The sequence below is a fragment of the Malania oleifera genome, chromosome 12 (genome assembly GCF_029873635.1).
Source record: "Malania oleifera isolate guangnan ecotype guangnan chromosome 12, ASM2987363v1, whole genome shotgun sequence".
Lineage (NCBI taxonomy): Eukaryota > Viridiplantae > Streptophyta > Magnoliopsida > Santalales > Ximeniaceae > Malania > Malania oleifera.
Window position 1 is genome coordinate 58107990 of NC_080428.1, and position 72089 is coordinate 58180078.

The 72089-nt window shown below is 35.2% G+C and overlaps 2 protein-coding genes across 3 annotated transcripts; both read right to left on the reverse strand.

Moving 5' to 3' along the window:
* Nucleotides 1–25123: 25123 nt before the first annotated feature.
* On the reverse strand, nt 25124–25507 carry LOC131143945 (uncharacterized). Its single transcript, XM_058092300.1, has one exon. It carries the CDS (start codon nt 25505–25507, stop codon nt 25124–25126), a length of 384 nt encoding a protein of 127 aa, XP_057948283.1.
* A 2234-nt stretch (nt 25508–27741) lies between these two features.
* Nucleotides 27742–53573, reverse strand: LOC131144169 (receptor-like protein 4). 2 transcript variants are annotated; one of them, XM_058092617.1, is made up of 9 exons: nt 53272–53573; nt 37654–38712; nt 33270–33417; nt 32657–32728; nt 31678–31749; nt 29424–29495; nt 29260–29337; nt 28968–29146; nt 27742–28510 (listed from the first exon to the last, which is right to left on the reverse strand). In XM_058092617.1, the coding sequence occupies exons 1-9, from the start codon at nt 53339–53341 to the stop codon at nt 28389–28391; spliced, it is 1872 nt and encodes a 623-aa protein (XP_057948600.1). In that variant the 5' UTR covers nt 53342–53573; the 3' UTR covers nt 27742–28388. The 2 variants fall into 2 exon arrangements, with proteins under 2 accessions (XP_057948600.1, XP_057948599.1); XM_058092616.1 differs by lacking the exon at nt 53272–53573 and adding an exon at nt 45305–45625.
* Nucleotides 53574–72089: the final 18516 nt, after the last annotated feature.

Below are 72089 nucleotides of genomic sequence, written 5' to 3' on the forward strand. Positions count from 1 at the left end.
ATGCATGCACAAAATAAACCTACAAACACTACAACTAAAAAATGAATAAAGTCTTCACGCTTTGCTCATCTTAGTTCCCATGGAATACGCCAACATATGTTTGTTTAAGTACGTTCACGGGTTCCATTAGGCATCTATCATTTGTGCTTAAATTTGTTCAAACACTCAATGCATAAATGAGATGTAGTGATTTGTCATAATCAAAATAGGGATCAAACTCAAAAAGTCAACAATCTCTCCCTTTTTGATGATGACAAACACATGAGCAAAATTTGAGTTAACCTAAAAAGGTTCCCCCTAACATTATGCATAAATTCAAAAGAATATTCAACACAGTTCAAACATATATAAAATGAAGACTTCAGAATTTTTCAAGTTTAGCATTTAAGTGCAGTTTGGTTCAATGCGCGTTTAGTATTGAAGCTATCTTTAAAAATATTCAGTTTAAGCACAAAATTACATGATACAAAAATGATTTCAATTTTGACAATGAGTATCATGTTTATCATTTTCCATTTTGTAAATAACAAAAGAGGGGGGAGATAGGTAATGTGAAGGAAGAAAATTTAGAATTTTGCTTATAAACCTTCTCCCCCAAATAAGAGATTTGCTCATAAATCTTATCCCCCTTTTGCCATCATCAAAAGGGAAAAAAAAAAATATCTCCCCTTTGTTAAGAGGATTATTTAAACAATCAAAGCCCTTAAATATTTAATGAATTTCATGACAAAAATGAATTTTGAGCACATGACATGAATGTCATTAAGCCAACAAGCAAGATATAAGAGTTATCTTTTATAAGTTAATTTTTTGCCATAAAAAGTTTCATTTTGAAAAAAAAATCCCATTATGATATCATTAATAAGTGCTAAGGACTGTGCTTGCTATATAATAATTTTAACACTGAAGTAAAGTAAGATTAAATTTTTCTATTAAACATTTAAGAACAAAACATCTCATATTTTAACCAAAAAAAGCAACCATATGGATCCTAAATATTAAACAATTTAATGCAAGATCATATGGCAACAAGAGAGGATTGTGGCAAGGCAATACATTTCAATTCAAGATTTTCAAGAAAATCATCAAGCTTAAATATGCATGCCACAGTAAAATTTCTAATCTAAGCTTAAATTTGGGTGAACGTAAAAAGAATAGAAACTTAATTTCATAAGCTCCCCCTATTGATTTGAATACGAGCTTAGATGCAATTAATTACTTATACTAATGCCAATTGTAAAGAATTCATTAAAACAGTATAAGCAACATTTTAATTCTTTAAAAAATTTCTAGATATTGATTAAACATTTTAAACAACCAATAAAATATTTATAGAACACACATACACCAGAAAACTGAAATTAAGTCACGTGCAGTTTTCATAACAATCCATATCAAAGTTTTAGTTTAATAAAAATAGGATATGATGTTCAAGGTATTCAGAAGAGCCTTAGGACTCAAAAAAAAAAAAAAATACAGTACAATGCATATGAGTCCATAAGACTTGCTAGTTCTCTAAGGATGGGGCTCAGCCCCCCTATATATGCTTATGCATTTTCAGATAAGGATGCAGTTCAATATTCATTTATCATTTACCCATCCTTTCAAAAATTTCAGCATGCATAAAAAATTTAAAAATTTAGCACATAGTTATTGCATATTGTATTCCATTTAGCATACGATAGAGAATCAAGACTATTCACAAAAATCATGCAATAATTATACAGAGTGGGTTCAATGACTCAACAAGTGAGTGGCACATAAAAACTTCACAAATGACATGCAATTGCTCATAGTTTATGAACCATCATCAAAACTGGTCATGTTGAATTTAAAAAATGATGATTAACCAATTAGGTCTTGAGTGAAGTTCATAATCCAAAGATTTGACCAAATGGTGCCCATGAATTCAGTTTCCTAGGATGAGAGAATGTGCATAATTTAGAGCATTCTAGTAAAATTCAAAGAATTTTAACACTACAATGATTATGCATAAGACTTCTAAGGATGTTCATTTATATTCTAGAAAGCTTATGTAGTGTTGTGAGCGTCTGTAGCTATGCATGTTTTCAATCTAGCATATAACATTTATGATTCATCATGCAATAAATACTTATTCAATTATTTGGCATGCAATAATTTTCAAGACTTGATCATTCAGCATGCAATAGTATAAGTGGTCATTTAAGATCAAAACACTATGTTCAACATGGTCACTATTCTTGATACTACATAAGACTCGTGAAAATATTTAGAATTCATAATTAGTCTTATGGGGTCATGATTTCAGTCAACTAGAGAGCATGTATGTCTGAATATAATCATTTGATTCAACATGCAAGACCCTAGTTAACTATCAGCATGCATTTCATAAGAATCTGCATTAGTCATGCAAATGGCGTTCAAATCAAGCATGCAATTCAGTAAATCTCAATCAAAATATAATCTATTCATTATGATTAAACTTTAAGCAAAGAATGGATAGTAGGTGTTTGGTACTGTATTCACACCAAGGCATAAGATACAACCATAAAATGGTATTTTGAAAACAAGCACAATGCCATTAAGTGTTTATTGGACGAATTTTAACAATGCTGCTCCCCCTTAATAATGCAGCTTAATCTTATGCTCTCAATTTTAAATATCTTGAATTTAGCTTTGAAATTTTTTGGCTTAACAGACCATTTTCAACTAGTCAATCGATTGGGGATATTAGTCCGGTCGACTACACTACAAATAGAAAGCTCTGGCCGATGGTCCAATCGACTGGAGTGCAACCAAATAGTCTAATTAGGGCAAACAAAGAGTGTCGGTCTACTGGGCTCTATTTTGAACTATGTCCAAAGGGGTCCGGTCGACTGGGGTCCTATTATAATAGTGCCTAGAAGAGGTCCAGTCAACTGGGCTTCAACAATTTTGAAATTTAGCCCCTTTTTCCCTTCTTTTTGCATTAAACTCTCTAAGCCAATAGTATTATATCTTCAAAAAGTAAAGTTTGGCTTTTTAATGCTTAGACCAAAGTAACCAAAAAATGTTTAAATGAAATCCCTTCAATAAAATAAACTTATTTTGCCTTTGAAGCATGTGAAGGGCACAATTAAGTTCTTGGGCTTAGGACCTAAGGTGGAGTCTTTGGGGTTCTCTTTGGTCCCCATTTTTCTTTAAGCTTTGGCGGGTTAGAACCCAGCGTTTCTTTGACTCTCCACACTTGTTTGGGTTTCACACTTTTTTTTAAAAGGGCAATCAAACTTGATGTTCCCCTTCTTTTTACATAAGAAGCAGGTGGTGTGAGTATAGGCATCGAAGGAGGTACTAGCATAAAATTTTGAGGCTTTTACAAAGCACCCCATGTATAGGCCATTTTTCTTTATATTTTTAATTCCATTGTATCTTATACCCTCGTTGTCTAAAGTCTTCTTCTCTGATCTTATGAGCTTATCAAAGTTTTCTTTGCCCTTAGTAAATGTATAGATGATCTTAGCTTGGTCTTCTATTTTATTTTCTAGGCTTAGGATTTTTAAATATTTTAAGCCTTTACAAACTGCTTGTAATTTTATGAACTCTTTGGTCATCTTATTTGCTTTACACTTAAGTTCAGAATTATGAAGATCTTTTAGATTATCACTAGAAATTTGGGATCTCAAGACTTTCAACTCTTTTTCCAATTTTTCATTCTTGTTTTCTAATCTCATGATTTTCAAGTCTTTTTCCTTTTCAGCAAGAACTTTTTATTCTAATTCTTTCAGAGATGTCTCATTCTTGTTTTTCAAAGCAATATAATGTTTATGCGTTTTAATAAGAAACTTATGAGTCTTAATATATTCTTTTTGTAATTCCTCATAAGTTGGCATGCTTTATCATCATATTCAATACACAATTCACTACTAGAATTATCATAAGATTTACTACAAGAATCAGTGCATGAATCAACAATAGAGATAGAAGGGGAAGCATGTACCACTTCAACCTCGTCATCAATTAAAGCAAAAAGGCACTAGTTTTTACCTTCTTTAGCATTTGAGCTCAACGCATTAGGAGTAGTGGTCTCCTTTTTCTCAGTTTCTCCATTTCTCTTGAAATGAGGAATAGCTTCCCAAGAGGGGGGGTGAATTGGATTCTTTTTATAATTTTAATGATTTATAGACTTTTGATTTTAACAACCCAGAAAACAAGATATATATGAATAATAACCATACTCAAGAATATTGAAATTTAAATTTACAAGTCAATCAATGAAATCATGATAATTTAATCACTTAATCAAAATGTAAAAGCTTTTGTTGATTTCCCTGTAAACTCTTAGCATACATTCTACTTGATCAAGATTTCCGCAGATTAATCAACGTACTCCCTTCTTGGGTTTCCGCAAAACGATTAATCAAAACGTACTTTCTAAATATCAAGTACTTTTTGTTCCTTTCTTAATTTAGAACCTGCAACCTGCACATATAAATCATATGACAATAGCAAGTAAGGATTGTAAAGTAAATTAGAGAGAAAAAGACAAGAGTTTTTACGAGGTTCGGCTTCAACACAGCCTATGTCCTCGCCTTTGGCAAAAACACCAAAGGATTCCACAATATCAGTTTCGTTACCTGGTGGAACAATACCAATTTACAACACACTCCTTCGATTAGGCTAGAGCCCGCCTCTCCAAATAATAACCCCTTATTTGGCTCAACGATTCAACAACTCTGAATCGCTTTGGAAAGATAATAAGGAAATTTATGTACAAAGGAGAACTCTCATAATAGAGTAAATTAGTACAATGATCAGCTCACTTTATACCTCAAAGTAATTCAAATATAAGAATTTTCAAGCTCAATACTTAGTATGAATTACTTAATATTTTTCCAAAGAAAATGAAAGATTCTGATTGTTGGAAAACTTTGCTTCAAAATATAAATCAATTTCAGATCATAAATTTAACCTTGAAAGAGTTATAGATTCTTTGAAAATAGAATTTTGAATACTTGAAGATCGGTCGATCTAAAACCTTTGAAAATTTATTTTGATCTATAAGCCTTTGAATATTTCTAAATCAGAAATTTTGTTGAAAATCACTAGATCTGGAAACTTTAGAAGATTGCACAATTTCAAAACTCTTTTGAATATCTCATCAATGTTCTCTTTATGATTTTTCACACTTTAAAATTTTGAGATTAAGACTATTTATAGAGGCTTTAGAAATCATCCATTACTCCCAAAGATATCTAAAATTGATTTCCAAATATTTTGAAATAAATATATTAAAAAAAATGTGGTTCAAAAAATCTTCTCGTTAAAAAATTTATTGCCAACATTCGAGTGGCAGTCGCCGGCCACGACTTGATAGTCGCCTGTCACATAGCAACTCTCAACACAGAATGCAGGCAGTCGCCTGCCAGAACCAAAGCAATCGCCTGGTTTGTTCACACAGGTGCCTGTCAGTTTAGGCAGTAGCCTGTTTAACTACTGACTTTTTTAAAAACCTTCTATTTAATTTAGCAGTCGCCTGCCTCATCATGGCAGTCACCTAGCCCTTTATTATTTCAAAAAAATTTCTTTTTCTTAAACCCTTTCTTTTTATTGATTTGAAAATTATTCTTTAGGGTATATGTATAAAAACATATTTTTGACTTTCTATGAGCTTCAAATCACTTTATACTTGAGATTTACTTTGAAGTACTTACATTTTAGAATATCCTTAAAAGTATAATTCATTTAGTCTTCAAATTGGTTCTTCCATCATCTTTGTAGTTGCAATCTTTCCTTTGCGCTTTTCACAAAATAACTTTGTTTTTCATGCTCTTTGTAATCCATTGAACTTTCTTATGCACTTGAGCTCTGTTATTTTCCTGAAAACTTTTACTTGAAACATAGTAAACATATCATTTGATTTGTTATCATCAAAATAAGAATTGTAAGTCTTATGAGGCCAACATCTCTTTTCGAGTTCCTCCCAAATAGCCTTAGCATTTTGACATGTCATGATGTCCTTAAAAATGTTAACATCTAAGGCACAATATAACATGCCCATTGCACTAGAATTGATTTGCATTAATTTTAAATCATGCTCATTCATTTCATTTAAAACTTTGGGAAACTCTATATTTTGAATAATTTTCATCGGGATATAGTTCCCTTGATAGACCACTTTCCAAGCCCTCCAATTAATAGTTTGAATAAATATTATCATTTTTTGTTTCCAAGTAGTGTAATCAACACCACAAAACATTGGAGGCCGTGAGAAAGATCGACCTTCACAAAACAAGGTTACACCAGAGTGAGCCATTGCAATCTTTATACAAGAAGCAATGATGCTTATTGCAACCGGACTCTGATACCAATTGAGAGGAATGGTGTAATCCTTAGAGGGGAGTGAATTGGATTTTAAAAAAGCTTTTAAAAATTATTTTTTCTGATTCACCAACCAATATCCTAATCAAAATTTAAAGCATGTATGTAAATCAATCATGACAATAAATAAACAAACATGCATGTGCAGAAATATAAAAAAGATAAGGGGGGGGGGGAGAGAGAGAGAGAGAGCAAAATTTTTAACGAGGTTCGGCTATACCCTCCTACATCCTCGCCTTAGGCAAACCACCCAAGGATTCCACTCAACACTGCTTCGAATCAGGTGGAAACCCCCTCTCCAAGCATTACCCCATGCTTGATACGCTCCTTCAAATAGGGCGGAGCCACCCTCTACACACTCCTTCAAATAGGGTGGAGCCCCCCTCTCCAAACGATATCCCCTCGTTTGGTCTACTCCTTCTAAGCGAAGCTGCCTCTCCAAGTGATGTACCCTCACTTGGCACGGTTTACGACCCAAACCACGAAGGGCTGTTTAGAAAAAAAAAATTTTCATACAATAGAAATGCTTCTATAAAAGTTGATTTGTACAATATGAAAATCTATTTGCACTCTCAAATGATTTGTAAATTGAAGCTCAGTAGAGTATTTTGTTTTCCTCTCAAAAATATTTTTCAAGTAAAATAAGTGAGAGTATGGAAAATGATTCTTCTAAAATATTTGACTTTTGTAAAATTTAATGTGAGAAGCCTGTCAAGCAAGTATATATGAATTGAATATATGCTCAAGACTCTCTTTGAATAACCCGAAGATTTTCTCCGTAAAATCTTTTCAAATAAAAGATTAGGAGCACCAATGGTTTTCTTATATTTGATATTTCAAAGGTCAATCATTTTAAGAAAGAAAACCATTGGTTCACCTAATCTTTTATTTGAAAATATTTTACGGAGAAAATCTTGGGTTATTCAAAGAGAGTCTTGAGCATATATTCAATTCATATATACTTGCTTGATAGGTTTCTCACATTAAATATATGCTCAAATCTTTCGAGGAAAACTCAAAATAATTTTTCCAAAATATTTTTAAAAATAAAGAGTAGGAGAAATAGGGACTTTGAAACACCTTAAGAATGAAAAAGGCTATCAAGCAAAATATATGAGTGGATATAAGCTCAAGCCCTTTTCAAGTATTAACTCAAAATGTTTTTTATCTAAAGAAATTTTCAAAAGAGAGTAGGGGAAACTAAGAATTTGATGTGCAAAAGAGTTTTAAATAAGAGGGAGAATCAATGAATAAACAATAATAATTTCAAAGTGACTCTCCAACCTTACCCAAGTGTTTAGGGTTGATATTTATAGGCAAAAACACAATATTGCCATTAACTGATTGTTGGACATTTAAATAATATTTTATTTTAAATTTTTATGACTGTTGGAGCTCAAAATAGCATGAACCCGAGAGGTTCGGTCAACGGGCCAAAGGTATGGTCGACCGACCAAAGGGCGATTTCTCAATTCACGAGCTTTGGTCTATGGGACCTTATGATCAGGTCTGCCAAATCAACCTTCGTATAAAAGCTAGTCGACTGGGCCCTTAATAAAAACACTTTTTGGACATTTTGTACTATTCAGTTGACTGGGCTTTAATAGCCGGCCAACTGGGCCTTTGTAAAATTGTGTTTTGGCCAGTTTGTTCTATCCAGCCAACTGGGCTTTATAGCTGGTTGACTGGCCCTTATTAAAAACATAGTTTTTGCCTTCTTTTAAGTTTAAAACCACTTTAAACCTTTTGTATAAATTTAGCATTTTTAGAGAAAAGATTTTTCATGAAACTTGGAGTCGTAAGGTCAATCTAAGGTCATTTGTGAGCTTCAAATTAAATCATATGAAAAGCATGCACAAAATAAACCTACAAACATTACAACTAAAAAATGAATAAAGCCTTCACACTTTGCTCGTCTTAATTCCCATGGAATATGCCGAGGTATGTTCGTTTAGGTACTTTCACGGCTTCCATTAGGCATCTATCATTCGTTTTTCCAAAAACATAAATATGTTCAAACACTCAATGCACAAATGAGATGCAGTGGTTTTTCATAATCGAAATAGGGATTTGACTCAAAAAGTCAACACAAACTTTATTTAGCACAACATTCCATCCTCAGACTGATGGACAAAACGGAGAGAACAATTCAGATATTGGAGGGTATGCTAAGAGCATGTGTGCTTGATTTCAAAGAAAGTTGGATTTAGAATTTACCTTTGGTTGAGTTTGCCTACAACAACAGTTATCAATTAAGCATAGAGATGCCACCTTATGAAGCATTGTATGGTCGAAAGTGTCAACACCCATTGTATCGGGATAAGGTTGGTGAACAATGAATTTTAGGTCTAGAGATTATACAAAATTAAGCTCATTCAAGATAGAATAAAAACAGCTCAGAGTTGAGAAAAGAGTTATGTTGATACTCATTGGTGAGAGTTGGAGTTTGAAATAGGGGACAAAATATTTCTAAAAGTTGCTCCAATGAAAGGGATCATGAGGTTTGGGGAAAAGGGTAAGCCAAGCCCTAAGTATGTTGGGTCATTTGAGATACTGGAATGGATTGGTCCAATCGTTTACAAAGTAGCCTTGCCTCTTGCATTATCAAAAATTCATGATGTGTTTCACATTTTCATACTGAAAAAGTACATTCCAGACCCTTCTCATATGATAAGTTATGAGTTGTTGGAAGTCAATGATACTCTATCACGTGTCTTATCCCTCCCCCCCCCCCCCCCCAACTAATGTTTCTTATCCCCTCACTAATGTGTTCTATTCCCTTACCTATGTGTCATATTCCCTCACTAATGTGTCTTATCCCCTCATTAATGTGTCCTATTCCCTTACCAATGTGCCTTATCCCCTCACTAATGTGCCCTATTTCCTTACCAATGCGTCTTAGCACATTTTTATATAAAAGGGGCAAGGGTGTCATATGTAGAAAATTGCAAGAGGTAGAGAAGGAGAAAGAGAAGGAAAGAAAGTGAGGGAGAAAGAGAGGAAGAGAAGGAGAAAGAGAGAAAATAAGAGAGACAGAAATTTTGAGGATTAGAATTTTGGATCCCAAGAAATTTTAGTGTAATGGGTTAAATCAATGTATGTTTTTAAATTGAATTTTGGTGGTATACTTTGATTTTTATTATGGAATAAGCATTATTTTAGTTGTACAATTTCTAGATTTTGGAGGTATCCTAGTATGGTCTTTAGAATTTTCAAGATTTATATTTTGAACCTTGCCAGAATATTGAATGTCTAAAAGATAAAGATTTCTCTGGAGCCGAGGTTATGCCCAAAAATTTTGACATTTGGTGGGCTACTTGTTAATATATCAATATTCTTAAGGATTAAATTTCAGAATTTTCTGAAGTCATTTGATAACTTCTACTTTGAATCTGACTACGAAATTTTGTTGGCTCATATATAACATATATAGAAACATATGGATTTAATTTGGTGATTTTTGAAGCTTGATAAGATGGTCTTTTGATTTTTCAAAGTAAGTGCTGAATTCTAGGATGCCTGGTTCAATTAGCATAACTGAAAGTCAATTTCAAAAATCAAGTTTAGTGACCAAACAATGTTGTATGGATACAAAATTTTTCTCTAAATTCTAAGCATAAAAGGAAGATTATTGCAAGATAAGCCTCATATTTTTCTAAATAACGGTTTATTAAATACAATCAAATTTAGGATTAGACCCTTGAAGGGGTTCAGAGCAAAATTATAATTCACTTTCTAAATCATGGATTTGTGGTTATCTTGTGATAGGTAAAGGATTTACTAGAAAGTTTTCAATTCAAAAGTAGAACAAGGTAAGTGGGTTTGATTAAAACATCTTTTTATGAAATATACCAGAGTTTATTTTTAAAGAAAATATTTTAATTCTCTTGTGCAATTTACAGCATTATGATGTCCCAATGAAAATAAATGTTTTCAGCATGAAAACCGTGTGGTATGAGCTTATTTTTAAAATGCATTACATGTTTTATGATGTTATTTTTATTACATGAATTGTATATTAGTATGTTTTAAAAACCCTTATAGCTCAAAGATTACAGAATTACAGATGCTCGGTACCGCAGCTTACAATTTACAGTTACAAATATCAGAGTGCACCCACACTATTCTACAGAGTGATTTTTAGAGCAGTGGATTCTCCCAAGTGCACACTTGGTTCTAGACTAGGACTTAATAGGGAAAATCTCACTTACAGTTATAGTTTAACTTAATTTTTGAAATTATGAATAGTTTCCCAAGAGGGGGGTGAATTGGATTGTAAAAACTTTCTCTTTAGTTCATTTTAAAATACCTTAAACTTCTTTTATTTCTTTTAACCAGTTCTTGACTTGTTAGTTTAATTCTTTAATCAATCAAGAACTTAGTTCTTTTATCCAATCAATAACACAATTAAACAACCAATCAATTAAACACAATCTTCAAGTCAAACAATCAATTTATTTGCCAAGTACAAGTTAAACAACAAACAACCAAACCAAGATATAAAGTATTCAGCACTTTGGTAATATAAGATCTCGAGATAGTTTGCTTGTTCATATAAGCATTGTGATTATGAATTTGAAAACCTTGTGAAGAATATAATTTAATATTCAACAATCCTTTCACAAACACAATAAATCTTTTGTTGTTAGCCCTAGATATAAATTTGAATCAAACCCTGTATATATGGATTTTCTTAATATGATGTTCAATACAACATTCAATCACTCTTTCCAAATATTTAAAACTCAAATAAACTTTCAGTTAATTTATCTTTGAGTGTTTAACTAAGAAACATACTCCCATATGGTTTCCGCAAGATATGGTTTAACCAACGTACTCTCTTTCGGTTTGCGCAACCCAAATCAAAATTAAACTTTAAGTTTATATGATTTCCAAATATACGTAGTATATTTGATTTTCAATTTAAATCATCCACGTAATTTAAATATGTATTGAAAATAAAGAGTAGGGAAAGAAAGAGTGAGATGGAGATTTTTACGAGGTTCGGCTCATACCCAGCCTACGTCCTCGCCTTTGGCAAACCACCAAAGGATTCACTAAACCTATCCCTTTAACAGGTGGAACAAACCTTTACAACACTCCTTGGTTAAGGCTAGAGCCCACCTTCTCCAAACGATATCCCCTCGTCCGGTCACTCCTTACATAGGCTAAAGCCCGCCTCTCTAAGCAATATCCCCTTACTTAGCCAATGATCCAAACAACCCTTGGAATCGTCAATCTATAAGATACAAATCAAATAGATGCTTACAAAGAACTTGCTCCTCAAAGAGCTGGTTAGTACCCCAATTATAGCACAACTAATATACTTCAAAGTAAACAACAATATGGAATATAACTTGAAGCTCAAGGGAGTATATCACCAATTAATTCTTTCAATGATTGAAAGATTTAGAATTTGTAGCATAATTCTAGTGGAAGAAGATCAGTAACAACTCAGTTGAATTCGTGCACAATATGTGAGCTTGAGAGCAAGAGAGAGCCTTGAGAATTTAAGAGTAATTTGAAAGAGACTTTGAATTTTTTCAAAATTTGAATTCTTGGTGAAGATTCAATGATGTTTGAAGCTTATTTATAGACTTTAAAAGGTGTATAACTTGATCCCTAAGTGAGTTGAAGTATCCCCCAAGTTTCCATAAGTTTTGAGCCCCAAGCAACCTCTTTTAAAAATTTGACCATTATGAAAAAATTCATAATAGCCACGTGACAACTGACTGTTCATTTTGGGTAGTTATCTGTCCAGTTAAAACAAAGGTTTAGAAAGGTGGCAGTCATCTATCCAAACCCACACAGATGCCTCAAAATGCACTAGCAGTCGACTGTCCAGTTCTTGATAGTCGTCTGTCAAGTTGTCAGCTTCAAGCACCCTTCAGTCTTTTGGTCATAACTTTTACGTATAACTTCAAATTTGACGTTATTGGTGTCAAATGAAATCTAAGAGAAAATCCTAAAACTTTCATGTTGAACACATTTTAAAATAAATATTTTTTGATGGATAAAAATGCACGTCAATGTCGATGTAGAAAAATTGACAGCATTTGAGAAATCCTCTTTTTGGTGCTTTTCATTCCAAAACTGATTCTAATCTTTTTAAAACAATTTTTGACCTTATAAAAATATTTTCCAAGTATGGTCAAAGGTATCTAGGTCCAAGACATTAACCTAAGAGCTTCATGCATCCATATTGAAATTCTTTGAAGTACTTACATAAAATTTCCTAGACTCTTTCAAATTTTCAATCCTTGAATTCCTTGAGGTCTTTATGCTTGCTTCATCTTTCTTTGAGCTTTCCATGTTGATCACTTTGACTTTCATTCTTTGAAACTATTTCTTTAATATCAATGCTCTCAAGATCTTCAGGCTTTAAACTTTAAATACATGCTTCAAGCTTGATATAATCATCCTTATTTGAGGTACAAGCTCTTATGAACTCTTTAACCTTACATTCTTCATTTAGTCCTAAAAATACATCACTTAACATAGCATGTTAAGATCCACTTTTTTGTTAGCATCAAAATAAGATGTTAAACTTTATAAGGCCAACAATCTCCCCTTTTTTGATGATGACAAACAAGAAGCAAAAATTTGGAGTGAGCTTTAAAAAGACTCTCCATTTCAATAAGCACCATCTTAACAATATTTGTAAGATCAATATCAATTTCAAAACCTCTTTTACAATCTTGCTCATCACTATCAAATACTTCTCCTTTTTATATATATTATGTTCATGCTCAGTTTTTGAAATTTACAATACTATGCTCAAATTTTGAACACTTCTCCCCTTTTTGACATCAATCAAAAAGAAAAAAAAATAATTAAGTTCAAGTAAAATCACATTTTGAGCATATCATCAAATATGCATATCAAACATACGTACACACTCAATTTGTTTTTCAATATAGCATGCTTAGTGTGTTTTAATAGTCATATCTTTACTAACAACTTTTTCTTCCTTTGAAATTATTGTTGATTTTATGATACCAATTTAAAATTGAACTCATGATATCTATTTAAAATTCATGATACCAATTGAGAATTGATACCAATTGAAAATTTAACTCATGATACCAATTGAAAATTCTCTAAATTGATTAATTGGGAAACAATCATAATATAAGCAATATGACATAACACTCCCCCTGAATTCAATACATTCAGTTTTGTTACCAATTTTGCTTTTATCATCTCATGTTTTAAAACATTGATTCATATCATGTATCAAATAACAATATCATGCTAATATCATCAATGTCATACTATGCTCATAGATATAATCATACTTGTCATGCTTAAAAGACCGATTGATCTTTTAGATTGTGATACCAAGTGAGCTTTGTAAAATTATGATGCCAATTAAAATTTTTAAAATGTGATACCAAAAATATTCATGGATACCAAAGACTTTATAGATACCAATGTCATTATCACATTACACACAACTCATGAATACCAATATAACCATTATATCTCTCATAGCTCATGGATATCAATATAAAAAGCAATAAGTCTATCCATGTAATTCATCAATAGCATGCATGATCAAGAATTAATCTCATATCAAAATTCATGCTTATACTCAATAATCTCATGCTCAAATTTTCAACATAGTGAGCCATAAATTTTCAATATAAGTCAAGCATATCATGTAGCATAGGCATGTTAGCATGGAGCATATAGCATTTCATTCTCAAATATCTTTTATAAAAAAAATTATGCAATCTCCTGTCAACAGGGGACAGCCGTCTATCACTAACAACTAGGTTTTTAAAAATGAACAGAAGAATGACAGTCGTCTATCCATATGGTGACAGTTGTCTGTCTATGAACAAATCAGTTTTTCAATGTACACATAGGGTTGACAGTCGTCTGGCAGAACACTCACAGACGTCTCAATTTTTACTGGCAGTCGTCTATCAAAACCTTGACAGTCGTCTGTCAGGCTTCTGCCTTCAATTTAAAATACTTCAATTTTGTTAGTCGTCTATCAACTGTATTTTCCTCATTCCAACATATTTTTGAGTTCCCTCTTCTTTGCTCAATTACTCTTGGAAAATGAACTTGTTTATCTTTGAAAAACTTGTTCCAAGTTTTATACTAAAGTCTCCAAGTCTCTTTGTCTAATGTGCTTCAAAATGAAAAATCATACTTGAATCAACTTGAAGTATTTATGTAATAAGCTCAATTTGATATTTTCTTAATATTTTCCTAAATTTAGCTTTGTAAAAAAAATCATCCTATGATTTTGCCAACAATGTCATTTTTGAATAAGCTCTTAAACTCATTTGTTGATCATGAATTAAGTTACTTTCTCAATTTTTAAAGGGAAATGACTTAATCCATGGAGTTTTTCATTTATGAACTAATCTTTCATCTTGGTACCCATACTTTCTTAGGTCCGGTTGGTTTGATAAAGGATGTTTCTTTAACTCTCCATATTTGTTTAGTTTTCACTTATTTTCTCTTGAATGGACATTCAAACTTGATATGCCCATTTTTCTTACATTGATAGCTTATTGTATTAGTGTAGGCATTACTAGATGTGGTAGCATAGTCTTTGGATGCTTTTGAAAAATATCCCATGTAAAGATTCCTTTTCTTTTTATTTTCAATTCCATTAAATCCAATGCCTTCTTTGTTTAGAGACATTCTTTGGAAGCCTAGCATTTTGTCAAAGTTTGTTTTTCCTTTTGCAAAGTTATAAATGATCTTTTCTTTATCTTTTATCTGATTTTTGAGATCATTTAACTCTATCTCTTTCTTGTTATCAACCTTCTTTTGAGATTTCTCTAACTCTAGAGATAATTTTCTTATTTTATCCTCTAATTCATAAATATATATATCTTTCTTATATTCTATAGAGGATAGGGATCGAAAGTCTTCTATCATCTTTTCATTCTTACTTTCTAATTCTTTAATTTTCAAATCTTTTTCATTTTCAACAAGATTTTTAGATTCTAGCTCCTTTGTCATAGCTTCATTGTTACTTTCTATTTTCTTGATTCTTAAATCCTTTTCTCTTTCAGATTTTCTAAGTGATTCAAACTCTTTCATCATTCCTTCATTCTTGTTTTTCAATGATGAGTTTTGTTTGGTTACATTAATTAGCATCTTATGAACTTTGAATAAATCATTTTGAAATTCATCATAATATGGCATGCACTCACCATCGGATTCATCACTACAAGAATTATTTAAATTTATATGAGAAGCTTTCCTCATCATCCCAAGCCATAAAACACGTATAAGCAACCTCTTGGTCATTTGATTTATTTTCTGAACTACTTGTACTCATCATATCCCAAGTAGTGGCTTTCATTGTCTTTTTCTTTTTCTCCTTAGAATCTTTCTTAGGTAGAGGACATTCCGGTTTTAAATGTCCAGCTTTGTTGCAATTATAGCATGTAGGAGTTTTACTTTTAGATTTCTTTTTGCTGATTTCTTCTCCTTCTTCATCTGATTCGGAGTCTTGGTTTCTTCTTTTAAATTTGTTTCTCCTTCTTAGTATCCTTGCTGACTTTTTAGATATGAAGGCTTCTTCATCTTCATCCATTTCACTACTTGAGTTTTCTTTTAAGGCTTTAAAGGCTATTGATTCTTAGACTTTAGCTTTTCCATTCTTTTCATTCATTGTCATTTCCTTATCATTTCATAAGTAGTGTAGGTTTTTCCTAGTGTATTTAGGGAATTTATTATGTGAGTGAACCTAGTAAACATATTAGTTATGGATTCATCCGGGTTCATCTTAAAAGTTTCATATTCACTTGTGAGCATATCGATCCTATTATCCCTAACATCTATAGTGCCTTCATATGTTGCTTCTAGCTTGTCTCATATCTCTTTGGCTGATTTGCAAGTCATTAATCTATTAAATTCATTGGCATCTAAAGCACAATATAGAGCATTCATAGCACTAGAATTTACTTACAGCATCTTTTAGTCTAAGTCTGTCATGTCAATTTTCTCCTTAGGGACTTGTTTTCCATCAACTATCTTAGTGGGAATTTGGTCACCTTCTATGACAACCTCCCAAGCTTTCCAATTCCTAGTTTGAAGGTATATTTGCATTCTCTTTTTCCAGAAGGTATAGTTCAAACCACAAAATATTGGTGGCCTAATTGAAGATTGTCCCTCTCCAAAGAGAGCTACGCCTAAGTTAGCCATTTAGATCTTTTTATAACTACTTATTAGGATTTGTTATAACCCCTCTCTGATACCAATTGAAATTAGGAATAGCTTCCCAAGTGGGGGGGTGAATTGGATTCTAAAAACTTTCTCTTTAGTTCCTTTTAAGATACCTTAAACTTCTTTTATTTCTTTTAACCAATTCTTGACTTGTTTGTTTAATTCTTTAATCAATCAAGAACTTAGTTCTTTTATCCAATCAATAACACAATTAAACAACCAATCAATTAAACACAATTTTCAAGCCAAACAATCAATTTATTTGCCAAGTACAAGTTAAACAACAAACAACCAAACCAAGATATAAAGTATTCAGCACTTTGGTAATATAAGATCTTGAGATAGTTTATTTGTTCATATAAGCCCTGTGATTATGAATTTGAAAACCGTGTGAAGAATGTAATTTAATATTCAACAATCCTTTCACAAACACAATAAAGCTTTTGTTGTCAGCCCTAGATATAAATTTGAATTAAACCCTGTATATATGGATTTGCTTAATATGATGTTCAATACAACATGCAATCACTCTTTCCAAATATTCAAAACTCAAATAAACTTTCAGTTAATTTATCTTTGAGTGTTTAACCAAGAAACGTACTCCCGTATGGTTTCCGCAAGATATGGTTTAACCAACGTACTCCCCTTCGATTTCTGCAACCCAAGTCAAAATTAAATTTTAAGGTTATTTGATTTCCAAATATGCGTAGTATATTTGATTTTCAATTTAAACCCTCCACGCAATTTAAATATATACTAAAAATAAAGAGTAGGGAAAGAAAAAGTGAGACAGAGATTTTTATGAGGTTCGGCTTATACCCAGCCTACGTCCTCGCCTTTGGCAAACCACCAAAGGATTCACTAAACCTATTCCTTTAACGGGTGGAACAAACCTTTACAACACTCCTTGGTTAAGGCTAGAGCTCGCCTTCTCCAAACGATATCCCCTCGTCCAGTTACTCCTTACATAGGCTAGAGCCCGCCTCTCTGAGCAATATCCCTTTTCCTAGCCAACGATCCAAACAACCCTTAGAATCATCAATCTACAAGATACAAATCAAATAGATGCATACAAAGAACTTGCTCCTCAAAGAGATGGTTAGTACACCAATTACAGCACAGCTAATATACTTCAAAGTAAACAACAATATGGAATATAACTTGAAGCTCAAAGGAGTATACCACCGATTAATTCTTTTAATGATTGAAGGATTTAGAATTTGTAGCACAATTCCGGTGGAAGAAGATCAGCAACAACTCAGTTAAATTCGTGCACAATATGTGAGCTTGAGAGCAAGAAAGAGCCTTGAGAATTTGAGAGCAATTTGAGAGAGACTTTGAATTTTTTCAGAATTTGAATTCTTGGTGTATGATTCAATGATGTTTAAAGCTTATTTATAGACTTTAAAAGGTGTATAACTTGATCCCCAAGTGAGTTGAAGTATCTCCCAAGTTTCCATAAGTTTTGAGCCTCAAGTAGCCTCTTTTAAAAATTTGACCATTATGAAAAAATTCATAACAGCTGCGTGACTGATGACTGTCCATTTTGGGCAGTCGTCTGTCCAATTAAAACAAAGGTTCAGAAAGGTGGCAATCATCTAACCAAACCCACACAGATGCCTCAAAGTGCACTGGCAGTCGACTGTCCAATTCTTGACAATCGCCTGTCAAGCTGTCAACTTCAAGCACCCTTCAGTCTTTTGGTCATAACTTTTATGTATAACTCAAAATTTGACGTTCTTGGTTTCAAATGAAATCTAAGAGAAAATCTCAAAACTTTCATGTTGAACACATTTTAAAATAAATATTGTTGGATGAAGAAAAATGAACATCAATGCAGATGTAGAAAAATTGACAACATTTGAGAAATCCTCTTTTTGGTGCTTTTCATTCCAAAACTGGTTCTAACCTTTTTAAAACAATTTTTGACCTTATAAAACTATTTTTCAAGTATGTTCAAAGGTATCTAAGTCCAAGACATTAACCTAAGAGTTTCATGCATCCATATTGAAATTCTTTGAAGTACTTGCATGAAATTTCCTAGACTCTTTCAAATTTTCAATCCTTGAATTCTTTGAGGTCTTTATGCTTGCTTCATCTTTCTTTGAGCTTTCCATGTTTATCACTTTGGATTTCATTCTTTGAAGTTGTTTCTTTCATACCAATGCTCTCATGATCTTCAGACTTTAAACTTTAAATCCATGCTTCAAGCTTGATATAATCATTCTTACCTGAGGTACAAGCTCTCATGAACTCTTTAACCTTGCATTCTTCATTTAGTCCTGAAAATACATCACTTAACATAGCATGTTAAGATCCACTTATTTGTTAGCATCAAAATAAGATGTTAAGTCTTATAAGGCCGACTGTTTTGTTGGCCATCGGTTAAGTTAAGTTTTCGGACCACACAACCCTGCCATAGGGGTAAACTAACCCACAGTTTACAAGCCTAAGGGATGTTTGATAGAACAAGTATCAGAGTTTACAGCTAACAGTTACAGTTTTACAAATGCAATTTTGAAACTACAATATGATATGTTAACTGTTATAGAATTATGGTATAGTAAAGCTCATCATAGCTACACACTAATATAATCTTTCTTACTTATTGAGCATTGTCTCACCTAATTATTCTCCTACCTTACAGATAGCTTTGAGGAGCATTTTTAGAATTGGGCATAGCAAGCACAGGGCGGGATGAGAGAGAGAGAGAGAGAGAGAGAGAGAGAGAGAGAGAGAGAGAGAGAGAGAGAGAGAGAGAGAAATTTAGAATAAATGCTAGTATAGTGCCAGCTAGAAACACTTTTATGTTGTAGAGTTTTTAAGAATGTTAATTTTGATATTGGAGATACTCCTGTGATGCGGTTATTTAGTACTCTGGTATAAAAGTTTATGAAGTTTTAATTATTTCCGTTGTTTCTATCTCTTACATCACCTGTGCAATTATTATAGAAAGTCGCATCTTAGACCCTACACGAAGATCATTTCGAGATAAGCCTCATATTTTTCTGAATATTGGTTTATTAAATACGGTCAAATTTAGGATTAGACCCTTGAGGGGGTTCAAAGAAAAATTATAATTCATTTATATAAATCATGGATTTGTGGTTATCTTGTGATAGGTTAAGGATTTACTAGAAAGTTTTCAATTCGAGAGGAGATCAAGGTAAGTGAATTTGATTATGTCAGTTTTTTTATAAAATATACCCAAGTTTATTTTTAAAGAAAATATTTTAATTCTCTTGGGTAATTTATAGCATTATGATATTCTATTGAAAATAAATGTTTTCAGCACGAAAACCGTGTGGCATGAGCTTATTTTTAAAGTGTTTCACATGTTTTATGAAACAATGAGCAATGATGATATTTTTATGATACTACTTTTATTGTATGAATTATATATTAGTATGTTTTAAAAACTCTTATGGCTTAGAGATTATAGTGTTACAGGTGCTCATTACCGTGGCTTACAGTTTACAATTACAGCGATCAGAGTGCACACACACTATTCTATAGAGTGATTTTCAAAATAATGAATTCTCCCCAAGTGCACACCTGCTTCCGTACCAGAACTTAATAGGAAAAATGTCACTTACAATTATAGTTTGACTTAGTTTGTTGGCTGCTGGTTAAGTCCAGTCTTCGGACCACACAACTGTCATGGGGGTAAACATAACCCACAATTTACAGGCCTAAACGATATTTTACAAAATAAGTATCAAAGAAAGTATATATATATATATATATATATAAGTATTACAGTTACAGTACACTGTTTCAAAAAGTAGTTATAGTTTATAGCTAACAGTTACAATTTTACAAACTTTTGAAATTACAATATTATATGTCAACTGTTACAGAATTATGGTACAGTAAAGTTCATCATAGCTACACACTAATATAATCTTTCTTACTTACTAAGCATCATCTCACCCCAATTATTTTTCTACCTTAAGAACAACTTTGAGGAGCATTTTGAGAATCAGACATAACAAGCATGTGGGTGAGATTAGAGAGAGAGCAGTTTAGAATAAATGCTAGTATAGTACTAGTTGGAAACACTTTTATGTTTTGGATTTTTAATAATTTTAATTTTGATGTTTGAGATATTCCTATAATGCTGTTATTTAGCACCCTGGTATAAAAGTTTATGAGATTTTATTTATTCCCACTGTTTCTATTTCTTACGTCACCTGTGCAATTATTATAGAAAGTCGCACCTTAGATCCTACAGGTTTGGGGCGTGACACTAATGCTATTGAAATCTCCCTTGATTGGTTTTGTAACTCCTCGCGCTATGGATCGTATTATGGATCATACTCCTACCAACAATATAAAAGTGCAATCTAGTCATGGCAATTCTTTCAATCTCAAAGTAAAGAAGAAAGAAAAGGGAAAAAAGAAAAACATGTCCTAGATTCAAACTAATTAGCCTAAGAGAGCTACTCATAATCCTTTGAAATAATAAATATATCCAGTTAAAATGTGAGGGTTTTGTATGACCATTTTAAGTAGAAGGGCATGGCTAAGTTTATTTCTCAAAATTCACTGTGCATGATTCGTCTTTGTGAAACAAAAGTGAAAGTGGCAATTTTTTCGTATGCTTCTTCAAATGTAGTCCTATGGCTATGTTGGGAGTATTCGAGTGGGGATATAGCCCCCATATTATTGATGTTTAGGAACTTTTTTCCTTTCTTCAAGTTATCTCCTATTTTTGTTTTATTGATAGTCATTTCTCACCAAACAAATCCTAAGCCATATGAAGATACCAAAAATCAAGGAAAAATAAAGAAAGAGGAAAAGTTTCACTAGATAGTCGATTGACCTCTTTCCCTCCACCTCTGCTGCTTAGTAAGCAGTCAATTAGTCCCAGCAAAATTAGAATTTTTGTGTTGTTCTCTTATGATTGGCTAGGGAATTTAGGCATGACATATGTCCCAATGATGACACATGTCAAGTAATGACATTGTCGGTAGTTGTTGATCGGTACTTATTTTCAATTTCAATTTTCAAAAATTTAAAATTCAAAAGATATTTTCCTTCTCTTCCATTGGAAGTCTATAAAAGGACCTCTAGGACAGAGAAATGGGCACGTCCAAGTGGGGGCAAGAAGATGATTTCCAAGGGTTTTCGTAGGGTCAAAGAGGGATTTTTGTTAAAAGGAAAAAAGGAAATAAAATCACATATCTCTTCCTTTGTTTTAGTTAGTCACACAATGAATTAAAGTGAGGGTATCCTTTACTTGATCTACAGAGTATTATTCTTCAATAAGGTTAGTGTCTAATTCTCTACTATATTCATTTCCGCTTGTTTTATAAGTTTTTGTATGTGAAGCATTTCGATGTTTCTTTGGATGTTCATATTCAATAATTCATAATTTCTCCATTAATTCATGTCAATAATGCATATTAGAAGTGGTAGGATATGTTTTTATTTTAATTGCATAGAAAAAAGTATGTTCAAAGGTTTTTATTTTTTTTATTTTTTATTTTTTAAAGCATGCATTATCAAAGTTTGCCAACAAACGGTTGACCACTTCACCTAGACAGTCGATTGCTCCCTGCCTTCTTGAAAAAGTAGTCGTTGGCTATTAGGCAGTCAAGATCGTGAAATCTTAAGAGTGCAACTTTTTTATTTTTTATTAAATTTTTTCTAAGATTTCAAGTATTAAAAATCAAATCTTCATCAAGAAATGAATTCATGTGAAGTTTTTATAAAGTTTCCATGTTTTGCTAAAGTTTTCAAATATATTTGGAGTCATATATCCTTTTGTGATGTTTGGATATTCTCCAAATCTTTTCTAAATAATATGTAAAGGCGGGCTTGTGGTTCTCCCACCAAAAAAAAAATCCACGTTTTTTTAAGTTAGGTTTTATAATTTTCCTTCCAAAGAAACCAAAGCTTCCTTTTTAGAAAATTTAACTTATGAATCATTCATAATGTGATTGTTGAATGGATTAAAAAGTTTCTTTCCTAAAAGATAAAATCAATATTTTTAAGTTGGATTTTATGATTTTCCTTCCAAAGATATCAAATAACAGATATGGTTGTTGTTGTTGTTGTTGCGTTGAATGGTTTGATTTCTTTTTTGAGGAAATGTACGTAATCTACTTTATAAATTGAGTCATACCAAACAAAAAAAATATAAAAGTGTTAGGGATGTGGCTCATATTCTAAGTAGAACCCTTGTACCGAGGAAAGTAGTGTGAAGTGAGGAACCAAGAAAGAGATGCAAAATGGTAGCCATGAGGGCAAACCGTCGATGGTTTGGGGTAACCGTCGACGGTTTTCGAAAATGTTGCAGAGGTGTTTCTTCTCGGCTTCAAACCATCGAAGGTTTGGCCTAAACCGTTGATGGTTTCACTTACAGACGTCATAGATTTTTGAATCCAAGATCAGTAGATTGACTAATCGGAGGGATTTCCTCCGAGGGATTGCTACAAAGTATTTTAGATCAACTATAGGTCTTTTGTACGCATTAGATTAGTATATAATCATTACTATGTAACCCTAGATTGGATTAAGCTTGGTGCAACCTTCATTAATAGTGAAAAATAGTTGCTGCTCTCGTGGATGTAGGAAAATTGTCAAACCATGTAAATTCTTATGTTTTGATTGTTACTTTCATTTATTCTCATTGTTGAGTGGTTGTTAGGTTCGTATAGTTCATCATCGAGCGCTTGTTTTCTTGTTCCATTGATTTTTCGTGAGAGTTTGTGTAAGGTCTTCCGCTGCGCACATTCGGCTCTAACAATTGGTTTCTGAGGACTAATTGTTAAAAACAATAATCGGTATCAAACCTGGGTGATTGTTGGTGTTGTGAACAACAAGTGGTATTAGAGCTATTGGTTCTCAATGGCTAGGATTTCTTCTGCGAGGTTTGAGGTTGGTAAGTTCGATGGAATAAGGAACTTCGGGCTGTGGCAGAGCAAGGTGAAAGACTTGCTAGTGCAGTAAGGGATGGTGAAGGGTTTATATGGAAAATAAGTTGGAAAGCATGGACGACCCAAGTTAGAAGGAGCTACAAGAGAAGCCTATGTCCACTATCATGTTATGTCTGGCCGATGACGCGTTGTATCACGTCATGGATGAGGACTTTGCCGGCAGCGGTTTGGCTGAAAATGGAGCACCGGTACATGTCCAAGTCAATGACAAATGAACAGTATCTTAAGTAAAAATTATATTGGCTTAAGATGGCCGAGGATTCGAACTTGACTCGGCACATTAAAAAATATATATTTTATAATTTTTTATTTTAGAAAAAGAGTATAAACATTCTAAACAAAATTTGGGGAAGCCATTCTTGAGAAAATCTTTAAAGATTATTCTCAAATTTGTGAAAAAAAGAAAAAAAAAAAAAAAAAAAAAAAGGAACACCATTTCTTAAATCGCCATTTTTAGAATAATATTTTTCAAGTCAATCTTGGGAAAGATATTCTTAGGGAAAACCTTGAAAAATTATTTTCTAATTTATGAAAAACAAAATCACTTTATGAAATCATTCTTTTAGAAGATTATTTTTCAAGCCAATTTTAGGGAAACCATTCTTGGGAAAAAAATCTTGGAAAATTATTTTCTAATTTATGAAAAAACCTACTTTTTAAAATCATCATTTTCTTTTAGAAATTTATTTTTCAAGCCAATTTTGGAAAATCATTCTTGGAAAAAACACCACTTTTTGAAATCATTATTTTTTAGAAAAATACTTTTCAATCCAATTTTGAGAAATTCATTCTTGGAGAAAAACCTTGAAAATTTTATATTTATGAAAAACACCAATTTTCTGAATTTTTGCAATAAAAAATATATAAACAAAATTTTCATTTTTTAATAAAAGCAGTGCACAAACCACACAATCATCTCTCTGAAACACATAAAGATGGATAATTTCACATAAACAAAGACATAATTTACAACAAATCACTTAAAAAGCATAGAAGATTTCAAGTGACCTCTGTTTTAGGTGGTTTGATTGGCCAGCAGTCGACCGCCTGAAGATTCTGCTTTAAAAAAAAATACCCCAAATTTATTGATTGCCCTCACTTATGGTAGAGAAAAACCATGGTTACAAACATGCCACAAGAGATTTACAAATAAACTAGAAAAACTATCCAATGCCACAAACCCAACACAAGCCTAATGAAACTCGTACCAATAACCAACTAAATCAAACTAAACAAGACCATATGAATCAAAACAAAACAAATACAAACAAAAACAAAGTATCTACAAACTGATGTCAATTACCTGTAAAACAAAAACCTAAGGAAAACATAGGAGAACCAAATGATGACATTTAAAAACGATGGTTTGGAATACTCATCTTATCCATACGAATTAAACCTCTCATTTTACTCGACGGCACATCACCTACAAAATATCTCCTCGTATTGCCTCCCTCACCTTGACGAGCCAAGTAATCCACCACCTAATTACTTTCTCTAAATTGGTGCTTTATAGAGAAGTGAAGGCCTTGTAGCTCCTCCTCTAATAATTCCCAAAAGTTCCATAAGTACCACGAAGAGCAAATTCCAAATGTGAGTCAACCCACCACCAATTCCGAGTCGCTTTCAATACAAATATTCTAATATCCCAACTCTTTATAGAGTCGAACACCACTAGTAAAAGCCTGCAATTCCGCTCCATTATTAGTACTTGACTCAAATTTTTCAAAGAAAGCGGCCTTAATATTACCTAATGAGTCGTTGATGATATCACCACCACCAAAAGAACCTGGATTTTCTCTACAAGAGCCGTCAATATTTAGCTTCAAACAACCTATAGGAGGCTTTTTCCATACTACCTTTCGAGGAGTTCTAACCTTCGGAGTTATCATTTTCACTTGGAACTCTTCCAATAAATTCTTATCAATTGAAGGCATAGAACCCTTCACGCCTTCTGCAATTTTAGCGAGCCAATACCTCACTGATAACCAGACTGCATTCCCCGACTCATACCTATCTTCCATGCGGGCTTTGCAACGTCTGAGCCAAAGTATCCAAGAAATTATAGTAGGTAACAAACCGATGATCGTACCTTTTTGGATTGATTTTTTGGCACATCTGAACCATCTACTAATTTTTACCCTCCAAGGTTCATCATCAAAGTTTAGAATTCTCAAGACAGACGCTGCTCTCTTCCAAACCATACTTGCGATGGAACCCGTACTCAGAATATGATTGAGAGATTCCTCCTTTTTTTTCTATGCAGCAGTTGCAACAAGAGACCACATCAACTCTTAGTTTTCTCACTCTCTCATCTACAGGAAGACATTGGAACATAACTTTCCACATACACATCAATACTTTCTTAGGTAGAAGTTTATGTCAAACTCACTTCATCCATGGGTACTGCTCTCCTTTAATTCTTATCACCTCTCAAGTCGAGGCAGTTGAAAATTTTTCATCTATGAAAGGCTTCTAAATAAATACATAAGGCCCCGATTCTGCTTAAATCGGTTGACCATCCATGCATGAACAATGGATTGTCTGTAAAGATGAAATTTTACAATCCATATGTATTGATCTACATCCCTACATGTATATAGAATCTCTATTGACTTTCTAGATGACATGCATTGCAAAATTTTAGGCATGCAAACATAAACAAACTCACAAGAATAAGCATATTATTACACTTACAAAACATGCTTTCACGATGAAATTAAAATACATACAAGCACTAATCAATGCTTACTCTCACATACACATTCATGCACACACTAATATATATATATATAACTCTTCCTCACTCTAACCAAATATATGCATCTCCTCGAGAATATTTATGTATTTTTCACGAAATAACTTCAAAGAAAAATATGTATAAAAAAAATGAAAAAGTTAATATAAATAACTGTAGTATTCAGTGAGGATGAGAGAATAAAATGATTTGTAAGAAAGGATAAGAATACGAGTAAGGATGAGGGAAATGGTTTAGTTTTTTTTATTTTAGTTTTTTTTTTTTTATTAGACCTATTTAGATTTGTTTCTTATTTAACTTTGGTTAGATTTGTAGTCCTATTTTGATTGGTTGTTGGTATTATTTTTGGGAAGCCTTTTATGTCTTTTTTATCTATAATCTCTCAATAATTGTCATGTAACCACGGTATTCCTCCATTAAAAGTGAGGGTATATCAATAAATAATTGGAAGTGCCGCCCTCATTCAGCAAAAGAAAAAAAAAAAAGATGAGGGAAACAAAATGAAGATATGAGATAATACTTCATAAAAACCAAGCGTCACAAAGTTTGGCCTTTCCCACTATGTGTGCAACCTTTAGTCCCCCAAAGTGTGTGTGTGTGTGTGTGTATGAGAGAGAGAGAGAGAGAGAGAGAGAGAGAGAGAGAGAGAGAGAGAGAGAGACTTCTTTGAATTTTCTTAAAAAAAGAAAAAAAAAAGTGGCCAAATCCTTGTGCGAGACAATGTAGTTAAAGGTGTCTTGACCATTTGAAAAACGTATAAACAATTTGGGATACACAACAAACCCACAAATATCGAAAAATGCATGAAAAACACCTTGACTATCACACCCTATTAGTTGACCATGCTCAAGGAGCCGATCAACCGCTCTAAAGGTTGAAGATAACGCTTTCATGCATGTTGGCAAAATCCCATGTGGAGAGATTAGTAGACCATCCATTAGTTGTTAGTCGACCAAGTGCAAAATTTTAAATTTTTACAAAAAAGGAAACACCAATCAAATAAAGACGTACAACTACTTCAATAAAGTGAGTTAGGTGCTCGAGAAATAGCTTCTAAAAAAATGAAAACAAGTCCTGAGAGAGAGAGACACTTCAATACCCCAAAAAATTTATTTCCTATTTCTAATATTTTTTTAAACAAAAAACACATCACCTTAATTTTCAAGTTTCTAAAATTTGTATAGAAAGTGAAAAGAAATCATTTAATCATTTTCCAATTCTAACTTCCTTATATAGAAGTATAAAAACTTAAAAAATAAAATAACAATTTTGTTGCCCTATAAAAAACTGAATGAAAATAAGTTTTATTTTTCACAACTAAACAAGACAGGGAATCCTCTTTAGCCATCTATCATTTATGATGAATTTAAATAGGAAATCCACCTCCAGCCAAACCTTTTAGCACAAGTGGCCAACATCAGACACAAGTTGGTTTCATTGGAAGATTAAACAGGATGTGTATAAGACCACTGAAAGGGTAAAATCCTTCACGAATCCGCATTAGAACTTGTGCTTTGCACCATAGACCTTTATTTTCATTGAAGAAAAATCAATGTGTGCCATTAGAAAAATATACAAGCCAAGCTGAGGTTATGCAAAAATACCAAACTTCAGAACAGAGAAAAAGAAATAAATTGACTGTAGCAAATGAGATTACAAGGCTTGCTCAGAGTTCAGACCATGTTAAACAGGGCTTAAATTTTTAATTCGGCCTTCTGAGACATAGGAGTTCCTTTGGACAATCTGGATGCTAGACCACCGATGGAAAACGGAAAAATAAAAACATTTAAATTTCTACTGCAATAGTTAGAACCTCTCCTGCCAAAATGAATTTTTTTTTTTTTTTTTAAGAAAAAAAATGGGAGCAATATACAAAATTTAAACCTGTGCCATATACAATTCTTCAACCTGTGGTATATGTGCAGATGGCACCAACCTGTTTGGAGAATGACTCGAAGGATTATCCAACAAGATTTTGAAGAAAAAGGAAGCACTCCTGAATGCAGCATCCCAAAATCATGAACTGTGAAGCAAAATCAGCCAAACAGGATGAGGTCTTCGCAAGTTAGAACAAACGTTGGGGAATCCAACCAACAAAACAGGAGCTATCTTTAATTGGAAAGGATGAGGTAGACATCGCTGGCCAATCAAGAAAGAAGACTAGGCCCACTCTCTGCAGCTGTCCGGGCATGTTCATGACCGTGTTGCATAGCCATTTGCACATCGCGTGCAAAATGGGTTCTTGCTTTTGCATAGGGAGCATCTCTTGCTGCACACATGCCAAAAACAGAGGGGGGGTGACCATGAAATGATTTCGATAAACTGCTTTACAAGAAACCAAATGCATGTCAGGTATGATTGTGCATGTGCAGCAAACATGATGCATCTGTTGTGAAATTTAAGAACCATTTATCAATCACAGATATGGCTGGAAGGTTATTTACACCATTATGTGGTCATATAAATGTTGACTAAAAGGGGTTAAGGAATTATGTAATTGACTATATATTTAACAGTCGCTGCTATTAAATGCAATGGCAGCCGTGAGAAAAGAAAATGACCAAATAATGACTGATATGTTGGATATTCCTTCTATGATGCTTGATATATTCATGCCCATGTTCTGACCCATTATTCAAATGTAAGAACTACCAAGAGTTATAACATCGCCACGCATTGCTGACTAGTTTCATCTTAATGAGCAAATAAAATATGAATATTCTTACCCGCAATCCTCTGTGCTCGGAGAATATTCTGCCGTCTTTTCCACCAACATACTGAACAGATGATAATCAGTAGCAATCCCATGGATGCAGCTAAACCAATGCCTACTTTTGCACCAGCAGAAAGCCGTCCGCATGCAGGAAGCCCAGGTATCCCACAAAGACCTGCATTATCAGTGAAACTGGATATATCCATAGTTAGTATCTGATGGATAACCTGCAACTGGTCCCACTCTTTTCACATTCCAGGATTACTCCTAATCAAAGCAAAGATTTTCTGGGACTAAGAAAGTACTTAAAACTAGCTCTGTGCAAAAGCCTTGCACCGAGGGCACTTGGAACTCTTCCAGACAAGGAGTTGCTGTTCAAATCCCTTCATCAAAACAAATTAGATTGTATCAGAGTCCAATTTTGTATTGTCTCGTGTCATGAGCTAATCATATGCTTTAAAGATCTTACAATCTTCGTAATGAAGTCAACTGTCCAAGACTTTCAGGTATTGATCCATTGAAAGAATTGTAGGAGAAGTCCCTGCATGCAATCATGTGCTTCAGATATTCAGTCAATACAATTGCTACAAATATCAATTGCCCAGTGTCCTCCCAATCCAGGGGAAAAAAAAAGAGCTAAAAGTATGATTGCAGTCCTGGAATAATTGTTCCACACTGATAGTGTTTCAATCATTGAAAACATGCCTATTGGGATAGTGTCGTGACATCTTTTTCTCTAAAACATCATCACTGCCTCACAGCACCGCAATGCTTCCCCCAATATGAGTTCCTTATCAATCAATTGGCAGAGGGGGCCTTTACTTGTCCAAAAGCATGACATCTTTCTTTTTTTTTGGGTGGGAAAGCATCTTTGTGAGAGAGCATGGCAACCATTTAAGATGCAAAAGGTAACACCACATTGAAATTTATTCTCCTGGGATTTACTACATGAATTTTATTTCTTAAAAAAAAACAGTACTTGGATGTAGCATGTCACTTTTACTATTAGCTGACAGGTTCACAAAGCCCAGATAACTGACAAAGCTTCAATAGAATTAAACAAAATGCAAGTATCGCCTCATTGACCTAAGATAACTAACAGACATACAATAATATGGAGTGCTTTTTTTTTTAATCTGAGAAAGTAGAGTCCGACTGCTAATGGAAACAAGGAAAACTATGAGACATTTTGACAAACAGGAGACACATGAGCTAAAGGTAATATTTTATGTCATCTACAATAATAATTTTATTAACTTCATGATATGGGTAGCAAGGTCAAAAATAATATCACATGGGAATCCACAGCACACGGGGCCTTTACTTGTCCAAAAGCATGACATCTTTCTTTTTTTTTTTTGGGGTAGGAAAGCATCTTTGTGAGAGAGCATGGCAACCATTTAAGATGCAAAAGGTAACACCACATTGAAATTTGTTCTCCTGGGATTTGCTACATGAATTTTATTTCTTAAAAAAAACAGTACTTGGATGTAGCATTTCACTTTTACTATCAGCTGACAGGTTCACAAAGCCCAGATAACCGACAAAGCTTCAATAGAATTAAACAAAATGCAAGTATCGCCTCATTGATCCAAGATAACTAACATACATACAATAATATGGTGGAGTGCTTCTTTTTTTTTAATCTGAGAAAGTAGAGTCCGACTGCTAATGGAAACAAGGAAAACTATGAGACATTTTGACGAACAGGAGACACATGAAGTGAAGGTAATATTTTATGTCATCTACAATAATAATTTTATTAAAATAACTTGCTGTTTGTTCTTCGTACATGAAGAAGGTTTTTAAGAATCTTTTGCTGCTGTACTCTTTTAGAAGTGAAATATTCTATTTTCCAAAATACAATAAGAAATATAAAAAAAGACACTGACCTGAGGTTTGGAAAAAACGCATGGAGCTCCCTAAAATTTCAAAAATAAAATGAATCTCCCGTGACAATTGATTTTTTTGGACACTTATACCCCCTCCCTATTCTTGTCTTCTTACAAATATCAAGAGAAGCCCACATCTACTTGCTAAGTGGTCCATGCAATTCATGAAACCTCAAGGGAGATCCGTGTCTTTGGCCAAATCTACCTCTTTAGTGCATCCATATTCAAATTTAACATAACTAGATCACACTGCACAAACTTCATATATCCCACAGTATCGCAATCATATTAAAAAACAGCTGACCAGTAGTATGAATCCCAATACTAATCACCAGTGCAAATATGTATTTTTAAGTTATCCCCAGAAAGCCAGCACTGCTTACCAAATCTAAGCATGTTAGCCTGCAGAGATTTGCAGAGTGGACATTGCCACCAAATGAAATGGTAATCAGGTACAGTTTGGATCTGATAAAAGTGACGAGATCAATTATTGCTGTGGTTTAGCAATGTTGCTCAGTAGGAGACGTATGGTAGGACAAATTCCAATATCATGTGAATGAAGGAGCAAGGGTTTCATTTGCACGCTACTGAACACAGTAACCATTGGTTGGTATAAAGTAAGGTATTAAACTCAAAAAAATTAAGCAAACTATTGCAACACAAATACAAAATCTTAAGATTAGCATTCATTTGTGCGCTTTTAGAGCTATTCATTTTTCAGTGATGCAGTCATGCAGCCTTATTGCTGGAAAATAATATAATTTATACCCGCCAAACAGAAAAAATCAACAGCACCTATAAGTAGGTGAAGAGCCTACAGATTTTACTTACAAAGTTTCCAGACTAGTTATGTTTCCAAGAGTGGATGGGATTACCCCATGGATGCCGTTTCCGCTCAAGTTTCTGCAAGTGTAAATGTTGAACAGCTATTATAAATAATAACATAAGATTAGGAGATGCTTTTAGTCATTAAAACAACTCACTAAATGTCTTTGTGTCGGGTTCAAAAATAAGCAAACATGACAGTAATAGATGAAGCAAACATATAGCTAGGGCAAATTTACTTGGATATTATTTTATGGTGTTCAAGGGATGTTAGATTGATAAGGGGTATCCTTGGAACAAATGCTGAAACAATATCAGTGCATTTTAATATTTTTAATTTACAAATATTGCTGAATTTATTTTGGGAAAGGGATATGTGTTTATATTAATTGGGTACTTGGGACATCAACTCATGAATTTCATAAACAATATTAATTGAGAGTACCTTGAACTTACATATATATCTGTTTATTAAATGCATGTAGAATGGAGGGTCATGTGTGCCTATAAATAGACCCATAGGCATTGGCACCTTACATCAATCTCATCATACCATTCTCATCACATCATCCTCTCATTCCAACTCAATCGTTCACAATCTCTAAGTCTAGAGAGTTTGACAACTGTAGAAAGGTGTTTCTTCGTAGAGTTGTGGACTTTTCCATTTGTGCAAAATTGAAGAGAGTCGTAAGATTCAAATTGGGCTGTTGAATCTTAGGAAATAAAAGTCAAGAAGTGGAGTCTTACTGCATCGATTTGTGGGTCAAGCCTCATTAAAAGAAAGCAAGATAACCGCATCTCAGCCTAATTGGGTTTCGTGTTCATAATTTATTTGTATTTTGAAAATTTTACTTCATACTAAATTCCCAACAAACAACATAAAAGAAACAAACATAGCCTCTAGCAATATTAGGAATTCTTAACATACGTTCACTTCAATGTTCATATTTTCAAATATGCAACTGAAACTTTATCAAGAACTTACATGCTTTGCAAGCGATGCAGCCAGAATATCTCATTTGGCAAGAAGCCCCTCAAACCTTGATTGTCTAGATCACTGACCATGAAGAAGCATAATTGAGGTTATGAAAAACACAAATACAAATTATAAAAAGATATTATCATATTAATATCTTAAACATATAATATGTTCAGGTTATTTCAGGAAATAAATACAAATTAGTAAGTAATTAAATTTTCCCTCTTTGCCACAAATAAATAAAAACAAAAATTTTTAAAAATAAATAAATAAATGCACACATAAAAATAAAAATAAAAAAAAAATAAAAACATGAATCCATAATATGCCATTAAACTTTCCAAAGCATTTATTCAATATGAAACAAATGATATCATTCACAAAATTAGGTAGTCGTGATTTTGAAGAGTCACAGTTATCAAAGGAGCAGATTTGGTAAATGTATGCTTAATGTTTTTGCAAGAGTATAGGTATAGAATATTATAAAATTTCACACCAGCTTAAATTCTTGCGCACGGGAACTTTATGAGAATAGGTGACAAGTAATCCAACAATATAACACAATACTAGTGGCATAGAATCTAAAGATAAAATATGAAACAAGAGATTAGGAAAGTACAGTCCATCAATGAACCATTTGCCACTGCTTCCATCAAATTGGCAATCCACACCACTCCAAGGGTGTTGTTGGGGAACACATGGATCACCATTCCACCCAAAACGAAGAGGAAGCTCCAGTGCACTCTTCAATGCCTGCAAAGCCTTAACTACAAAAAGAAAGAAAATAAATAAGAAAAGTGATCAAATTAGTATAAGTTTGTTAACAATCCCAACTTCCAGGGACGACATTCTTAGATCATAGACCATAAATAGTAAGTAAACAAGAAGCAAATAACAGCATTCACCAACACTGAGATGAACAAAGTTTGAGAGGGGGTCTAAAAATTCAACTAGTATCACAAAATGTAGAAAAGAGTGAAATACAAAAAGAAGATCAATGGGGCAGATTGCTAACAAAAATAAAAAGATAGCCCAGTGTATAAAGCTCCCGCATATGGGGGAAGGGGCAGATTGCTAACAAACTTCCATTATTTCAAGTCTCCATCTAACACTAATCAATATAGCATGTCATACCAATCAATAAGGCCATCACCAAAGCCATACCGCCCATTTTATCCAAAAATAAATAAAGACCCCAAAGGAACTTTATGAAGAGCAGAGACAGATAGCCAAAGTAGAAACTGATTGAAACTTAAAGCAAACCAATAATTTCCTACTTAAACAGTGAATATGTTTCCTATGATTTTGAAGCATTGAAAAGTTGAGCAAATGTTTGATATAGCTTCTTAACCTCATGGGAATCTAGCTTACCCAACCAGAATTTGATACTATAACCAATATTAGTTCGTTGTTTGCCCTGCACTCTGCTTCTCTGTTGTTTGGGTTTCTCTTCCCGCAGATTCTGCCAACTTCTTATTTCAGTACTCCGGATTCACTTTTTATTGAATATTAGAATACCCTTTTTTAATGGATTTGGAACCCAGTTATACCAAGAACCTTGAGCATTCAATAATTGTACAACACAGAAAACAAAGTCTTCACATCTCTGTCAAAAAGTTGGGTGGGGAGTATGTTGGATAGACAGACAGACGAACAAATTCTCCAGGCTAGAATGCATTATCGTGAAGAAATTTGAACACATCAAGTAGCTAACAAGCTGTTTCAGATGCTGGATGTATAAAACAAGTTGCAAGCAGCAAGATGGATATTATTCCCTAAGAAAACATGGACACTTTTCTTCCATTATTTTTTCCAACCAAGAGCTACCGATTCTCTCAGAAATAACAAAGGCCTCCCTTGACGCAGTCTCATGAATGAACTTTCCCTGCCAAGAGCCAAATGTATATTTTTTAAAGGATTAATCTTGGCAGAGCAGGTTGGCACCTTTTTTGGTAGCTTCAAAGAAGATAAATGTCTCTTCTAGAAGAGCCTATCATTTTAAATTTATCATGGGAGAATTAAAGCTCAGGAAGCAGGAAACTACAACCTGCTTTTTTATTGCAAGATTAAATTTGATCCCAACTTCGAAATTTTGTTTGGGGATCAGATGCTAACAACTGGCATTCTATACACTAAACAGCACGATAAGTTAGTGAATTGAACAACAAATTACCAGTGTATTGACAAAATTGCTTCATATGGAATCCAGGAGACATATAACATAAGAAAAATTCAACAAAATTTTAAGTCCATGAAAATTGACATCAACATCATTTGAACTACTAAAGATTTTCCTCAAATTTGCTTGTGCTTGCAAAAATTGACAGTTCAGGTTACGCTTCTACATCTGTTCAGCATGATGATGATCATCTATGACGCATATGACTATTTAGGTAAACAATGAATGAAAACCAACCAGATTAAAAAAAAAGAACTTAAGAGGGTTTGGGCACTTACAACATTGCCCAAAAACACCAAGGAGAAAATATATATTTGGGAAAGAGACACTAACCTCCCCTAAGATTTCAAAAATTCTAGAGACCTCCCCTAAGGTTTCAAAATTCCTAGGGATCTCCCTTGAGATCTGTTAAAAAGCCACAAGCCTCCCCTTGTATTTTTCAAAAAGACAAGTTCTTTTAAGAGGAGATCTGTGTCCTTTTTGCAAACCTCAGGGGAGACTTGTGATATTTTTGAAACCTCAGGAAAGGTCTGTGGCATTTTTGAGACCTCAGGGGAGGTCTCTGTCTTTTTACCAAACCTCAGGGGAGGTGAGTGTCTTTTGCCCTATATATTTAATTGAAATTAATGGCTGAAGGAGGAAATGGAGACCCATAAAAACTTAGAAAGTAAGAAAGATTTGGCAAAAAACTTTTTGGAAATGTTGGCCTAGATCAAGCAGAATGGTAAAAAGAAGATACACATATAGCTGATTCATCTAGTATGAATCAAAGGCTATGTTCCTGTTGTTGTGCTTGTTGAAAATGAACAAAACCAACCTAACTGCAAAAATGTCATGTAATAGATGACTAAACGTTGTGCATATAAAAATATAATGACAACAAAGGAGGGGAAAAAAAAAATCAAGCAACTAATGCCATGCCATTGGCAAGTAGACTTCCAACCTATTAGCTATTTATGAAGTATGCGTAACTAGTGCAGATGCATGGGCGTACACACATGCACATGAACTCAAGCTAACCAACTGTCAACTCACAACTACTTAGCATAATTCCTTTTCACCACTCAGCTTTACCCAGGTCCCACGGTCTTCAATTTTGGTTTCAACTAAACTTTTGAGACTTCAAAAGTATGAAAATTTCAATGGAAAATTCGATGCAATGTTAATTTCCATTTAATTTTAAAAACTAATGGAGATCAAGAGTAAAGCAAGAAAATATTTTATGGAACTTGAGAAACTACTAATAAACATAATGATGCAAGATTTATAACTAAAATGTATTACAAATAAAGGGATCAAGTAAAGGTATTTGGTGTCTAAGGTGCAACAACTATTATAAAATAATAATCGTATTTAAGGCATTTAATTAATTTAAACAAAATGAATATCATTTATTACACAAATACAAATAATTTATGCTCACATGATCAAATAAAATATTGTAGCTAATGTCTAAGTTTAATCTTTCATATTATTTCTGAAGTTCGAAAGATTCATATCCTTCTTCTAATAATCTCTAGTTTCAGGTTAAAAAAATAAAAAATAAAAAAAGTTGAAGGAGAAATTTCAATTTGAGTCTCAAATCTCAAATTTGAATTTCAAGAAATTTCATTCTATAGTTAAATTTTCAATATATTTCTGGTGATTTGAGGAAATTTGACAGAAATTGTGTAAATCCAAAATTGACTGCCATTTCAATTTAGAGGGTGTTACAATGGAAATATCAACAATTTCGTGGAAATTTAAGACCATGGCTTTACCAAATCCTCCACTAAATCATAGGCACTTCATTTTCCTTGCCTTGATCAAAGCTGTTTCTCTTGTCTTTCTAAGACATTCAACTTGGAATGAATCACTTCATTGGGTTTCATGAAGTAGTAGTCTACCAAAATTATACAGTGTTTAGGGCCTTAGGCAAATGGCCTGCCAAAATATTTTAAGGCTTAGAACGATGGGAGCGACGTTTTGTCATGATGACTGCAGGGTTATATCACTGTTCTTTTTAAGAACTGTTGAATTAAGGTTCTGCAACCAAAAAATATCACCTGGTAAGGTCGTTCTTGTAAATTTTTTGCACTTTATGTGATCAAACCAGTCTCCATGACTTCCAAATTCAATCATTTCAGTCTACATTGGCAACACCTTTAACCTCTTACAAAGGCATCAATTTCTTATTATATCCCTCCTAGCAATGCCACTCATCCATTTTAACAGACTAGAGCAACACTTGTGATTATCTTCAATCATCTGTTAGGGATTTTATCCAAAACATGAGCATTGATCATTGTGGGTATCGTAATCATCAATTTTCACCATTTATTCATTTCAATAACAAGTATTACAAAGGTTACATTCCATATGTGCAGCTTACTACTCTCTCCATTGTTAGAACTAGAAAAATACCTCCAAATATTTGTTTAAATCATTATGTTAAAGCTTGATTAACATCGTTGGCCCACAACCTAACAGCTTAAGCTTTTAGGTAAACTGGCAATCTAACATGGTATCAGAGCTAGTTACCAGGAAGTCTTGGGTTCTAGTCTTGTTGCCCGCATTTATTATGTGGTGTTTAAAAAAATTATTGTGTTCCCTATAATGGGTATTATTTATCGTGTGTTCCATGTGCTGTCGGGCTGCACGTGCAAGGGAGTGTTAAAGCTTGATATTCATTATTGGCTCACAACCTAACAGTTTAAGCTTTTAGGTAAAGTGGTAATCTAACACATTATCACAGGTACACAACATACAAAGTGGGTGGCACCAATTACAACAGTGAAAATCAAAATAATATTATCATAACAAAAAGGGAAAGTGACATATGCACCTTCATCTGGGGAAGTGTTGAACTCTGCTATAATGACCTCAAAGACCTCAATAGCACAGATTAGGGCACTGTTACCCTTCGTAGGGTGCAATGATATTGTCAAACTTCTACCATTAATAGCAACAGTTTTGTTCAGTACAAAAGCAGTGTAAAGATCCCCACTCATACGCACAATGTCCACATCTTTAAATACAATATCACCATTTATTAGGATGTCAAATACCCTTTGCCCTACTCCATTGACCAAACGATCAATCTCTGCAAAATGCAACCAAATTGAGTAGTTTCTATTAGGATCCACAGGCAATGTATATGCTAAGTCTGGCTGCACATCTGTACTGATAAGTGCAGTCTTATAAAGAGCTTCTGGATAGAAGTTAGGTGAAACTGAAGCCTGTCTGATGCTCTTTCCAGTAGATATATTGCTATCAGAAGTTGGATTGAAAACCATTATGGGATTCCACAATCTATCCCCACCCCAGTGATCCCCTCTGTAATCTTCATCAAACTTTGGCATCTTAGAACCAGTGCTTAGCCTCTGTACTGTCCTAAGGATTGTACCTTTACCATAATTCTGGCCAAAATAGTATGCTTTATCATCCACTTGAAGAATTTCAATTGAAAAAATTGCTGGGTCTCCATGACCAGTGCTATGGAAGCAAAGAGAGGCAGAACCATCTGTGAGAAACACAAGGGCTTCAACAAATACCTGCTCATCATCACTGTGACTCCAGCCTGATTTCAAAGAATAAACCAGTGTTCCTTCCATAGAAACATCAAACAAAGGCTCACTGACAAAATTAGATTCTGCAACCAGTCCAAAAAAGATCCTCACTGAATAGTGCCCACTGGGCACTCTATTGATGTTATAGCAATTTTCAGGACCGGCTGACCGAGGAAAATAGCGAACTGTCTTAAGTGGAGGAGTAATGTAACTTGGACGTGTCCCGTTAGTAGGTATCCCTCCAGTATATGCAAAATCCTTAAACCACAATGTATTGGTTGGAGAAGTATGAACATTTTCACGAGCACCACAGCTTATGCGCATTGCAAATGGAGCTGCAGGAAGAAAAGAAATTTCATTGACATCCAATCAAATATTAAAAGCGAAACAAGAGGCCTTCTTTGGCCTTCAAAACCCGAATTCTAATTTCTAATAATTTTAAATTTTAGAAAATTTTACAATTCTAAACACCAATCATAGCTTTTTTATATAATTAAAATAAATAAAAATAATTTATTACAATGGCCCACAGTGTATTAATAGTAGTGTTACAGTATGTGCCTACTTGATTTTTTTTTATAAGAAGAACGTGCCTACTTGATTTTCTCAAAGCCCAACACCGCAAGAGGAAGGTTACTCCCTAGAAATAGATATAACAGATTCATCCTCTCTGAAATGCTAGAATATATTCCTCTACACACACTCTAAACATTTATTAATGTCAAACTTATTATCTTTTTTTGAGCCATTTGATTTATTAATACAGAGTATAGCTCATGGGGAAACAAAAGTTTCTAAACTAAGCAAATGGGAATTGAGGATTATGAGAAATATGTAGGCAAATAAGTGTAATGGTCTCATGACCCTCATTACTTTCTCATTTAATTGTTTAGGGACTGACTCTTTTAAACAAAGAAAAGATTGGACAGATTTTATCACTTGATCTAACAAAATGCAAAGGCCCGACTATTCAATTGATGCAATTGCCTAAATTTAGCAATTAAGCAATGAAAAGTTTTTTTTATTAAAAGTTAAACATTAATTTAAAACTAATATTAATAAATTTCAAATAAATTTATTTTCTATATTAAAAATGAATAAATGCACAGGTCTCTACTAGTAATATTAAAATGAACATGAGGTGCAACAATCATATAAGAGTCTCTACTCTCTAATCATCAAGCAGGGCTGCTTTAGCAAACAAAAATGTTATGCCTTAAAAAAAATTTGTTAGAAAAAGAAGATATATTAAGAGAGAGAGCGTGCGAGAGAGAGAGAGAGAGAGAGAGAGAGAGAGAGAGAGAGAGTATACAATCAATGCTACCAAAAAAAAAAACAAAAGAAAATAAAATAATTAAAAGCCTGAAACTAAGCAAGAAACCCCTCATTAAGCAATTCCTATCATAGTTCACCAAACACTTCAAATTAGCTAATAACCTTGGACTTTCTTCACCTTAGATTTACCACCATCAAGCAAACTTCATTTCCTCCACACAGACAATATGAGGCAAAATTATCCAATAAAATCTGAGCTTGAAGGTCCTCCCTAGAAATCTCTTGAACTGGGGTATGCAGTATTCCATCACTATTTTCTCTTTAACTAAAGCATCATCCTCAAAAATACTAATTCCATCCAAACCTTCTAGTGGAGGTGTGGCACATATGACAAGTCCCCAAGGCTATCAAAAGAATAGTCGGAAGAATAACCTTGCTCATCCTGAATTTCATCCAAAAGTAAACCCCTTTACATTCAAATCACTAATCCTACACTATCATCATCTGAGACAACCCCCCACCAATTGGCTCTCACCAATTGGCTACACCACTATTTTTACAACACCTCCTCTATCTCTCTTAAGTTTTTTTTTTTTTTTCTCACCAAAAGAATCTTGATTTTCATCTAGATGTTTCCTCATTTCAAAACCCACTTGCACTTCCTTACAGTGAGCATGAACCTTTTGACTCCTCAGATTTCTGAATTTACTTCCTGTATTTCCCTCCAAACCAGCAATAGAACCCTGAATATCATCCTCACAAGATTTATCACTGATAATTCGTCACTGATAATTCGCCAACTAATAATCCTCTCCTCTACAGGAGAATAATCTCCCTCTAGAATACTAGAAGAATTTTTAGAATTAAACCTTTCTAACTCCACCTCTGAATTTCTTCTGATATTGGAGCAACTCCCCTCCTCTTAACCACCGTGGATCTGATTTGAAGACGATCGAAGCACTATGACATTATCATCTTGCTTCTGTTCCAAAGGTTGATGAAGCCCCTCCACCACACAAATTTTTAAAGAATGACTACGCGTTTTCATTCAAATTGGGGGCCAAACTGTCAACCAGGGTATTTAGGCCAGCAAGGATAGACATTCAGGCCTGCCCAATAAGTTGTTAGATTTACCCCACTCAACCCACCCAACCTTCATCCTCCCTTCTTCCATGAAGGATAGCCGCCTCAGAAACCAACTCCTGAACCAGAATCTTTACCCCCAGTGGCTTTGATTGATTGTTGATCACTTTATGCAAAAAAGGCTGAAGGACTTCCTTTTGCATCTTTCCCCCACATGCCACAGCCTCCGACACACCCTTCAAATGATCTCCAACAGCATCAATTCTTCCTAAACCACATGACTCCAAGAGCAATTCTCAACTAATCTTTTTGCTACCTTCACCATCAATGCGTGGAAGAAAAGATCTCAAGATAGAATTAGATTCTTCCTCAAATTGAAGTTGTCCCTCACCTTTGGACCCCTTCAGGAACAAACATAGAAAACCTCTTACCCCTCCGTCCATGCCCTAACTCCAATAACTTTCCTATCCTCATTGCACAAATCGCCATCCATAAGTTCTTGAAACCTGCCCAAAAGCTTCAAAAACCCTTACTGTTGTCCAATAAGTGACAAAAAAAGCCATGCAAAAACTAGGCTTCCGCAACTAATGAAAGTCTCACCCACTGATTGTGTTGCCAATTTTTCTCAAGAACAAACAAAGCGATGACCTCCCCCACTTTATCTAATCTCAGATCGAAGGATTCCCCTTCAATCTAGACTAAACAAACTCCAACATCAAGAACTAATGGCACCATATTGAAAAATGAGAGTGAGATAAGAGGCAAAGAAAGCTTCACAAAAGAGAGAGAGAACTCACTGCGATGAGTTCTTCTAAAATTATTATAGAAAACTCAAATGTGCCAATGTAAGGAAATTTTGACTCAACTTCCTCATATGGCTTTATTATGTTTATAATCACATTATTAGGAGACTTTGTTTTTAGGGCATTCCTTGGAGCGCCAAAGTGTTATCAGGAAAGTTTCTAATGTACTTTTACGACATTAACTTTGGATGATCTATAAAAACATGGGTGAGCCTTTATTTAAAAGTATGTGAGAGAGGCACCTGAGCACCTATGATAAGTTTAGAGGCAGTTTTGGCCTTTGGGTTACACCTTTTGTGGATTTGACACTTTAGATAGACGAAGTGAGACTAGTTCACCATATATGAGGTGTTTGTTCTCTTGTTTTGTTTAAGTGTTACTCCCTCTATAATGTATTGTCGATAACTCTATCACATTATAGTGAACTGTTGAAAATTCCACTCATGAGTTTGTCCCACATTAGAAAAATATGGTGAAGGATGGATGCTTATATACATAATTGGGCCCAAGACCCAACAGGCTTAAGCTTTGGGTCAAATTGGTGTTCACCCATGTATATCAAGCCCACCCATGGATTTCCTAATTTCCTTACAAGTGGTATCAAAGTCAACGGTGCATAACTCTAGGCAAACGACATCATAAAGTTGAAGTGTGAAACTAATTTTCCTAGCGTGCTAACAGTTAGAGGACCAAGTGTGTGGCCAAGGCCAATAAGGATCATTTAGGCTAGATAGATGGATCTGAATAGGGTCAAGGTGTGGGAGGTAGGATTTGTTTGGAAGCACATGGAATGCATTCAAGGCACGTAAGGTGCAGGGGTAAGACCCACTTGAGCAACTGTTGGAGAATTGAGCTTACTCCCATGAGCGAGACGGTTTCCATTCAAGGGGGAGTGGTTGAAACTGACAAGTGCGGGTGAGAATGCTGAAAATTTCACTTGTGAGTTTGTCCCACATTAGAAAAATATGGTGAAGGATGGGTGCTTATATAAATGATTAGGCCCAAGACACAATAGGCTTAAACTTTTGGGTCAAATTGGTGCTCATCCATATATATCAAGCCCGTCCATGGGCTCCCCAATTTCCTTACACGAATCGTAAATCAGAGGAGCAGCAAGTGCATTGGCATTGTGAACTTTAGGTAGGGGTTGGTCCTACTATTCAAGGAATAGTAGTAAGCGGCCTATAGTAGACTTCCAGGTGTGCACATGAACCAAAATGCAGTTGAAAAGAGAAGGTGGATCCTAATGACCTTGAAACGACAAAAACCAAAATGTAGGACGGAATGGAGAAGCATGTAGTGAATAGAGAAGCCCCTCAAAAACTCCCACATCAAGAGTAGGATGGAGTGTGACATGTTCATAAGGTTCAATCTAAACTAGTGATGGTAGCTTAAGCTTAAGCTTTTAGCTTGATTGTTGCACTTAAGAGGTCTTTTAGCCTATTCAATCCGAGTTGGAACATGAAGATATCTCTTTTGTCTATGGCCATATGGTGCTATTTGGGTGAATCTTGTTGATTCTTTTCGTGCTCTCTATGATTAGCCTCTTGTTTCATTGCTTTCCCCTTCCATGCTTCCGCCATGCATATGAAATGGTATCAAATCCAAGTTATCCAACAATATGTAGTTGGACAAGTAACGCAATTTTGTTGATGTGGATAAATCAGCAAAAGATATTTGGCTAATACAAGATTTATCAGCTTAGTGAAATTTCATCCAAGGTGGAGATTAGCTCAGAAATTTTGTCTCGAGTGCCTTGTCTAGCTTCATTATGTTTATAGGCTTGCATTAGGAAACTATATGCTTGAGAATTACTCAGCTACAAGGAGTTGTCATTCAAAAAGTTTCTTATTAGTGTCCTTATCCTGTTCCACAAGGATCTTAGATGCTCTATAAATATATGAGAGATCCATTAGTTAAAGCTTTAAGATGTATGGGAAGAGAAGCAGATATTGAGTTATAGTAAAGTTGAGGGGGAGCTCCTTGTTACACCTTTTGAGAGTGTAAGACTAAGGGATAGGTCAAGTAGGTCTAGTACATTGTGTAAGGTGTTCATTCTCGTGCTTTCAGTTTAAGTTATTACTCCTTTTTTTGTGAATATCTCTATTATCGGTGACTTAGAACTATTTGAATAAACCACATCAATTCTTGTCAAGTTCTTTATGATTTATCCTCTTGTTTTATTGCCCTGCATTTCCACGCTATTGTCATGCATATATAACAACCAATAAATAAATAACAAGCAAAAAGATGGTTGACTTTGTCAGCAAATTTGTTTTTGGGTGATATAAATGATGCAATTTGTTTTCCCTCCTATGCGGAGGATGGCCCACATAATACGGATGAGCTAGAATAGGTCTTGGAGCTTTATCCTTATTTGAGTCCATGATGGGAAAGGACTCCAATTGAAATAAGCCTCATCCTAATTTGATCCATCATGGGAAAGAACTTGACTAGTACAAGCATTATCCTAATTTGATTAGGAAAGGATTCTAATTGAGGTCTGATGATAACTCTATAAAAGGCTAGGTGCCCCCTCATCTCTAGTATGCAATTTCCAAAGAGGGGAAAGAGAGAGAGAGAGAGAGAGAGAGAAGAAAAGATTGCCTAAACTCATGAACTTCATTTAGAGCAAAGTCGGAAGGATGTATTGGGGGTACAAAGAGGAAATGGGGACAGCAGCTTAAAGTGCAGTGCGCTTTCTATGGAGATAAGAATTGTACCTGCCACCATGGAACCAACTGAATCCACCCTCACGACAAGATCAAAATTCGATCCACCACTTTGGGGAAAGAGATGAGATGGCTAAGTGTTATAAAATGGGGGGTCTTCCCTTCGCCAGTCATATGTATCAGCTTGGCTTCATCCCAAATCAAGGAGTTCATTGAAGGCTTTCCACAAATTAAGCTTTGACCATAGAAGGATTGAATTGTATATGAGGAATAAAGGGATACAAAAAAAGTAATAAGAGAGGCACAAAGACCAATCAATCGTATCAGATGTATTCTTGAATTCCCTTGTTTCAAATAGAGGAGGACAGGTAATTCACATTTCGCTTGATGGTCAAAGGCGAATTGAAAGCAATGCAGTGAGAATTTTATAGATCCCCCAAAGGAAAAATAGAGATGTCTACTATGTTACCCCCCATTATACATAGTACAAATATCCTTTATTTCTTTCTTTGTTAGGTCAAAGAGAACTGTGGGTTCTTTGGTTGCTTATTCCACTTCTTTCAGTGGGAGGAGTTTCATAAGCAGTAGCAGCAGGTTGGCTTAGGCTCAGTTAAGTCCATGAATCTATAATTGAATAGTATCATCAGCCTGTAGAATAGTCTAGTAGTCAGTGAGTAGAGTTTGTGCTAGGGGTGTACAAAAATTATCAAAAAACCGAAAACTGCACCAAAACCGGACCAAAATCACAAGCGGTTCGGCTTTTCGGTATTCAGTTTTGGTTTGGGATTTCCAAAATTTTTTGTTTCAGTTTCGATTTCAATTTTCTGGACCTAACCAATCCGAAAAACTGATTTAAATATTAATTATATATATTAATCAATAATTATATATATGTATTAACACATACACAGTCCCAAGTATAATAGGGTGCGACACACTAGAATATTAACCCATATAAATTTTGGAAAAACCCGGTTTGTCTTCTCACTTCTCACTTCATTCTCAAATATCAATTACAATTAGGGACCTCGCTGGCATAGTAGGCTAGCAGCCTCAACCGCCTCCTCTCCAACTCCACCAAGTAACCGACTCACCATCGTGAATGCCTCCTTGGCTCCACCGAGGACTGGAGGTCATTGATGAGGTTGGCTTCTTCAAATCTGTCGGCACATCTGCCAAGGATGCTGCCGCTGTTCTCCTCAGCACTCTAACCATTTGCCTTCTCCTATTGATCTGCAAATGCTACACTCGACTCGACAATGCGGGCCAGCTCCATGGGACTTCACTAGTTTGATTCGTGGATTTGGATTTGAAATTTGAATGGTTCACTCAGAGGTTTCTCGTGTTCTCTTTGTTTTGTTGGCGTTATCAGGTTAGTTTGAATGTGAAAATGGATCTGTTTGATTGTTTGGTTGCTGAGAAAACATGGGAGAACAAAATAATCATAGAACATTGAAAAAATCAGTTAAAAACCAAAAAAACAGTAACCGAACTGCCCAATGTTCAGTTCTCTAAGGAATAGCAGGTTCAGTTCCGTTCGATTTTGCTTTCCCTAAATAAAAAACCGCAGTTTTAGTGAACCGATTTCACCCCTAGTCTATGCCTTGGCAAGCACCTGACAGCACAGAAAGAAGCTTCTATTCTTACCATTTCAATAACTATAATGGAAAAATAAAAAAATATATAAAATAATAATAATAATAATAATAATATCAACACATCAGGGAAAAAGCAATTGATCTCGATCAATAAACCTGTCAAAAACCCGAACCAAGTTGTAATGATCCTTTGGCTAGAGAGAACATGACCTTTGAAAAAATAAAAAAAATAAAAAGGATTTTCAACACATCAGGGAAAAAGCAATTGATCTCAGTCAATAAACCTGCCAAAAACCCAAAGTCATAACAATTCTCTAGATAAAGAGAACCTATCATTTATGCAGGGCAAGTGGGAGTTTATGGGGATGATTTAAATTTTGATGAACCAACTCTCTAGTTCCTAACAAAGAAAAATTAATGAGAACCATACTCTGAACCACAGACATTGAATGGATTCAAGGCATGAAGTAGCAATTGAAATTGGAAATTGACCTAACCTATCGCTTTCGGAACAAGCTAGTCAATCAAGGCTACGAGCTATCTCTTTCAATGCTTCCTTCTTTCACACAATCTCATGCTTTGCTCCTATTGCCTCTTCTTCGTTTTGCAGCTTGCTAATTTTAATATTTTGATATAGTGGAAGATTGGAAGTGGACTTCGGTTCCATTTTTTTCTCTTCACATTGAAGTGTTAATCTCGACCCCCCTTTGTGTGTGTAGTTGGTTGTTGATCACTTGTCATATTTACTTATTGATTATTCCACTTCTTCTTGATTTGAATAAAGGAAGGATTATCTTGAACTATTGCATCTTGACCATCAACTCCATACCTCCCTTCCCCAAGAGCTTGGGTAGTGGATAGCCACGGAGGTGAACATCAATAAAATGATTAGTTTTTGAATGAGATTGATTATCATATTTAAAAATAATTATAAAAATAAAGAGAGGACCTTTGCTATTGCAAAAATTATAACACTCTTACACTTCATGAGTCAGCCAAACCTAGTGATAAAACTAATGAAAATTAGAAATTGTTAAATAGACGTGTGTTATTATATATTCACCATATGCAATTTCACTTTGGACAAAGTTGGTTGAGCTTTATGCTAGAAAAACTAAGGAAATAAATCATCCATGATAAAAAATCTTATAATTTGAAATACATTTTACTCCTATTATTGATCATTTGAATGAAATGCGAGGAATTATACATCAATTCACCTCTATGAAAGCTTCTTTTGATGATGCAGTGCAGGCTTTGCAGTTTCTTGGTTACCTTATAGTTGGAAGAGAGATTTTTAGAGTTCTCACATTTTACCTCAAAAGGAGTTGTGTTTATGGGTGGGGTAAAAAGCAACATGTTGAATGAAGATAAAAGGAAAAAAATCTTCATCATCTCAGTCACAAGCTCTTGTCAAAGAAAATAGAGGAAGGAGCAAAATCAAAGGTCAAGGAAACCATGGAAAATCCAAAAGAAAGTCCCACTTAAGGAAAGGCATTAAATATTTTGCTTGTGGCAACAAATGCCACATAAAGAAATACAACTACAGTAGAAGAAAGAGCAAATGAAAGAAAAGGACAAGATGGAGTGTGGGGACAAAGATTGCTACTACTTTTGATGGTTTTCATATTGTTTATCATGATGATGAAGTTAATCTTGCTTCTAGGCATGGTTTTAAACCCAGACTAGTGGCTAACCCAGTGAAGCCACCAGATCAATTAGACCAACCAAACTGGTGATGTCAGCATTATATGTATGTGTGTGTGCGTGCGCATATATATATATATATATATATATTATATATATATGTATGTATAGATATATGCACACATATATACAAATATATATTACAATAATAAATAACAATTTTACAAATATGTGATCTTAGACTAGTAACCTCTTAGCTAATATAATAAATAAATAAATAATAGTAGCATAATTTAGATAAAATCTATAATTTTTATTTTATAAAATAATTTTGAAATTTATTTATTATAATATACTATAATAAGAGTCAAAAAAATCTTCAAATGCAGAGAGAAAAGAGTTATAAATATGTATACACACACACACACACACATACATATATATAACAATGATAAATATTACAATAATAAATCATAATGTTACAAATATGTGGTCATCAACTAATAACCTCTTAGCTAATTATAATAAAAAATAATTACCAATTATAATTTAGATAAACTCTATAATTTTTCCTTTATAAAATACATTTGAAATTTATTAATTATTATATAGTATAATATGAGTCAAATAATCTTCAAATGTAGAGAGAAAAGAGTTCTAATTTTATTTAAAAAATTTGTATGCATGTACATGGATGTAAAATGATATGATTATGTATACACACACACACACATACATTAGGGGGCTTTGGATCAACGATAAGGTTGCTCCTTTGTGTCCGGTTGGTCATGGAATCAAGTTCAAGGAAACAACCTCTCTGCATAAACGCACATGTAAGGCTATGTACATAGTGATCATCCTCCCCCAGCCGCCCAAGGACACCCTTTATATACAGATATACATATTGTTGAGAAATTGTATCACAAGTGCACTTTTGGCACATTGGCAAGGCATTTCCTCCTTAAGGGAAAGATCCTCGTTTATATACCCAACAAATGCAAGATTTGGCCTTTTTTTCCTATTAAAGAGAATGAATCACCTCACCTGATTCACAAGGTTTGATCAGATCAAACCGAGTTGACAAGGTCTATCCGAGTTGACCCTGGTTAATTCCATTTTGATTCAATGGCATCACCCAGACTGAAAAAGTGACTAAGCTCAGTCCAACTGCGTTGAACCAGCTATCCAGTCCAATCCGAGGTCTTTAAAATATGTTGCTAGGGTTGAGGAGATAGTGGTGCCTCCTCCATTCATGCTACTTTTAGAAGCACCATCTACACCTGGTGATTTTGGAGTGGTGAAGATGGGAAACAATGACTTATCTACATTTGTTGGCATAGGAGATGTGGAAACACGTTAATTCTTAAAGATGTGAATTATATACTAGACATCAGATTGCATTCAATCTTACAACAAAGCTTGATGATGAGTGATATGCAACACCTTTAATTACTTAATATTCACCAGAGGAAAGAAGTGTTCTGCACTTCACTTAATGAGTTAATGTAGGCAAAGCTCTCCTAATATATGGTTAACACAATGGAGAATGATTTGGATTCAATTGTTGTACAAAAAAAGATTTACACTTGACTCAAAAAGGACTTAATTTTCTACTCAGGAAAAAGCTTCTTCCACAAATAAAAGGAATGTCCACAAAGCCTACAAACATTGTTTAGCTAAGAAGCAACATATAATGCTTCCACGAAAGTCTGATGTTTTAGATTTGGTGTATTGGGACGGGCATTGTCCTATGAAAACTAGAAAACTTGGTAGTGAATTGTTACTTTCATTAATAATCATCTCAATTCCCAAGAAAGTATGAGTTTATACCTTAAAGACCAAGGATCAAGTATTGCATTTGTTTAAGCAATCTAGGCTACTACTAAAAAATCAATAGGCATCAAAGTGAACTAAATTCGATTTGATAATAGTGGTGAATATTTTAGGACCACTTGATCAATATGCAGAGGTCAAGGCATTTGATGTCCGACAAGTCCTCCAAAAACTCCTTAGCTAAATGGTTTGGTAGAAAGAATGAAGAAAGCTTTGGTAAAGAAAGTGAGATGCATGTTAGCAAATAGTTAGTTGCCATGATCTTTTTGGGTGAGCATATCTTTGATAAATCTCTCCATATATTGCATTGTAGTTGAAATCCCAAAAAGATTTAGGACCAGGTTAGACATTTTCTACAATAACTTGGAAATGTTTGGTTTCAACTTTTTTGCACATTCATAAGGATTAGAGGTCTAGAACATAGTTTAAAAATCCAAACTGGCGAGCGATCCAGTGAAGCCATCAGATCAGTTCAACCGGTCGGACCGGTGGTCGAACTAGTGATATATATATATATATATATATATATATATATATATATGTGTGTGTGTGTGTGTGTGTGTGTAATAAAAATATATATATTGATAATTATTATAATAATTAAAAGTTAAAGAAATAAATATTAAATAATAATGTGAGAGAAAATGAGAGAACATCGATATTTCAAATTTATTTTAAAAGAGTAAAATTTTTTTATTGATTAATAAAATATTAAATGTAATATAGAGTTTTAAATTCATCTTTTGTTATATTTTTTATATTTAGAGTAAAAATTTATTCTACTTACTCAAATTAATAAAAAATAAATGTTAATATTCAATAATGTACAAAATCAAAATTTTGTTAACTAATTTGTTATATATTTTATTTTCTTCTTCACTTTGCATAACTAAGTATAAAAATTTTAAATTCCTTTACATTCAATTTTACTTTCCTTAATATTTTAAAGTTTCAAACAAAAACTTAACGTAAAAGATTTTAAAGATTTGTGAATTTAGTATTTTAGTGCATATGTTACATGTATATAATTTAAATGTGATCATTTAATATGCAAAATAACTTAGTTCATGTGGCTTGAGACTTCCATTCTAGGCGGGAGGTCCAAGGTTCAAACCCAAGACCCTACAAATGCAGCAATTTCATTCTTTTCAATGAAAACCAAGGTCAAGCCAAGTTAACCTGTTGGGTCTCACCGAGTTGGACCGAGTCACCCAAGTCTGACCGGGTTGACACCAGTTCACTCAAAATCCAATTCATGCCTCCTATCCGGACCAGTAACTTGGTCAGTTCTGGTCCAACCCGATCAAACCGACCGGTTTGCTCTAGTTCGGTTTTTAAAGTATGGTATAGGATAGTAACACAGTCGTGGTATAGGGATCCTAAGATCCTATATTCTCTCACATTTTTAAAATATTTACAAAAATACATTTGATATAGGCTTGGTTTTTTGCTTTGGATAACTTATGCATGAAATGGACAACTTAGAAAGTGATTTCGTTTATTTTATATTAACAAAATGATTACTCAAAATTTTATTTTTCAGTTCATTGGTGATTATTAAGTGGTGTGAACTTTAAATATTAAGAATGAACATAGATAAACAATACATCGATGCATTTAGCAATATTATTGATAATGATAGTGATGATTTTATTGACAGCCTTGATTAAGCCACTGATGATGATTTTAGTGGTACTAATGAGACAAATGATGGGTTGGATGCTGACACTAAGATAGAAACTAGCTTAATAGTTAGCTTTTGTTTGCAAAATTTTTTTTAAAAAAGAAAAATGGATATTCATGTTGTATGGTTGTTTATGAACAGACTTGTGTTAAAAAATCATGTTCTTGTTTTTTATAATGATTTCATTTTCATTCTAAGTCGTTTTGATTAAGTTAGGAATGCAACAACTTGAAAACTTCATTTTTTCTTCTGTGCAAATTTACATTTAAAAATTTTTATTTTGAATAGGTCAAAATTTAAGTAAGTCTTTTGCCATGAAAAACTCAGCGCCTTCAAAGAAAATTCTTGGCATGACCATCTCCTATAATAGAACAGCCAAGAAGTTGTTGTTATTACGGAAAAAAGTAAATTGAGAAAGTCCTTAAAAGATTCAACATGGAAGCAATTAGGTCTCCTTTTGCTAATCACATCAAGTAGAGTTTCAAGTAGTGTCCTTCAGTAGAGAAAGAGAAGGAAGAGATGAGATCCATTATCCATATACTTATAATGGTTTGAACAAGGCTAGACATAGATTATGATGTTTGTGTTTTTTGCAAATTCTCTCCAAATTGGTAAAAGCATTGGATGTTGTCCCACATATCTCCAAGATACTTCCACATTATGTGTTTGCTTTGGGAGCGGAAAACATGTATGATTGATTATACAAATGTAATTTGACTAGGGTTGTTGATACTAAAAAGTCCACGTTATGATACTTAATCAATTTCACAAAGGAGCTTGGCAGTTGAAGTTACAAAAAAAAAAAAAAAGGTGTTGCATTTTCTACTATGAAAGCAGAGTTCATCTATTGCAAGAAAGTATTATGGATGAAAAGATTTTTGCAAAAGCTCAAGTTCAAGCAAAAGAGGCATGTGTTGCATTGTGACACTCACTAACTCAAAATTTCAGGAAGAATCATACAAACATTTCATTCTTAATTGAAATACATTGATGTGAAACAACAATAAATTAAAATGCATTTTATTCTAATTTATTAAGAACTAAAAAGATTCATTATGATGTCAATGGTTCAAATATAATGACAAAATCTATATCAAAAGAGAAACATGAAACTTGCAGCAAGATTGTAGGTATGGCGACCTCCTCCCACAAAGTAAGAAGGGAGAGATTTTGAGGTTCCCTCTTATGTAAGATGGCGTAGCAGTTTTTTCCTAATTGGAGTCCATGGTGGGAAAGGATTCCACTTGGGATAAGATTTAGACTAATTTAAATGACTCTACTCGGGATAAGCCCTATAATAATTAGATCCAGAACGGGATGGATTCTAATAGACATTTAACACGGACACCATAAAAGGCTAGGATCCTTATATTTTCCTGTATGGAATTTCTATAGAGGAGATAGAGAGAGAAAAAAGTTGCTGAAAATTCTGGGTTGAAGGGGTTTGGGCATTCAACTTGTTCTTGACAATTGGATGGCAATTTCTCATTTGATGAGGCTGAAATTTTGACAGCGTGTTAGTGAATCATCCTTCTCCATTTTAAGCAGTGTGTTTGTCATTTGGACCACTCTAGAACTGGCAGATTTTGTTGTTGGGTGAGGCCTCTCCGTACTGTATTCTAGTTTGATGATTCCACCTTGTTGACCATGCCTGATGTGCTGGGTGCCAAGAATTTGTTGGTCTTGTGCTACTGTATTTCGGCCAATTGGCCAACAACTCCATACCACGCCCAGCACAACTAATATTTTTAACGCGCAGGATTTGATGGGAATGCTTCAGTATCTCTTATTCACCTAATTAAAAAAATACGTTTCCTAAGAGCTTGGTCCAATGGCGCCCCCCAAAAAAAAAAAACTACCAAAAAAATTAAAAGAAACCACCAACTACACCCAGATAAATCCACAAAAAGCACAGAAATGCGCCAGATGCTTCGCAATTAAAGAATATTTTTCGTCAATTGTTCGTTTCATTCCAAAGAAGATACAGCTAAATAAAAGCAGACGAAAGAAAAAAAAACAGACTGATTCACTTCTTTCTTACATTTGTTAACGTTATCTATTTCCAAAAAGGAGATGAGCAAATGAAAGCGGCTGGCTATGAGGATCATCGATATACTCACTCGGTCAGATATGGACACTTAACTATCATTTTTAGGTAGTAAAATCATTACCAGCAGAAATCGAACAAAATTCGATTAAATTCACTTCAAAAACCCTAGTTCAGGAATTCCAACAACTGCCGATCAATCTTCACATGAATTTGAAGCGGACAAAGAAGGAGAAAGCAACGAGAGCTTACCAGGCCGAGGAACAGAAAGAGGAAGAGCTGAGAAGAATGCGAGAAGCGGTAAGAGCAGACATCCGAACATCGTAGCTCCTATATTCCTGCTATAGCTTTTGCTCTGTTAATGCCTCCTTCTCATATTCTCCCTGCGGTCTTTTTCCGGCTTTTTAGAGAGAGAAAAGAAACCAGGGCCAGATATAGGGACAGAAAGCCGCTAGAGGCGAGAAGAGAGAGAGAGAGGAAGTGTCCTGACATGGACGCAGGCACAGAGTGGATATTTTCTTTTCTATTTAACAGTTGACCCGTGAAGCCACTGCAGCCGTATGTATGTGAGGTCCTTCGTTCTTAATGGACCTCCGATCCTCCCAATTACCAAGCATTATGATCCTGGCCGTACATCAGATCAGTAGCCGTTCAAAAGATCGAACGGTAATGCGGGCAGGACAACACGTGTAAGTATAAGAAGCGCCGGTGCACCGCTGGACTAAGACCTAGCGTCGCATACAGTTCGTTGTGGGCCCCTTAATTACTGCTGAGAAAATTGCTGATTCCACTCGCACTTTTTGTAACGATACCCTCATTATTACCCAACAAAAAGCGACACGACGAGCAAATAACAGGTGGGAAATTTAATATTTGGACAAGTAAAATCTAAGGCGCAGAGTGAATTTACAATGATGCCCTTGAATGACCTGATAACTGGGGTGATGCTGGACCGTCAATTTTTAATCGAACGGTTGAGGAAACGAGTAAACTTGTCCGGGGTCCCTTGACTTTGCCGTCCTTTGACTTTCGGCCCTGTTTGGCACTAGCAGTTATTAAATCGTCAATATTGCCGTTTGAAAGCATGAGTTGGTGCGCCATCATCGGCGGGCGTCCGGCGCCAAAAATGAACGACAATTGTAGGAGAAAATTTAATTCGCTAATTATTCTATTTTTTTAAATTGTAGAAGAAAATTTAACACGCTAATTACTTTATTTTTTAAAATATAGAAATTTAAAATATATGGAAATTCTGAATATTAAAGAAGTATAAAGTAATAAATCACAAAGTACAAATATATTTCAATATTTTTCTTAATTTGAAAATTTGAATTAAAATATAAATTTAAAATATATTAAATTTTTTAAAATAACTAGAAGTATTATTTTGAAAGAATATATATATTTATCTAAAAAACCCTTCTTAAAAATAGTTCATAATTATTTATTATAAGGACTTTTTTTATATAAATTACCTTTTTTTCATAAAAATACATACTTTCTTAAAAATTAGTATTTTAAAAAAGTACTTTTTAAAATGAGTAGTCATTTAAGTATAAACCAAATACTACCTATTGAAACAAGCACTTAAATTAAGTACTTTTTTTAAATAAAATTTATTTTTTAAAATATTTCAAATGGAGACTAAGGGCATATTAAATTTTAATTAAACCTTTTTAAAGATAAGAATCATTTTTTATTCTTTTTTAATGTATAAAAATTGAATACTAAAATAATTAATATTCCATTATTAATTATAATGATGTATATACTTAAGTGTATCTTAGTTCTTTTATCCTATGTCTTAGAATTTTAGGTTTTAAATTTGAATTTGTGAGTTTAAAAACATATATAATATAAAATTATATTAAATTTTATTTAGATTCATATAAATTTAGACTCATGAAGAATTACTTAACTTTTTTCAAACTACTAATTGTAAAAAATCTAAACAACCCCAAGTATTTAATTCATATGAGTGTACATCTATATCAACGTAGATACTGATTATCTTCAGTGGGGTTGGAAACATTAATACACACTTGAATAGATTTGGAGTAAGACGAGTACTCGAGCCAGCCAAGGCTTACTTAATTGATATCTAAAATAGATTACATGTGTTTTTGTGTAGTTTGAAAATTTATTAGGAAAGTAATTAAATATTATACCATTAATAATGGGTTTATGTTGCAAATGAAATAAAGAAGAATACAAAAAAGTTTGGAGTTATAGAAATTCAACAGTTTAGTTCTTCAGGAACTAGATGTTGTTAATCATCTTATTATCTCATTTTGTTATAAAGCATGTCCTTAAATATGCAAATACATTAGCATCCAAAAAGTCAACCATATAATGAACCATTATGTGAGCATACTAAAGGCTGCAACATATTATCAAGATAATCATCCAAGGTGCGTCTTGTAGAACAAAGTGTCTTCTAAAGTCCTGGTATAGATTATAATGAGAACTATTCCCCTCTAATGGATGCAGTTACGTTCAGATTTTTTATTAGTTTAACGGTTTCTAAATGACTCAACATTCGTCTCATGGACGTAGTTACAGCTTACTTGTATGTTGATGACATAAACATAAACATAGTTAGAACTCCAAAAGAGATCTCAACGATTACTGACTACTTAATGAAAGAATTTGAAATAAAAGATCTTGGGAAGACAAATTTTGCCTTTGTTTTCAAGTTGAACATTTAACAACTAGAATTTTTATTCATCAATCATCTTATATAGAAAAAATCTTGAAATAATTTTATATGGATAAATCTTATCCATTAAGCTCACCGATGGTTGTACATTCACTTGATGTGAAAAAGGATCTTTTTCGTCCTCGAGAAGATGATGAAGAAATCCTTGGTCCTGAAGTAACCTATCTTAGTGCAATAGGAGCACTCTTGTGTCTCGCAAATTGAATTAAACGAGATATAGCTTTTGCGGTAAATTTGCTAGCAAGGTTTAGTTCTACACCAACTCAGAGACATTGGAATGGAGTAAAACATGTTCTTCGTTATCTCCGCGACACATTTGATATGAGTTTGTTTTACTCAAAAGGAGTAAAGTCTCTATTGAAAGGATATGTTGATGTAGGATATCTTTCTGATCCTCATAAAACTTGATCACAAACATGCCATATTTTTACATGTGGTGATACTGTTATCTCATGGCAATCTATAAAGCAAACGCTCACTGCTACCTCTTCAAACCATTCAGAAATATTGTAGCGCCTCGACCCACCATGTGGGCTCGGGGTGCCACTGTAGTGACGTCTGTGTACCTGATATCATAATCATTATATAATTATAGCGAAAATAAATAAAATACTCCATACTTCATTACTAGAGTTCTATACTACTACTTTACATGGACATCTCTCTGAACTCATAATACAAACCATAGTACAATACCAGAACTAACTCAGTTTATACATCCATATCACATACTCAGAGCTTCAAACCTAACTTAATTACAATAGAATTTTTACTAACACTCATAAAAATCTAACTGGCTATCAAACCGTCCCGGAGTTCACTAACTTCGACCTTGAAATGGTCCTGAAAAGATAATTTGTATATTGGGGTGAGACACCTCTCAATACGGAAGATTAAGTTAACATCAGTGTGTGGTTAGCAAGCCTTAAGAGTTTATAGAAATCAACCATCATTCATTTAACTAAAAATAGCACTTATACACTGTACTAACTTTATAGTGTTGGAAATATTCATTTCGTTTCCATGGTATAAACAGTTTAGTAAATAAATAATATCATTTACATAAATCTACAGATATGTATAAAAGACACTCTCTTGGACTAAACACCATTTACTTCCCCCATGGTACGGGTTGTGCAGCTCGAAGGCTAGACTTAGCCTAATGGGATATCAACCCAGACTAAGTCAAAGCATATGTCTACATCTAACTCCGACTACGCAGGCATCCACAACTTGCTTGTGGGTCCGATAGCCCTACTACATCCTGAAAGTCTGATCTTCCAGGGAAGGTACATCCTCTACTGAGGCTAATCGGTTAAGACCACCCTACACTTCCTCGTGAACAGTGTGGGTGCACATGGCCAAATACTGAATCCCTAGCAATGGTACCTTGTTCATAACATAACTGGTCCTCAGGGTTCCTAAAGCATAGCATGCAATTTAAGTAATAAAAATTGTATTTCAACCCATTTCATATAAAACCTATCACGTTATAAAAATCGGCCCTTACGACCATCATATAAAACTCAGCCCTCACGCCCATCATATAAAACTCGGCACTCGCGACCATCATGTAAAACTCGGCCCTCGTGGCCATCATGTAAAACTCTGCCCTCGCGGCCATCATGTAAAACCCAGCTCACAACTGCTAAACATAATCCCAACCCTCATAACCATCATATAAAATTTCCTGCATTTTCACAAAACAGTTCCAGTATTTCACAAACATTTCAATATTTCACAAACATTTTCAGTATTTCACAACCAATTTTCATAACCTCTGGTCTACAATGACCCCACAAAACTATCCATCTGCCACACAATTATCCGTATACAACATATTCCATTTATAACGTCAAACCGAACTTTACACCGTTCATTTTTACTAAAAATACTATATCATATATCCTAGGTTTGAAAAGACCATTTTGAATGGTTGGTTTTTGAAATAATAACTGAAAACATAAATATACATATATAACATTTTATTAGGTTCAACTTTAATAAAACTTCTGACTTAACTTAATCCCCTTACATGGTTTGTTAGAAAGCCTTCTGACACCCTTAATCCACGCCCTACAGCGTTCAAAGATTAAAACCCTGAAATACATTTTCCCTAAATTAATCATCCCAACCCACATAATACTTTTCATTAAACGCTCCCTAGGCCCCCTATAATCCAAAACAACAATAAGATTCCAAAATACCTACTTACCCTGGTTTTGGAGTAGTGTCTGGAAAGACCCCATTCAAGAATCTACTTTGCTAGACTTGTAGAGAATTTCCCCCTAATCCTCGTGGTAACTTTCGATCGTCAATTCAGGCGACGAATGGTGAAGAAACCGAAGAGAGAGAAAGAGAGAGAGAGAGAAAGAGAGAGAGTGAAAGGGGCCGATTTAGATAGATAGATAGAGAGAGAGAGAGAGAGAGAGAGAGAGAGAGAGAGAGAGAAAGAGAGAGAAAATAAGTTTCTTAATGATTAAGCAACCCAAAAATCCTTTTATAAGTCGTTGACCGGGTCACCTTCGTCGACAAGTTGATGCCTTCGTCAACGAACTGGGAAAGAACATTCGTCGACAAAAGAAGGGTTTCGTCAATGAACTCCTAGCTTGAAATTTCAGTCGTTCGGGATCTCTTCGTAGACGACGCTCTAAACTTCGTCGACGAACCACATAAGGACCTTCGTCGATGAAATTAGGAGTTCATCGACAAATCCCGCTGTTAGCCCCTTTTATTTTTCCCTTCTTCTTTTCTTATTTATTTCTTTTATTTTTCCAGATTCTGGTTCCCACAATCTTACTCCTTATAAAAATTTCATCCTCAAAATTTGCTAACTAATTTCAATCATATCCTTATCTCACAATCCATCTCTATCGAAGAGTCAGTAGCCACCCACATAGCAGCACCGTACCAAATTTATTAGATACCCTCACTTATGGTAGAGGAATACCGTAGTTACACATAATGTCTCGGGAGATTACAATACCATAAAAAACTCTCCCCAAGACCATCCATATACGAAATCATAAACAACTAACAAACTAAACACACTTATCTTACCTGATCTGCAAATAAAATTAACACTTACTTGTAAAACTGTATTGGTCTGTCTAACACTGATCCTCTCTGAAAAACTGTGGGTATTTCTGGCATATTTCTCTCTCTAATTCCCAAGAAGCCTCTTCAACTACATGATTACGCCATAGCACCTTCATTAATGATATATCCTTAGTACGTAATTCCTATATTTTTCGATCTAGAATCTGAAGTACCTCCTTGTAAGCCAAAACATCACTAATCTCTAAGGGTTCATAGCTTATCATATGCGAAGGATCTAATACGTACTTCCTCAGCACCGATACTTGGAAAACATTATGAACTCTAGATAATGCTAGGGGTAATGCCACTCGATAGGCAACTGGATTAATCCTTTCAAGGATCTCAAATAGCCCAATGTACCGAGGGCTTAACTTGCCTTTCTTCTCGAACCTCATCACCCCCTCCATCAGAGCAATTCTCAGAAATATCATATCACCAATCTTGAATTCTAGCTCCCATCGGCGCGTATCCGCATAACTTTTCTACCGACTCTATGCTGCTTTAATCCTCCCCTGATAAGCTCAACCTTTGTAGAGGTCTCTTGAACTAATTCCAGCCCCAAAATCTGTTGTTCGCCTATCTCATCCCAGTACAACGAAGATTGGCACCGGTGACCATACAAAGCTTCATATGGTGCCATCTCGATACTTTCCTCATAACTATTATTATATGCAAACTAGTAAATACCGAATCTAACTATTCCCAAAATCCAACACACATGCCCACAGCATATCCTCTAGAATCTGAATGGTCTTCTCAGACTGTCCATCCGTTTGCAGGTGAAATGCGGTACTAAAAGTGAGTTGAGATCCCAAGGTGTTCTACAAACTCTTCCAAAACCGAGAAGTGAATCATGGATCTCGATCTGAAACAATAGAAATCGAGACGCCATGAAGTCGTACAATTTCCTGCACATAAAGCTCTGCCAACCTATCCACAGAGTAACTGACTCTGATCGAAACGAAGTATGCAATCTTTGTCAGCCGATCCATAATAACCCATATAGCATTCTACCCATGCATCGCCGAAGGTAACCCTAATACAAAGTCCATCGAGATATACTCCCACTTCTACCCATGCATCGCCGAAGATTCCCACAAATCTCTGTATATCTTTGTGCTCCCTAGATGCATAATATATAGGGAACGATGTACCTTTTCCAAGATGGTTCGCTTAATCTCAACGTCATTCGGAATGCATATCCTTGTGTGAAATCTCAACACCCTATCATCTAAGACGTTGAAATCTGCATTCAACCCACCTTGTATTCCATTAACAATTTCTGCTAGCTCTGCATCTTTCATCTGAGTTGTTCTGATCCTTTTTTGTAAGGTCGGTTTGTAACGACCTCCTTATTTACTTATTTATTTATTTTGTTTATTTATTTATTTATTTATTTATTATTATTATTATTATTATTATTATTATTTATTATTATTATTATTATTATTATTATTATTATTATTATTATTATTAACTGTTCTGATACCCCATTGCTATGGAACTCGAGCCTCGGAAGGCACCAGAGTGAATCTGAATATAAAATCATACCTATGTAGTGAAAACGTAAATCCAGACATCTATACACATCATACAATACTAGAAATCCATGTTTCTATACCATAACTATATAATACATCTCTTTCCAAAATACCTGTCCCAAAATACAAAACCCTATACAAACTTACCCTCTAAACCAAGGTAATCAATATACTCTCTATCCGCGAGCCTGATCTGCTCGCCCAACTGGCTCACTTAAAAAATGTTAAAGTCATAGGGTGAGTCAACGCTCAGTAAGTGGAAATATGCTATTACTAGTGTGTGGCAACTAAGTTAAGAATACTATTTGAATAACAACTAAACTGTAATACAATAATAAATCTGTAAAACATATCTTTCTTTTCACAATTTAAAATATAATTGTATCATCTATGTTTTCTACTTTTCATACTGCTAATATCATACTATACTCATCATATACTGTAAAGTTGTATACATATACATAATTGTGTTTTATCTCTGGAACTCTATATATTATGATTTGACCCCTCATGACAGGGTTATGCGGCTCGTAGGCGAGACTTAATCTGGTCGGCCCTCCAGATAAGTCAATATACTCTACACTACCTCAGCTCGGCTAAATTGCATCCACTCCTAGGCTCGGGACTGGCTACTACCTCATCAAATCGGCCCTCTCCACCCAGTGAACTGGAGAGCTGCATACTCTCTGAGCACGGTCGACGGTACCCACATACTATCTGAGATATGTGGTTGCACTCTATCTGTATATAACAACGGTACTGTGCTCTATATTCTTTATATGTATCCGTCTATAATCTTTCCTCAGGGATTTGATACTATATTATATATATATATATATATATATATATATATCTGTTTTATGAAACTATTCGAATAAAAGCAGTATATGTATGTATATCTTTCTGTATAATCTCTGTGAATATATGGCTATATCTGTATGTTCTCTATAACTCCATATACTGTGAAGAACTATATAAACTGTATATACTGTCTATATTTGTGTATTCAATATAGTATGATACACTGTAAAAACTATATAAGTTCTTCATCACATAAATATCCACTTATGCCACACAAGCATTTAAGACTCATATTCTGTAAAACTAGGTAATAAGTTGGTATATACATATGTGAAAAACCTCTGTTAACATTATAATAATTCCTAGCATAGCATATTTCTCTTACCTTAGTTTTGTAAAGCCCCTACTGTAATTTAGCCTAATACCCATAGGGTTTTCCACTCAACACCCCGAAAATCAAATCCCCCAGAACAAAACATCAGTATTTTTTGGTGTATTGTATTTCTTTTAACTAAGGGAAAGGCAAATACTAAATAAAATGTCTTACCCTGAGATTAGGGCGAAATCCAAACCAACTCCACCAATGATCAGCTCCAACAGACTTGTAAAGAACTTTGCCAAGAGCGTCGTGGTAGTTTCAGATCGTCGATATGGTGTAAAACGGGCCCGAAATCGAAGAGAGAAAGGGTGGAGGACGTTTTTAGAGAAAGAGAGAGAGAAAAGTTTCTTGTGCTAATTCTCATCAAAAATCCAATTTTTGGAAATTTATAGCCCTGGGTTCGTTGACGAGACACGTCATCTCATTGACGAGTCTTTAAGGAATTTCGTCAACGAACTCCCCCCCTCGTCGACAAATTTTAGATTACCCCAAAACCTCTCTCGGTGTTTTTTCATTGACGAGGTGCGGCTTCGTCGACGAGGTCCCTTATGTGCTCGTCGACGAATTCCCTGTGTTTGTCAAAGAGGCCTTGTGTAAGAGTTTCGGGTTATTCCATCCAAAATGCAATGTCATGAAGCGTTCGTCGACGAAGCCTATTGCCTCCTTCTATTTCTGTTTCCATTTCCCTCTCTCTTTAATATTTAAATACTATTATTTTTCAGGTTACATTCTCCCCTCCTTATAAAATTTCCTCCTCGGAATTTACTATCTGTAACTCCATCTATACACTCCATTATTTTGTAAGGAAAAAGGGTTTACTTATTTTATTACCTACCCTCACTTGTGGCGGAGGAATACCGTGGTTACATTTATGTTCTGGGAAATTGCACATATAAAACTAAAAACTATCTATTAACTGAAATTAATACATGTACCTATAAAAGACACTTATTTAACTATTATACTTTACCTGAGTACCTCTATATCTCTTGAAACAATTGTGGGTATTTTTGTCTGATTTGTTCCTCAAGCTCCCAAGAAGCTTCCTCTATGACGTGATTCCTCCACAAAACTTTAGCTAACTGTATTTCTTTAGTGCGTAAAGTCTGAACCTTTCTATCCAAAATCTGTACTGGTACTTCTTCATATGCTAATGAATCCTTAAACTCTATCTCTATATAGCTAATGATGTGGGATGGGTCTGGGACGTATTTCCTTAACATGAAAACATGAAACACGTCATGAATTCGAGCCAAAGCTAGCGGCAAAGCTAGCCTATAGGCAACTGATCCTATTCTCGCAAGTATCTCAAAAGGACCAATATACCTAGGGCTTAACTTGCCCTTCTTTACAAACCTTATAACTCCTTTCAGAGGTGCTATCTTAAAAAATACTCGATCCCCCACATCAAATTCCAACTCTTGGTGGTGATGTCTGTGTAGCTTTTCTGCCGACTCTGTGTGGTACTAATTCTCTTTCTAATTAGTCGGATCTTTTCACAAGCCTGCTGTACTATTTCTGGACCCAAAACTCTCCTTTCACCTACTTCATCCCAGAAAAGAGGAGAACGACATCTCCTACCATACAATGCCTCGTATGGAGCCATGCTGATACTAGCCTGGTAGCTGTTATTATAAGAAAATTCAATTAACGGCATAAACTGCATCCAACTGCCCTCAAAATCAAGCACACAAGCACGAAGCATGTCCTCTAGCATCTGAATTGTCCTCTCAGTCTGACCATCTATCTGGGGATGAAAAGCAGTGCTAAAAGCTAACTGCATACCTATAGCCTCCTGAAAACTTTTCTAGAATCGTAAAGTAAATCGAGGATCTTGGTTCGAGACTATGGATACTGGTACTCCATCAACACGAACTATCTGTTGAACCTATATCTCTGCCAGTCTGTCCATGGAATAACCTATTTTAATAGGGATGAAATGAGTGGTTTTTGTCAGATGATCAACAACCACCCAAATCGCATTTAATCCCTGTCGTACTGGTGGTAACGCCATAACGAAGTCCATCGAAACGTGGTCCCATTTCCATTCTGGAATGAATAGTGGCTGCAACTGTCTTGCCGATCTCTGGTGCTCAACTTTAACCTACTAACACGTCAAGCATTGCTGAACAAATTCAGCTATCTCCCTCTTCATTCCACTCCCCCAGAAATACTCTCGCAGGTCCCTATACATTTTAGTACTATCGCGATGGACCATGTATAGGGATCTGTGAGCCTCCTCCAGTATAGTTCTCCTGATCTCAATATCTGCAGGAACACATTGCCTAGTACGGAATTGTAGAGTTCCGTCATCTGATATGCTGAACTCCTCTCCCTGGCCATCTGCACTCTAGCCATCACCTCTGCCAACTTTGCATCATTGCCCTGAGCTGCTTTAATTCTCTCGGATAGTGTAGGCTGAACCACTAGACTGGTAATAACTTCCTAAGGACTCTTCTCTACCAATTCTATACTAAACCTCTCCAAATCCATTAGAATTGAGTGTTGAATCTCCATAGCTGCCAATATGGGTCCCCCCCCTGATTTCCTGCTCAGAGCATCTGCCACTACATTTGCTTTTCCTTGGTGGTAACTAATCGTGCAATCATAGTCTTTAATAAGCTCTAGCCACTTTCTTTGCCTTATATTCAACTCCTTATGGGTAAAGAAATATTTCAAACTCCTTATGGACAAGATAATTCTTCTCATATTCTTTAAGCTGTCTGGATGCATATGCAATGACCCTACCATACTACATCAACACGCATCCAAGACCCTTCAAAGAGGCATCATTGTATATTACGAATCCATCCTCCCCTGAAGGAATAGCTAGTACTGGAGTTAAAACTAACCGTTGCTTTAACTCTTGAAAACTTTGCTCACAGTCATCAGTCTATTCAAAATTTTCATTTTTCCTCGTAAGTCGTGTTAATGGACCTGATAGCCTGGAGAAACCCTCCACAAAATGCCGATAATAACTCGCTAATCCCAAAAAACTCTTGACTTCCTGAACATTTCCCTACCTTTCCCAACTCACCACTGCCTCTATTTTACTTGGATCAACTGATACTCCTTCTTCCGAGATCACATGGCCGAGAAAAGTAACCTGCCTTAACTAGAACTCACATTTCTTGAATTTTGCATATAATTTCCTTTCTCTTAATATCTGCAACACTAGCCTTAAATGATGCTTGTGCTCCTCAAAATTCCTTGAGTAGACCAGTATATCATCAATGAACACAACCACAAACTGGTCCAAATACTGATAAAACACCTGATTCATTAAATCCATGAACACTGCTAGTGCATTAGTCAACCCAAATGGCATCACTAAAAACTCATAATGCCCATACCTGGTACGAAATGCGGTCTTCGAAATATCTTCTACTTTAACTTTCACCTAATGGTAGCCTGATCGCAGATCAATTTTAGAGTAAACCTGGGTCCCTAGAACTGATCAAATAAATCATCGATCCTAGGGAGAGGATATTTATTCTTGACTGTCAGTTTGTTTATCTCTCTATAATGGATGCATAATCTCATGGTTCCATCTTTCTTTTTCACGAACAGAATTGGCACGCCCCAAGGTGACACACTGGGCTTGATGAAACCTTTATCCAGTAATTCCTGTAACTGTTCTTTCAATTCTTTTAACTCTGCCGGGGCCATACGGTATGGTGCTTTCGATATTGGTGCAGATCCCGGGAACAAGTCTATAGTGAACTCAATCTTATGATCTGGTGGCAAACCAGGCAATTCTTTCAAAAATACATCTGGGAATTCCCTCACTACTGGTATGTCAACTTGTCCCAATTCTTCTTTTGGCAATTCTTTTATGTATGCGACATACCCTTAGCAACAACCCTGTAACAATCTCCTCACCTGAATAGCCAACACTAGCTGTGGTGAGGCACGCACGTGGCTAAATTCTGACTCGCTTGGGGGTCTAAAAATTACTTCCTTCAGATGACAATCAATACTTGCGTGATAAGTTGCTAACCAATCCATGCCCAGTATCACATCAAATCCCTACATATCTAGGACCACAAGATCGGTTAAAAGCACTCTCTCTTGAATATTTACTGGAAAATTCTGAAGTACCCTCCTGCATCTAACCAAAGTTCCCATTGGCGTACCCACAGACAGTTCTACATCTAGTAGTTGAGTCTCTACCCCAGTTATTCTGACATATCCAGCTGATATAAAAGAGAGGGTAACACCTATATCAAACAAAACAATCATTTTATATAGTAAAGCAATAAGAGTACTTCTGACCACGTCTCCAGTTGTCTTAGCGTCTCCCGGTGTCAACGCATAGACCCTCGCCAGTGTAGTGTTCCTCTGCTAACCACCGTGGGGCGCCTGATATCCACCTCGAAATGTTCTGGGAGCCTGTGCATAATTCGACGGCATCCGACACGACCGAGCCATATGACCGGGCCTCCCGTATTGATAACAAACATTTTCCCCCAGTCGGCACTCACCAGGATGTCTCCGTCCGCATCTAGGACAAATGGCAGGAAGCTGTCCACCCTGAAATCCCCTATGCTCTACCGTTTGCCTCTGGCCTCTGCTAGATCTTCCTCTTCTCCAAGGGCCTCGACTGGGACTCGCCTGAAAACTCGAGGGCGCAGTCCTCTTCCTCTGACTCTGTGTCTCCGTCTCTCTAGATAGACTCTCCTCTACTATAGTGGCCCTGTCAACCAGTTCTACAAAATCCTAGATCCTTAGTATTGCCACCTTTCTGTAAATGTCTCGCCTCAGGTTCATCTCGAACATTTTGGCTTTCTTCACTTCATCGGGAACAATATATGGGTAGAAACGCAAGAGCTCGATAAATCTTGTCACATACTGCTGGACAGTCAATGATCCCTAGGATAGACTTAGAAACTCTTGTACTCAAGCCTCTCTAACTGAGGAAGGGTAATATCTATCGAAGAACACATCCCTGAAACGAGCCCAGGTCATCGGCACTGGTATAGCCCTCTGCTCCTCCAACAACCTGGTGGCTGCCCACCATCTCTCGGCCTCCCCCACCAACCTATACGTAGCATATAAAACTCTCTACTCGTCGGTGCAATGAAGTAATGTTAGAATCTTCTCTACATCATGCACCCAATTCTCAACAACTGCAAGATCAGTTGCTCCAAAAAAAACTAGCGGATTCATCTTCATAAATTTCTCTATGGTGCATCCCTTAACTGGAGATGGACCTCCTTACTCTTTAGAACTCCGTGCTATCTCCTCCATAACTTGCTGAGCCACACTACGTAGCACAGCATCTGAATCCCCACATGCTGCGCCAGAAAGACCAGCCCCATCATCCCCACTAGCGTAAGCGCTATTGCCTCTTAGGTCCATCCTACAAACACATAGAACACCGTTTCAAAATTCTATTTCCCTACAGACTCAACTTATTCAACTAAACTCCAAATTCTCTATTAACCATCCCTCCTAATCCTAATCCCAAGACCCACTCCTGCAATCCAAACATGACTCGTCAACAGTTTACTATAGTTTTCCTAAAATCGTCACCCCAGGAAAAACACAGAAACTACCACGAAATCTTGTATCTAGATCACAGAATAAAACCTCAAATCTTTTCCTATATTCTGGTATTGTTTTCCACTGCACTCTAGAGTCTACAGAACCTAACAACCTAGGCTCTCATACAAAATTGTAACGACCTCCTTATTTACTTATTTATTTATTTATTATTATTATTATTATTATTTTTTATATATATATATATTAATTGTTTTGATACCCCTTGCTATAGAACTCGAGCCTCGGAAGGCACCAGGGTGAATCTGAATATAAAATCATACCTATGCAGCGAAAACGTAAATCCATACATCCATACACATCATACAATACCAGAAATCCATGTTTCTACAAAACCCTATACAAACTTACCCTCTAAACTAGGGTAATCAATATACTCTCTATCTGCGAGCCTGATCTGCTCGTCCAACTGGCTCACCTAAAAAATGTTAAAGTCATAGGGTGAGTCGATGCTCAGTAAGTGGAAATATGCTATTACTAGTGTGTGGTAACTAAGTTAAGAATACTGTTTGAATAACAACTAAACTTTAATAAAATTATAAATCTGTAAAGCATATCTTTCTTTTCATAATTTAAAATATAACTGTATCATCTGTGTTTTCTACTTTTTATACTGCTAATATCATACTATACTCATCATATACTGTAAAGCTATATACATATACATAACTATGTTTTATCCCTAGAACTCTGTATGTCATGATTTGACCCCTCATGACAAGGTTGTGCGGCTCATAGGCGGGACTTAATCTGGTCGGCCCTCCAGATAAGTCAATATACTCTACACTACCTCATCTCGGCCAAACTGCATCCACTCCTTGGCTTGGGACTCACTACTACCTCGTTAAATCGGCCCCCTCCACCTAGTGAACTGGGGAGCTGCATACTCTCTGAGCACAGTCGACGGTACCCACATACTATTCGAGATATGTGGTATATATATACATATATACTCTTTTACTGTTTTCATCATATTTCCAAAATTACCGTAACGCTATCTTTCTGTACTGTAAATACTGTAATCTCTGTATACTGTATCTATAGCTTCTTGATGTGATCTCTGTGTATTTGTCTGAATTCTCTGTCTATATACTCTGTCTGTATACTCTATATGTTATGGTAATAGGAAACATGGCATACTATAAACACTATATATATATTGTTCTGTATAAAGCTGTAATATACTGATCTGAGTAAAACTGTATACTTGTATATGTATATATGTATCTATTTTATGAAACTATTCGAACAAAAGCTGTATATGTATGTATATCTTTCTATATAATCTCTGTGAATATATGGCTATATCTGTATGTTCTATATAACTCCATATACTGGGAAGAACTATATAAACTGTATATATTGTCTATATCAATGTATTCAGTATAGTATGATACATTGTAAAAACTATATAAGTTCTTCATCACATAAATATCCACTCAGGCCACACAAGCATTTAAAGCTCATATTTTGTAAAACTAGGTAATAAGTTGGTATATACATATATGAAAAATCTCTGCTAACATTATAATAATTCCTAGCATAGCATATTTTTCTTACCTTAGCTTTGTAAAGCCCCTACTGTAATTTAGCCTAATACTCGCAGGGTTCTCCACTCAACACCTTGAAAATCAAATCTCCCAGAACAAAACATCAGTATTTCTTCATGTATTGTATTTCTTATAACTAAGGGAAAGGCAAATACTGAATAAAATGTCTTACCCTGATATTGGGGTGAAATCCAAACCAACTCCACCAACGATCAGCTAGACTTGTAGAGAACTTTGTAAGGAGCGTCGTGGTGGCTTCAGATCGTCGATCCAGCGTAAAACGAGCCCGAAATCAAAGAGAGAAGGGGTAGAGGACGTTTTTAGAGAGAGAGAGAGAGAGAGAAGTTTCTTGTGCTAATTCTCATAAAAAATTCGGTTTTTGGCAATTTATAGCTCTGGGTTCGTCGACGAGACACGTCATCTCATCGATGAGTCTTTAAGGAATTTCATCGACGAACTCCCCCCCTCGTTGACGAATTTCAGATCACCCCAAAACCTCTCTCAGTATTTTCTCATCGACGAGGCGCGGCTTCATCGACGAGGTACCTTATGCGCTTATCGACGAATTCCTTATGTTCATTGACGAGGCCCTGTTGCCTCCTTCCATTTCTGTTTCCATTTCCCTCTCTCTTTAATATTTAAATATCATTATTGTTCGGGTCGTTACACGGTTGCACTACCAAGCTAGCAATGAATGCCTAGTGATTTCCTTCCACTAATTCTACACCCAACCTTTCCAGATCCATCTCAATCTCATGCTGAACCTCGATTGCTGAAACTGATGCATTCACTGACTTCTGATTTAAAGCATCAGCTACCACATTAGCTTTTCCTAGGTGATAACTAATGGTACAGTAGTAGTCCTTAATAAGCTAAAGCCACCTCCTTTGTCTCATATTCAATTCCCTCTGAGTGAAAAAGTATTTAAGGCTTTTGTGATCAATGAAGATCTCGCACTTCTCACCGTATAAGTAGTGCCTCCAAATATTTAATGCATACACTACTACTTCTAGCTCCAAGTCATGCATGGGATAATTCTTCTCTTCTTGTACTCCTTGAGTTAGCAAGAAGCATATGCAATAACCTTTCCTTGCTGCATCAAGACACACCCAAGTCCTTTCAGATATGCGTCACTATAAATTATTAAACCACCATCCCCTAATGGAATGGTCAACACTGGGGTTGTGAGTAGTCGCTGCTTCAATTCTTGGAAGCTTCGCTTGCACTCACTAGTCCACTTAAATCTACTATTCTTTCTTGTAAGCTGCGTTAAAAGACTTGATAGTCTAGAAAAACCCTCAACGAATAAGTGATAATACCCTACTAGACCCAAGAAACTTCTAAACTCATGCATGTTCTTCAGTCTCTCCCAATTAACTACCACCTCTATTTTGCTTGGGTCCACTGAGATTCCTTCCTTGGACACTACATGTCCCATAAATGCAACTTGTTCCAGGAAAAACTCGCACTTCTTGAATTTAGAATATAACCTCTTCTCTTTGAGTACCTATAGCACCAGCCTCAAATGAGCTTCATGCTCTGCAGGATTCCTCGAATAAATCAGGATGTCGTCAATGAACACCACCACGACCTGATTTAAATACTCATGGAACACCTTGTTCATAAAATCCATGAATGCTACTAGTGCATTCGTCAAACCAAATGGTATAACTAGAAATTCGTAATGGCCATATCGGGTTTGAAAAACTGTCTTCTATACATCCTCTGATTCACCATCAACTGATGATACCCAAATTGTAGATCGATCTTAGAGAAGACCTGAGTGCCCTTCGGCTGGTCAAATAGATCGTCAATACGAGGTAACAAGTAATTATTTTTCATTGTCACCTTATTAATCTCCCTGTAGTCGATACACATCATCATAGACCCATCTTTCTTTTTCACGAACAACACCAATGCTACCCAGGGTGATACGCTCAGTTTGATGAACCCCTTATCAAGAAGTTCTTGTAGCTGCTCCTTTAGTTCCTTTAGTTCAGTCGAAGCCATTTGGTATGGAGCCGTGGAAATTGGCTTCAACCCTGGAGTTAATTCAATGGCGAATTCTACCTCATGATTCGGTGGCAATCTTGGTAAGTCCTCTGAAAAGACGTCTGAGAATTCTTTTGTCACTAGGATATCCTCTAGCTTCAATTCCTCCTTCAGTGCTTCTTTCATAAATGCAAAATACCCCTGACAGCCATCCTGAAGCAACCTCTTCACTTGAATCATTGAAAGGATCTATGGTGCCAAGTGCACACACAACACGACAAATTTAAATTCCTACTCCCCCGGAGGTCTGAACACTACCTCCTTTCTGTAGCAGTCAATGCTTGCGTAGTTGGATGCTAGCCAATCCAACCCCCAGAATAATGTCAAATCCATAGATATCAAAGATGATTAGACTAGCGAGTAGCCTTCTCCTTTGAATCTCCACTGGGTAGTGTCTGATCGTCTTGTTACACACTACCACTGACCCTGTTGGCATGGCCACACCCAATACGGCATCTAACAGCTGTGTTTCTACCTCGCACCGTTTAATAAATCCCCAAGATAAAAATGAGTGCACCACACCTGAATCAAAGAGAACAACAACTTTATTTGAAAGCACATAAATGTTACCTATAACTACATCCCCTGCGTGCTCGGCATCACCCGAAGTCATGGAATACACCTGCGCTTGGGCGGTGCCCCTTTAGTGACCACCTCGGAGTGCCTGCATACTTCTCTCATGCTAATGTTGTGCGTAATTCAATATCACATGGCAGTCTTGCGCCTGGTGTCCTGCCCCACTGCACTGGTAACAGATAGCCGATCTAATCCTACACTCGCCCCAATGCCTTTTATGGCACCTAGGACAGGTAGAATGCTAAGAACCCCCCTGAGAGCCTCGAAACCCCATCTCCTGTCACTAGCCCGTAAAATTACCAGGCCGCCTCCATGAACTTTGGCTAATGCCAAACTGAAAACCCTGAGGCAAGGGTCTCTTCTTCTAGTTTACTGCTCTCTCCCCCTCCTAAATACTAGCCTCGACTGCCATGGCCCTATCCACTAGCTCAGTAAAACTCTACATCAATAACGCCACTACTTGAGCGCGTATATCTTGCCTCAGACCTTTCTCAAACATCCGAGCCTTATTTGGCTCATCTGGGACTATATGCAGAGTGAAACGAGATAACTCCACAAACCTAGCCGTATACTACTGCACAGTCATGGGCCCTTGGGTCATATGAAGAAACTCCTCTGCCTTCGCCTCTCGGGTGGCAACAGGGAAGTATCTGCCAAATAAAACCTCCCAAAAAAAGCTCCATGTAATAGATGCATGCTCTGGGCGCTATTCCTCTACTAACTTTGTCGACCTCCACCATCTCTTTGCTTCTCCCACCAATTTAAAGGTGGCAAATCGAACCTTCTGT

Coding starts and splice junctions, on each gene's coding strand:
- LOC131143945 (XM_058092300.1), bottom strand. CDS start 25,507: ATGGAAGATAGGTATGAGTCGGGGAATGCAGTCTGGTTATCAGTGAGG.
- LOC131144169 (XM_058092616.1), bottom strand. CDS start 45,425: ATGGTTAGAGTGCTGAGGAGAACAGCGGCAGCATCCTTGGCAGATGTG. Junction 29,147..29,259: donor TTGCACAGAGCTAGTTTTAA/GTACTTTCTTAG, acceptor GGATATATCCAG/TTTCACTGATAATGCAGGTC. Junction 28,511..28,967: donor CCGAGCACAGAGGATTGCGG/GTAAGAATATTC, acceptor GCATGTGTGCAG/CAAGAGATGCTCCCTATGCA.